Source organism: Aristolochia californica, unplaced genomic scaffold, assembly GCF_029961685.1.
Source record: "Aristolochia californica isolate CCGP_79_NKW_82.1479 unplaced genomic scaffold, dmAriCali1.0.hap1 SCAF_3, whole genome shotgun sequence".
NCBI classification, from domain to species: Eukaryota; Viridiplantae; Streptophyta; class Magnoliopsida; order Piperales; family Aristolochiaceae; genus Aristolochia; species Aristolochia californica.
The window spans coordinates 27,154,555-27,226,643 of NW_027181992.1; the positions used below are offsets into that span (position 1 = coordinate 27,154,555).

A 72,089-nucleotide genomic window follows, 5' to 3' on the forward strand; every position below is an offset into this window, starting at 1 on the left:
TTGTTACGCTCGATTGATCGATCGATGCTTTCATTGATCAATCAATATCAAGTCAGTTTTTTGCAAACAGGCAAATAACAACTAGTTTACTTCGGGGAACTTATAAATACCCCACTAAATATTCTTCTGAGAAGTTAATGAGCATTTATTGGCATAGCTACAACTTTCAAAGAAATTTTTCTTGAAAATCTTTCCTAACCCTATTTTTGAGAGAAAGTGATCCATACATTGCAAAAATCATTGTTTTCCTCTCAATCTTTACTTGTGCTTTCAATTAGTCAAACTCCATATCATCTCAATGTGCATCATAGTTGGAGACTTGGACAAATCAAAGGAGAAGATTGTCTCTCCAAGTTCACAAAGGATGTAAGCTTTATATTCTTTTGTAGTTTTTATTCTTTCTTAATAGGTTCATCTAGAAAATTTTGAATCTAGATAGAAAGACTTGCTAGATCTACAATCTACCAACATATCATGGGAGATTTGTTGTAATCGTGTATTTGAGCAGACACATGGTTTAAAGAGAGCCAAAATCTCTTTTATGTAAAATTCTAGCTAATAGAACAAAGATTAGTAAAATTTCCTAAGCATGGGTTCTTGGGTAGTGAATACCAATAGGGATAATATGAATAAAAAATATTTAGCATTATTTATGGCATGTGTTTAATTTTTAATTATTTGTATTATCTTTAATATGTGCATAGTTGAAATTTTAATTATAAAAAACTCAATTCACCTCCTCCCCTCTTGAGAAACCACTTGGGCCAACAAATGTCACCTACTACTATCATATAAGAAAAATGAAGAGACATCATGAAACATGGAGTTGGAAAGAAGGGGGACATTATTAATGTTGAAAAATGTAACTCGAGTATAGGGAAATGATATAAAATATCTTTATTTCTTGTCCCTTTCCTCCCTTCTTAGGGTAAAGGGCGTTGATATAATTTGTAAGATGTATAATATTATAAATACATGATGAGGGGGAGGATTAAGGAATTAACTCAAACCCTAATACTTCTTTCCCCCTTAAGAAACTCTCTAGCCATCTCTCACTCTTTCTCTCTTTTCTGTCTTCTCCCTTCTCTCTTCTTGTTTTTCTTCTTTCTTCCCTTTGGCCTCTCATCTTCTCTTGACTGGTCAATCCACATTCTTCATCATAGGATTCTAAATCCAACATGGTATCAGAGCTACGGATTTAGGATCCCACATGTCCAAGTGTGTTAGAAGATGGGCTCAAACTCATAAGACCAAGGAAGGCCCATAGGGCCACAAGTGATGGAATGATAGTAAATAAAGAGTAATCACATAAAGAAGATATTGATGTAATTAGTTTAAGTTTTTGGTGTATTATTGTAATATTATAATCTTATCCATCTATAAATTGAGCCTCAGGGGGAGGGTTAGGATACAAGTCTATAACGTCTTTCTTCCTTCTGTTATCTCTCAACATGTCATCTCCTATTTTTCTCCATGAGATAAATCCATGGAGTCCTGAAAATCAAAATATTATCAGACCATCGATTTTCAGGACTCATAGCTATAGTTTTTAGAATTCCCAATTTTTTTGGCCACGTGCCTCTGAGTCGTCTCCTTATGTTTTTTGGATTCTCAGTTTTTTTTCTCTTCAGATTATTTAGTCCAATCCGAGTTGACCCGTAAAAACGAAGGAGATTATTTCATCTTTTTATACAAGAAGGAGAGTTCAGCAAATTACTATGATTCCAATCCGAGTTCAACCGAGTGAACTCGATTGGACAACAAATTTGCAGTTTTTGTTGAAGCATTTCCACCTGGTTCGACTGAGTGGGAACTACTAAAGGGTTAGTTTAGATCTCGATCGGTTAGGCTATTCATGAGCCTCTTTTGATAGGTCTGATGGTCAAGAACCATCGCACCATGATCCGAAACTGACATGCCATCTTTACCAGCGTAACTAGTAGCAATGATCACATGTTGTTCGCTCGACGGTGACGAAAAGAAGGTGAGGTATCAGCCATTGGGTGTCATCCTCTTTTAGAAAGCTCTCTATGAAGATATTGTTAAGCACCTTGCCAATACTACCCAAAAGACCGGCCTGTTAGGAGTGGAAGACATAGGTACTTAACCCAGGATCATAACATCACACCCCACCTTCACGAGCCGACGACCACAACGGTGCAACGACATTGGCCTGAGCGCGATAATAATTAGTCGCGACCTACCAGTATTTTAATCCAGCCTTTGCACCAGCGCAACGACACTGGCCCGACCCAGGGCTTATCACAAGGACCTACCAATATTTTAATCTGGCCTTTGCACGTCCAGGGACTCGAACTCGCGATGTGGGAGCCCGCTCTGATACCAAATGTTAAGCACCTAGCCAATACTACCCAAAAGACCGGCCTATTAAGAGTGGAAGACATAGGTACTTAACCCAGGAACATAATAGATATCCAGCATGTTGTCTAGTTCCGCATAAGCCTTGTTTATGAAGGCGATGATCATTGTCTTGTTCTCCATGGAAGTCATCCTAAGCGCTCTCTCAAACCCATGGAGTCAAACTTGGATGAAATAAACCATGGCCGTCTTTTTCTTATCTGCCAGAGATTTGCTCATTGGAAAAACCAGAGATTTGCTCGAAATAAGCTCTAGCTGGTCATTGACAAACACTCTAAAATCTGCTAAGAATGAATTTGCAAACGGAAATTTGTCGACATTGCTAATTTCTCAACTTATTCATTTCTTGATTGAATTCTTTTTGGAATTATTCCGCGCCGTGTGAAGGTCTCTATTGCAGTTTTAGAATTATTTGTAGCTGGATTAATCTTGGTTATTCAAGCTTCACCACGTTGCTGATTTCTCGGGTTTTTTTTTTCTCGGAAACTCCTCTACCATTCTGGAGATGACAAACCTATTTGCCATCATTTGGAGTAAAAATTTTCCATTCGCTATTTTTTTAGCGCCAACTTGGTATCATTTTGGGAGGACGAAGACACTGGTTCCATTCTATTGAATTTATGTTTCTACTCGACCATGGTTTTGCGAGGGAAAATTTTAATCAGTCAATTTATATTGGTTTAAAGTGTGAACTCAACAGAGAACCATATTGCTTATTGTTTTGCCATGACTAGGACCAACTCATACCGAGTCAACTCGGTCTAGGTCAACCTGAATCGGGTCATTTGTTTTCTGCCTCTGTTATGGATGCCTGAGTTCTAAGTTCTAAACCTATTTCTTCCTCGACTCGGCTATATTGTTCTACTACTTGACTCGGCTCAACTCGGTCCCCTGTCTCCTACTGGATTATTATCATGAAGTATTGGCAGCTTATTACTTGGTTCCAACATATTATTTGGTACAACTTCCTTATTTAATGATGGACTATATGCGGATTATTTTATGGGTCCCTTTTAAGGATTTTTATTATTTAGTAGTGTTATTTGGGCCCACGCCCATTTCAGCTACTGTTGTTTTGTCTCTCTGATTGAAATATTATTATTTAAGAAGGACTTCTTGGTTGCCGATCGTGGTCAACATCGGTTATTATGATGAAAAAGAAAGCACATGGTGGCCCCTAAATATTATCTTTCGGTGATTACCCTTTACTCCCCTTATTTGGCATTTTGACTTGTACCATTTGAGAGATAGTGCCCAGTGTTCGAACACTGTGACAAATGAGTCTATTACTACACTTTTGAGTAATGCCTATAGACCCACTACCTATAAAGGATGGGAGTGTGCCCAACATCAAATATGAGTCAAGTATATTATTCACCCAATAGGTGTTTTTTTGAGCTACCCTTAGAAAATGGGTAGACTCTGTGCCCCACAATATGGTTACTTTTTCGCTTGTGAAAGTGAGCATAAAGTATTTTTGACTATGACCATTTGATATGAGTATGGCTAGGAGTGACTTTACTCTCTCTTACATTACGCCAGTTGGATCTCTTGGAAAAGAACAAAGAGACCACCAGCTTGAGGGGGAGAGTTGGAAGATATGGTGGACTGCCATTGTATACGGGAAGATCCTATATACCATTTGCTGCAAGTTGGGCGTTTATGATGTTCTCTCACCCCCAGCTTAAGGGGGAGTGTTAGAAGATGGGTCAAAGCCCCCACGACCAAGGAAGACTCACACATCCAAGTGTGTTCGAAGATGGGCTCAGGCCCATAAGACCAAGGAATGCCCATACATTGAAGAGAGATGGAAGATGGGTTCAAGCCCATACACAAAGGAGAATGCCCAAAGGCCCACAAGTGATGACATGATAGTAAATAAAGAGTCATCTCATAAAGAAGGCATTGATGTAATTAGTTTAAGTTTTACGGGTATTATCATAATATTTTAATCTTATTTTATCTATAAGTTGAGCCTCAGGGAGAGGTTTAGGATACAAGTCCATAACCTCTTTCTTCCTCCTATTTTCTCCTAGAATGTCATCTCCCTTTTATCCATGAGCTAAATCCATGGAGTCCTGAAAACGAATATGAATTTTATCAAACTTCATGTGGTTTTGTAGGTGAAATAAAGGCTTGACAAGCAAAAATAAGTGTTTTTTTGTTCCTCTACCTTTCATGAGATGTTTTTTATGATGTCTTGATCTCACCAAGATGTTTACTGGTTGATTCTTCTCATTCAATCTGGATAGAAGATAAATGTTACATCTCATGCCAGATTTCTTATGCTCGGTTTGCTTTGAGTCATTAGAGATGATGTATAGAATGTTAAATTCTTAGTTTAAGCACAAAAGTTTGATTTTCTCTCCTTGAAAAATATATGTTGGATGAAGATTTCCTTTTTCTTTTGCTTTATATGTGTATTATCATGATAAAAACATGATTGAATTTGTTCAATAGTGGTTTATGTTGATGTTTGTATGTTTATTTTCTAAAAAGACCTCGGTGAAGGTTTTTTTCTAGGAGTGTTGAATTTCTGGAAAAGAGAAAAAAAATTCAATGTAATTTGAGTACTTGAGCCTCTATTTATAATAGAAGAAACAAGTAGAATTAAATTACAATTAAACTACCCTTATCCCAATTATATCGTAAGTTAAACACTAAAAGATAAGTCCTAGAATAATTGAACAACTGAACATAAATAGAAGACTAACATAATTAAAACACCTTTAAGTTGAGACTCTTCCGTGAGACCTTCTCTTGTGAGTGTAAGACTCCACTATAATAATTTTGCCTCCATAAGACTTCTTATTGTGCGAGTCACATGAGACACTTCCATACCTATTGTTCAACATAGAGTGATTTTGTGTTGGTCCTGGGTTTAAGTACCTATGTCTTCCGCTCCTAACAGGTCGGTCTTTTGGGTAGTATTGGCTAGGTACCAAACATTTGGTATCAGAGCAGGCGCTACATCGCGAGTTCGATTCCCCGCAATTGTTGGCGATCACGTAACCCGGACGCAGCTAACCCCTCGTCGCTATGTGGGTAAAATCCGTCGTGGTCATCGGCTCGTGATGGAAGGTGTATTGTTGTGGTCCTGGGTTAAGTAGTACCTATGTCTTCCGCTCCTAACAGGTCGGTCTATTGGATAGTATTGGCTAGGTACCAAACATATATTTTTTTAAAAGGTGCTGGTGTTTGGAACGGTTTCTGGCCTTCAATCTTATTCTCTGGATGATCTTACCTATAAAAATTGAGGAGAAAATGTAAGTTCAAGCTGTGATTTAATCACAAAGTTGGCACATTTTGTAAAGAAGGAAAATTTCTTTCTTCTAGAACTTGTTGAGAGGAAAGTTGGAGAAAAGAGAGTAATGTGATTTATCTATTTAAAGGTTTCCTATATTAGATTACTCTCAAAAATTTATTTTCTAAATTATTTAAGGACAAAAAGAAGTAAAAGATTGTGATCTAGTATTGATAGTTGGTGTAGTTGACATAGAAGGACAATTTCCTTCTTTAGAAGATCCTCCAAGTTGTCCAAGATCCCTTGAGATTTCACTTGCCTTTATAATTCTTTCTTAATTGAGACAAATTTGGAATAGATATTATACGATTCATATTAGCACGTGGAGAAAAATCTCCTTGATTATGTCCATGATTAAAGCCGTGGTTTGGTTTGGCTTGCTTTGAATTGTTGATTTCCTCGGTTTGGCTCAGTTTGGCTTGTTTGGTTTCCACTCATCTATTATTGGTTGGTCGATATAGTGCATTGAATATTCATTATTGATGGGTGAAGAATATATGAATATGAGTGGTAAAATTTGTTGAATTTATGGAAAGAGAAATACTTCATTGACTTTTTATGATAAGAGTACATGAACCTCTATTTAAAATAGAGGAAGATAGTAGAGTCCAATTACAATTAAACTACCTTTGTTCCAATTACACCCAAACTGTAATACTTAAAGATAAGTCCTAGAATAATTAAATAACCCAATATAAATAGAAGATTAACATGACTAAAACACCTTTAAACTGAAACTCTTATGTGAGACCTACTTTCACGATGGGACCCACCAACTCATGATCATGGTGGGTCCTTATCTTATGGGCTTGGGCCCATCTTCCAACAAGTGAAATTTCGATGGTGGATGTTGACTTAGACCAAGATTTGTTCTTTTGATTGATTTTGATCCTTTAATTTGAATTGTTTCTTAGTTGTTTTTCTTAAAAGTGTTTTTATTATACTCAATTTATGTATTAATGATCCTAAAATATTATAATAATACCCTTGAAACACCTAATTATATCAATGCCAACTCTATGAGATAACTCTTTATTTGCCATCTTGCCATAATTGTATAGGCCTGTGGGTCTTCTCCTTGGCCTATGGGCCTTGAAACCATCTTTTACATCTTTGGATGTGTGGGTCTTCCTTGGTCTTATGGGCTTGGACCCATCTTCCAACACTACCCCTCAACTTGGGGGAAGAGAACATCATGAACTCCCAACTTGCTGCAAATGGTGTATAGGATATTCTCATAAAAATGGTAGTCCTCCATATCTTCCAACACTCCCCCTCACGCTGGTGATTTATTCCATGAGGCCCAATTGGCATAAGATAAGTGAGAGTAAAATCACTCCAAGTCGTATGACATCGATCCATACACCAGTCATAACCCATGCTAAATGTAGGGCACACTCCTATCATTCTTAGGTAGTGGTTCTATACGCAGTGCTCAGAAGTATATTAAAAATCCTCCATCACCATGTCCCTCCACAAGATAACGACTCTCAAGTGGTACGAGTAATAAACACCAATTAAGGGGGGTAACATATATGTAGTAATAAGCTCCCCCATCACGGTGTCCCAAATCGGGCAATGACTCTCAAACGTGATAAGTGGGTAATACATGTCATTCACAAGATGACAATAAAAGATCCATGGGTATATATATAAAAAAGTCTCAATGGACTTAAAACACTTATATGTATGTATAAATGGACTTAAACTCCCAACCGAAGCAACACTCAAAAGGTTGGTCCAAAGATTTGTGAGAGTCAACTATAGGATGATAAGAGAAAGGCTACCAAATAAATAATGGGTAATAAGTAAAGAGGAAGATACGATGCTGTGGTCACCACTTCTTCAATGATAATGTCTCATCCAAAGAGACACAATAGTTGCAGCTGAAATGTGCCTGGGTCCATCTAACACGAACAAAAATAAAAAAAATCCTTGTAAAATGACCCATGAAATAATCCAATGCGAGTATCTATACCAAATAATATGTTTGCCAAGGAATATGTTGCAAATAATTCAAAATAATAATCCAGCTGGAGAAATATAATCGAGTCGAGCCGAGTCAGGTATCACCAATAATTACCACAATTATTATTGCGAGTCAGAATTCTTGGTCTTCAATTTTATTTGCTACAAAAATGTCTTCTTAGATGCAAAAACTTCATCTTTTGTGCTCCCCCTTTTTCTTGAATATTTTTGCCACATTAAAATTACTACAACATATGGAATAAAATACCTCTTTCTTTTACTTCTTATTCTACTTCTCCCCCTCAATCTTGGAGGTAATAGAAGTGATCACAAATTGAACCAAATAACATAAATGTAGTAATAACACTACCAAATAACAATAACACGATAATGGAAATCAAAGGAAGATAAGATGATGGGGCCACAATGATCTTTTTTTAAATCTTCATTTGGATAACCAATACTATCAATAGATAGCAACCGAGGAGTCCTTCTTCCATAATAGTATCCCAGTCAAAGAGTCACAATAGCAGCAACGAAAATGGGCCAATGCCCAAATAACATATACCAAATTTTTAGTAGTATAGCAGTAGATAACCAGTAAATTATTAAAGTCCATAAGAGTAGTAAGGACACATGAAATAATTCGGCTTCAGTTTGGATTTTCAAATGCGACAGGATACCAACTTGACCTTTGATTATTCAAATGTGAATATATCCTTAAATATAGATCAGATTAATATGAATATTTATTCTTCTAAAAATAGACTTGAATAACTTTCATCCAACTATAACTTCACTTTATAAAATATACTTCTATTGAGATATATAATCTGATATATTTTGGACTCTATAATCTAGATGAACTAAGTATTCATTCTCCTTTTGCTAGCATGACCATGACTATTCCAAGATCAATATCTCCATATAAAAAACTCAGATCGAGAATTGGTTGAATGGGGAAGAAAATAGAATTATAGATATATTTTTATTTATAATTCTCCATATAAATTTTCGTTCTTGATAGCATAAAATAGTTCGGAAGTTGAAACTTTCTGCTGTTGCTCGAACCTCTTTTGCAATCTGACCTTTGCTGCTTCAAATACCGATTTCTCTTTGTATATAAGTCCGATTGCAAAAAAACCTTTTTCTTTGGAAAGTAGACTCGAATATATTTCCTTAAATATATATTATGCAATATGAAAAGCTCATTATAGAGGTGAAAATTCAAATAAAATAACAGGTATAGGGACTGAAAAGAGAAAAAATACAGATAAATATGAACCTAAACTGCTAGAGATAATAGATCGAAAAAGATCACATTATCTTTGTGGGTTGACCGAGTCAAATCACAAAACTTGCTCTGATACCATGTGAGGTTGGGAAAGAGAAATGCTTCATTGACTTTTTATAATCATAATACATGAACTTCTATTTATAATAGTGGAAAGTAGTAGAGTCCAATTACAATTAAACTACCTTTGTTCCAATTACACCCAAACTCTAACACTTAAACATAAGTCCTAGAATAATTAAATAAGCCAATATAAAAAGAAAACTAACATGACTATAACACCTTTAAACTGAAACTCTTCTGTGAGAGTTGCTTCCATAATAATTATAGCTCTATAAGACTTCTTACCGTGTAAGACTTTTCATGCCACCTCATGTGATGATGGTGGGGCCCACCAGCTTGTGATCATTGTAGGTCCATATCTTACGGGATTGGGACCATCTTCCAACATTCTTGAATATGTGGACCTTCCTTGGTCGTGTGGGCTTGGGCCCATCTTCCAACAAAATTGACTTAAGATTACCACTATACCCTTGAGAGGGTTATCAAATTACTTAAGTTGGGCCCAATCGGTTATGCGATTCCATATCACTAGAGATCTATTAGGACATTTGACTAAACTAGCTCCACTCGTAGATGAAGATAATTGTTCCTATATTAAATGGCTCAAGTGTTGTCCACCTTGAGACCGCAAAGCAGATATGGGACACTTGATCCAACTTGTACTCTAGCACCGAGAATTCAAAGAAATTTACAGAGGGATGATTCAAAAGTGAAAAATTGCTTAGCCCTACTCTACTAACATCTTGGTTTAAAAAAAGTAGCTGGAGGCCTTTGCAATTGCTATTTATTTGGCCAACATCAAGCCATATCTGGAAATCAAAACTTCTTAGCCCCTCAACATTTCCATCTTTTGATGATATAAGTGGCGCTCTACTATAGAAACTAGACCCCTCTCCCACCCCTCAAGATGAGATATCCTCCACTATGTGCTCAAGTAATAGGGGTACTAATTCTAAGAACAAATGGCACAATTGAAATTATAGAGGTGGGAGAGGAAGAGGTGGTAGAGCTAGTTTTGGTTCTTTGAGGACTGATACTCGGGTGTGCACTCACCGTGGATGATGAAATTATCTAGAGGACACTTGTTGGAAGTTTCATGGCAAGCCAGATTGGGTTACTACCAATCAAGCCTCAATTAATAACACTGAACAGAATGTTGAAAAACCGAGTCACACAAAGGGAAGAAGACTATCTTAGATGATGATTTTGAATTATTACAGAGGATGAAATCCTTGATGGTATTTACATCTTCCTCCACTAGTGCTACTACTACCACTATGCTTTCTGTCACTTCCTCCTCTTCATCTTGGATCATTGACGCAGGGGCCTTCGAGCATCTTACAGGTAATAAGAGTCTTTTACGTTCATTGTCTCCATGCTTTCTAGACAAGTTTGTCACCATAATAGATGGATCCCAAACCAAATTTTTTGGGAAGGGATTCTCCTATGGAACCCCTACACTTCCACTTACTAATGTCTTATTTGTTTCCCAGATCCCATTAAATTTTTTGTCTATCAGTCAGTTAGTTAAGAAAAAAGTTTAATTGTTCTATCACCTTCTCACCTTCTTCTTGTGTTTTTTAGGATCTAGCAATGAAGCAAGTGATTGGTGGAGGCCAATAAAAGGGGGGCCACTATTACTTAGACTTGTCTCCAGTGACTACAGTTTCTACTCATTAGACAAAGGCACAATTATGGCATAATAGATTTGGGCATTCGTCAACATCATCACTTCAATATTTGTTTCCTTCTTTGAAATCTTTATCTAGTCTATGTTGGAAGATGGGCCAAAGCCCATAAGACCAAGGAAGGCCCACACATCCAAGAGATGTGGAAGACGAGCTCGAGGACCATAGACCAAGAAGAAGGCCCACAGGCCCATACAATGATGGTAGGATGGTAAATAAATCGTCATCTCATAGAGATGGCATTGATGTAATTAGGTTAAGTTTTAGGGGCATAATTATAATATTAAAATTTGATTAATCTATAAATTGAGCATAGGGGGAGGGTTAGAACAACAAGTCCATAACTCTTTTTCCTCCTGTTTTCTACCAATAGGTCTCTCTCTCTTTTTCTAAATGAGCTAAATCCATGGTCCTAAAAATTCAACATGGTATTAGAGCATTATTTTCAGGATTCGTAGCTATGGTTCCAATTTTTTAGTTTGTCTCGTGCCCTTTGTTTTACTTGTTCTCTACCCTAGTGAAACCAATTTTTCTTTACAATTGTTGATTTTTGTCCAATGGCAGACAAATGCCATCTCTAGTAAAACAACCCAACATCATTAAAACCAAGACTATTGTTGCTTCAAGACAGTCATAAGTGTCCATGTACAGAAGCCGATCTAGATAGTGGAAGCAGGTGCAGAAGAGCTTTGCTCGGCAATGAAGGACGGACTGGTTCTACTCTCGTGTCTCTGGTGTGTATATGGCTGATGAGCACCGCCAAAAATTACTGACTTTGGTCGTCGGAGATCTCAATGCAGCAACATGTTTCTATTTTGTTCTTCTGTATCTTGGCATGCTAACTCACTTCCATATTCTTAATTGACTTAAAAAAATGGCTCCTTATCCACTACCATATTTGCCAACAATTCCAGCCGTCTTTGTGCGCTTTGACAATACTGTTAAAGAATTGTTGCACTAAACGCAGGAAACAACAGCTCAAACAAATGAAATCCAGGATCTTAATTATTTCTTGATCAAATAATCAAGATGTGTATTTCTTTTCTTCCGCACGGTGGCCCTTGGAGATTGTTGGCACTCTGGTTTTCTTGCATTTTTTATCTCTGGTTCTCTAGCCACATCACCATTGTTGTGAATATCTTTCATTACTTAATTTCTTGGTGATGCTCTTCCTCTAGTTGTTGTCCATGGTTGCTTCTTGTTGAATTTATGAAAAAGAGAAATACTTCATTGAATTTTTTAATCAGAGTACATGAACCTCTATTTATAATAGATGTGTTACAATGTTAGACCCACCATGGCTACACAAGCTGGTGGGACCCACCATGAGCTCGAGAGGTGTCAACAAGAGTCCTCATACAAAGTGGCTCAAGCTAAGAGATAAGGAACAGGTGGTGGAATTAAATAGAAGATTTGAAGATCAAGTGGGACCCACAAAGATACCACGAGCTGGTATCTCTATCAACATGAGCTGGAAGATCATGTGGGACCCAAAAAGATAAGATCATGAGCTGGCTTTCTACCTTGATTCACGTGATTAAATAAGAGTTAGAAGTTGAGTTAAAGTAGTCTCTTAAATAGATAATGTAATCTTATCATGATAGGCTTATCTTAGAGAGTTCTAGTTGGAATGTAATTAGGAGTCCTACGATTACTTGTACATGGACTCTATCACCTCCTCAACTATAAATAGAGGTGATTGTAACTCAGAATTATGCAAACAAGTTACTTTTTTTTTCTCCTCTCTCGTGTGAAGTTCTCTCTCTCTAATCTCCCTTATTTGCCTTCTCTTTTCTCTACCTGAGAGCTTTTCTCTACCTGAGAGCTTTTCTCTTTTTATCTTTTTTATTTCTCTCTCCCCTTGCTCGAGGTATTTTTAATTGGGTCCTAAATTCAACATGGTATCAGAGCTACAAATTTAGGATCCTATTATGCTCTATGAAGATATGATTAAAAACTACTTATGAAGCAAGTTAGAAGCTCATGAGATAAGTATTTATTTATGTTATTATTAAATTTATGCTACTGGTTTTGGATATTAAGAGGTGGTTTATAGATGTCCTTATTCATGTTTTCATCTTATTAAATTATGATAATTTATGCATCTTGGATTATCTTTGATTACAAGAGATTATCTAGGCAGTTTTTTGTCGATTTGAACACTGCTGTGATCGAGACCAGTGCATATTGGATTTTTTTTATAAATCTGTGGGAACAAGAGTACTAGATAAATAAGGATCATGTTGAGCCTTTTTTGAGTCATTATCCATTAAAATTATTTACTTAGATTTTATGCTAAGCATCTCCATTAACCGAGTTGGTTAAAGCCTTCCCTTAGTCATATGTTGATTACTTGATTGAAGAACTATTTTACTTGATTTGCCTACTATGGCTGAAGATAATGTTGACGGCTCAATAACACCTCGAGTCACCCAAAGGAGGAATCAATGACTCACTAAGTTTATTAATTTTAAATTTCATAGTTTATATAGTTTTAAGTATAATTTTCATTAATTATGTAATGAGCAAGAGAAAAGGCAGAATTGGGGCAGAATTGTCATTTTTAGCCCTAAAACACTTATGACATCAAACCCTATTTAGAGGGTAGAGAAATAGAGAAAAGGCAAGTATTGAATTAGGTTAAACAGGTTTTGGAGTTCTCCTTGACTAGCTCTAGGGTTGGGAGGTCTCCTTGACAAGCTCCAGGTATGGTTCTCTTGATTTGAGTTTTATTTCTTCTCTCTTTGAATTCTGGTTTGCATTGAGATTATCCAAGATAAAGGGAGAGGGTCTTGAGTACTGTTTTCCGAGTTCAAAGAGGGGCTTTAGCCTCTTCCACGTTTACAGCAGCAAGAGGGAAGAATTTTCCTTCAATCCGAGCAAAAAAAGGGAAGTCTCGAGTCCCTAATAGAGCAACACCTCTAAAAGAGGCAACTTTAGCCTCTAACCGAGTAAGGGTGGGTTAGGAAGTCCTAATCTATCCTCAATAGACAACAACAATATTTCTAGAGGGTCCCTACCCTATTGAACGTGAGCAACAAAAGGGGTTCAGCCCTTTCTGACCGAGAACACCAAGAGAAGTATTTTATTTACGTAGAAGACATAAGAAAAGGATACTCCTTTTCAATCCTACCAAAAATAGGTAAGGAAAGGAGGTTCTTTTCTTCATTACCAAGACCAAGAACCCTAATACAATGCTGGATTCATAATTACCTCACCGAGTTACTAGATCCATAGCTAGGGACCATAATAACTTGGTACTAGAGCAGGGTAACATAGTGGAGAACAACATTAATGAGTTAAAGGAATTGGTTCGCGGAGTTCAGCAAGCACCGGTAGAGACTGACAGAAAAATTACTGTAATGATGGAGCTGATAGTATAAATTCCAGACATGAATATTCAGATTGAGAGTCCTGGGATGATGGGAAATTCGACGATTGGAAGGAACTCAATTCCGGAACAAAGAGGAGAGGACAATTCACACAATAGAGGGGGAGATTAGTTTGCTGGATGCACTAGTTTTCCTGGCCAAATTGGAAACTTCAAATATGGAGGAGGCACCGTACCAAGGTATACAAAACTTGATTTTCTTGCTTTTAAGTTACATTGGTGTGAAATTTTTTTTATCCATCAAAGAATAACATCTAATGATGTGGTAGGGTTGGCTGCTTTCCACTTGCTTGGGGAAGCACAACTTTGGTTTCATCAAGTTGAGTCGGATGGATAAGTGCTGGATTGGGAAGAGTTTAAAGAATTATGCACTATATAATTCGGTCCTCCAGCCCACAACAACCCCTTGAGGGATTTGGAGTTGTTACTAAAAACTGGTCCAGTGAAGCTCTATCAAAAACAATTCTAGGAAAAATTGGCAAGTGCTAGCTGGATGGTTTGTGTAGACCAGTAGTTCAATTAACTTACATCAGGCCTTAATGATTTATTATGGTAGAGGTTGAGCTACATGCACTTGCTGACTTAGCTCGAGCAATGAATCAAGCTCACGCACTGTAACTTCAACAAAAAGTTCAAAACAGGAGGCCAATTTGGCAAGGGGATCGGACCACTTCCACTTGCTGGCAAGGGAGGCGCAACTATAATACTCAACTAGCTTCTTAGGTAGGGAAATAAGTCAAAAATTATCCCAGTATTAATCCTACAGTAGATACACGGCCCAACAACCCACCCGCCCAGTATATTCGGAAATTAACTAATGGGGAGATGGCGGAGCGCAGAGCAAAGAACTTATATTACAATTGTGATGAAACATACAGGGCAAGCCATCAGTGTAAACGGTTGTTCTAGTTAGAGGTCGATGAAATCACACAAGTTATCATAGAACCACTACAGATTGATACTACTGAGGAGGATCCACTAGAAATCCCTCTGCATGCCATTACAGGACAGAAATCTGCCAAAACGATGCAAGTCTGCACTCGAGTGATAGACCAGGGCCTTGTCAGCCTTGAGGATTCGGGAAGTACACATAATTTTCTCAATTGGACAACACCTTCAACTGTAGATGCTTCCACACTCAACATCAACTATTTCGGTTGCCAATGGAGAAAAAGTTCCTAGCTTCGACATTAGCAAAAAATTTAAGTTCTCAATCGGTACGACTTTCTTTCATTCTGAATTTTTTGTCATAGCTCTAGCTGGGTTCGATATGATTTTGGGAATTAAATGGCTGCAAACACTCGGCCCTATTTTATGGGATTTTACTGCTTTAATTATGAGTTTTACAATGGGTGGACAACAAGTATTATTACAGGGCAGTCATGTGGACAAGTCCCATCATATTCATTCAATTCACTCACAGGACAATCCGGACAGCAATCTAGATAATATTCTAGATGAATTCTCAGACTTGTTCCAAGATCCCTCAGGGCTGCCTCCCTTGAGGCATTGTGGCCATTGGATATGTTTAAAACATGGATCAGAAGTGGTGGTTGTTCGACCTTATTGGTACCCACATATCTAGAAAGACGAAATTAAATGATAGTGCCAAACAAAGCTACAACAAGGCCTTATTCGCAGCAGCCATTCCCCATTCTCTTCACCAATCCTCCTCGTAAAAAAACATGATGGTACATGGTGTTTCTGTGTTGATTATAGGGAATTAAATACCCAAACTGTGAAAGATAAGTTCCCTATTCCGGTGGTGGAGGAGCTTTTAGATGAATTGCATGGTTCTCATATATTCACCAAGTTGGACTTGCACTAGGGATATCATTAGGTTCGTATGCACCCAAACGACATCGAGAAAATAGCTTTTTGCATTCATCATGGCCACTTTGAATTTGTGGTCATGCCATTTGAGTTATCCAATGCCCCATACACATTCTAGGCATTAATGAACGAGTTATTCCGCAACTATCTTTGTAAATTTGTATTTGTTTTTTTCGATGACATACTCATTTACAACCAGTCTAGACATCAACATTTAGAGCATTTATGCTTGATATTTGAATTGTTGCATGCCCATCAACTAAATATAAAGAAATTGAAATGCTCATTTGCAACATCACATGTGGCCTATCTCGGCCATATTATTTCACATGATGGAGTCACAGTGGATTACGAGAAAATTCAAGCTATTGCAGATTGGCCGCAACCTATGAATACCTGAGCTTTGTGAGGGTTTTTGGGATTGATAGGTTATTACAGGAAATTTATCAGAAACTATGGTCCGATTGCTGCACCATTGACAAACCTCCTTAAGAAAAATTCCTTTATTTGGAATGAGTAGGCTAATCAGTCGTTTTCAGATCTCAAATTAGCTCTTGCATCCGCATCAGTTCTGCAACTTCCCAATTTTGAGGAGTTATTTGAGGTCAAGTGTGACACATCAGGTGGGGGCATTGGGGCCATTCTACAACAACACTTTCACCCTATTGCATATTTCAGCCGCCAGCTGGTAGTATGACATCACAAATTGCTAGCATATGAACGAAAGTTAATCAGGTTGGCCAAAGTTGTACAACATTGGCGGCCGTATTTATGGGGTCGTGCATTTCTTATTCAAACTGATCATTACAACCTCAAATATTTGCCAGAGTTGCGCCTCATGACTTCTCCTCAACAACACTGGATAAGTAAATTGTTGGGATTCGACTTTACGGTGGAATATTGTGCATGTAGATTAAACATGGCAGTCGATGCCTTGTCCTGACGTTTGGAGACCCCGCAACTTCTATATGCTATCAGCCAGCCTCATTTTCTTCTTTTAGACGTGGTGAAGGAGGAAAATGCTAACAATCCGGTTCTTCTCAATCTGCTCAAGAAAATCACAGAGGGGGCCATGGACTCTAGATAGACCATTCAGGACTCTATTGTTTATTATCGCTCACGCTTATATCCTACACAAATTCAGATTTGGTTTCAGCCATCATTTCAGCATACCATGGCAATACTCATGAAGACATCCAAAAAACCTTGCATTGCATTCGAGCAGATTTCTATTGGTAGGGTATGAAGACCTCTATTGCAACATATGTAACATCTTGTCAGGTTTGTTAACGTAACAAGGCCAAACACTTAAGTCCAGTGGGTCTCCTACAACCATTGGAACTTCCTACACAGGTGTGGGCAAATATTTCTATGGACTTTGTTAAAGGTCTTCCACTATCTTCCAGCAAGTCGATATTATTTGTGGTGGTGGATCGATTCTCCAAATATGCTCACTTCATACCCATGGCTCACCCATATACAACATCCAGAGTGGCACATATATTTCTCAAGCATATTGTTCATTTACATGGTATTCCAGAATTGATTGTCAGTGATCGGGATGCGATTTTTACCAAAACCTTTTGGTGCGTGAATTGCTACGTCTCTGCAGGACCAAGTTGAAGTTCTCATCATCATATTTTCCTCAAACAGATGGACAAACAAAGGTTGTTAACCGCATTGTAGAAATTTATCTCCGATGTCTTGTGGGCGATCATCCTAAAACCTGGGTGCAATGGCTACCGTGGGCAGAATATTGTTACAACACATCTTTCCACACAACTTTACAATCTACTCCCTTCAGTGTTCTCTATGACAAAGATCCGCCTCGGATTCTATCGTATACTCGGGGCTCCACCTACGTGGACTCAATCGATCATGCACTTATGGAACGGGACCAGGTGCTACAGAATATTTTGGATCACCTCCACAAAGTACATGTTCATATGAAGGACTTCTATGACAAGGGACACCGGGATATCAAATACAAGAAAGGTGACTATGTTTGGTTACGACTCTATCCATACCGTCAACACTCACTAGCGGGGCCAACAACATCAAAAACTCTCCCCAAAATACCTTGGGCCTTTCGCTATTATTCTACGTACCTTGGGCCCGCAATGACTAAACTGCATGATGTGTTCCATGCTTAATTACATAAACCCTTTAAGGGTCCACCTCTGTTGGCAATTCTGTCTCTTCCTCCGGTGGACAATGGACATGTTATTCTTGCTCCAGCTCCGGTATTGCAGGCCTGTCAAATTGATGATCAATGGGAGATTCTTGTACAATGGAAGGACACCAAAAAAGAAGATGCGACATGGGAGAAACTAGCCAACTTCCAATAGGTCTACCCCTCTTATGAGCTTGAGGACAAGCTCTTTCTCCATCCGGGGGGGGGGGGGGGGGTGGTTGGGGGCAGATGTTGAGGGTTCAATAGCACACCGAGTCACCCAAAGGAGGAGGAAATGACTCACTGAGTTTATTAATTTTAAATTTCATACTTTATATTGCTTTAAGTATAATTTTTCATTAATTATGTAATGAGCAAGGATGTAGGGGCAGAATTGTCATTGTTAGCTCTAAAACACTTATGACGTCAAACCCTATTTAGAGCCTAGTGAAATAGAGAAAAGGCAAGTATTGAATTAGGTTAAACAGGTTTTGGAGTTCTCCTTGATGAGCTCTAGGGTTGGGAGGTCTCCTTGATGAGCTCCAGGTATGGTTCTCTTGAGTTGAGTTTTATTTCTTCTCTCTTTGAATTCCGCTTTGCATTGAGATTATCCAAGATAAAGGGAGAGGGTCTTGAGTACTGTTTTTCGAGTTCAAGGAGAGGCTTTAGCCTCTTCCACGTTTACAGTAGAAAGAGGGAAGAATTTTCCTTCAATCCGAGCAAGAAAAGGGAAGTCTTGAGTCCCTAATCGGGCAACAACTCTAAAAGAGGCAGCTTTAGCCTCTAATCGAGTAAGAGAGGGTTAGGAAGTCCTAATCTATCCTTAGTGGGCAACAACAACCTTTCTAAAGGGTTTGTACCCTCTTGGATGTGAGTAGCAAAAGGCGTTCAGCCCTTTCTAGCCGAGAATAGCAAGTGAAGTATTTTATTTATGTAGAAGACTAAGAAAAGGAAACTCCTTTTCATTCCTACCGAAAATAGGTAAGGAAAGAAGGTTTATTTCTTTGATTACCGAGACCAAGAATCCTAATATAATTCTGGATTCACAATTAACTCACTAAGTTACTAGATCCATGTCTAGGGACCATAACAGATAATATGAGTCACAAGAGTGACATACTCAGAATCTCCATTGTACCCTTATAGGGGGTATCAAATTTTATGAACTGGTCCACATTGGTTCATCGGTTCCTTTTGACAAAGGACCTAGATGGTCATCTCACCAATCGTGGACCACATATTGATGAAGATGATATATTCTATACCAAATGGTTAAAGGAGAATACATTGGTTATTATTTGGATGATCAACAATATGGAAGAACATGTCTCCAATAATGTCATCCATCTAGAGACGGCTAAAAAAATTTGGGAGACATGCACCAAGTTGTATTCAAACTCCGACAACTTACAAAGGCCACATGATATTTTACGACGGAAGCAAGGAGACAATATACATGAGTATTTGGCACCACTTTCGAAGCTTTCTTCAAGAATGGAAACTTGCCCAGCCAAACTCTATAGATATCTTTGTCCAAGATAAATAGAAAGAGGCCTTGATAATTGCCATATGCCTTGCAAACATTAAATCGTATCTTGAAGTTGCTAAGACTCACCTTCTTAGCTCTTCCACGGTTCCTACTTTTGAGGATGTATGTGCTACACTTCTTTGTATTCTAGATGCTTCTCTCTCTACTACTAAAATACCATCCGCTATGTGCTATGGACATAGGGGAACACCATCTGACCAAGGCCAAGGCCGTGGCCGAGGCAGATTTTATAGAGGAAGAAGAAGAGGTGAAATGACTGGTTTTGACCGAACATATGGGAAGTAATGCACCCATTGTAAGGGATATGGCCACACTAGAGACACATGCTTTCATCTAAAAGAATGCTCTAAATGTGGTAGATTGGGCAACTCTCGCGAAAGATGTTATAAAGATAATGAGAATAAGGCTAACAAAACCTTAGTGAGTGATACAAAAGAAGAGCAGTCTACCTCAACAACTGCAAAACAAACTTTTATTGATGAAGACTATAAACTATTCCAAAAATTAAAGACCATGATGGGGTCCTCCCAAGTACTTCTTCACCAACCGCTGCCACCACCGCTTCAGGTATGCTTTCTGCCTCCTCTTCATCCATGATAATCGACTCAAGAGCCTCTGAGCATCTTACATGTGAAAGACATGGAGAAAAAGACATCTAATATACTTAGTTTCTCCATGTCTTTCACATAAATTTGTTACCATTGCTGATGGTTCACAAACAAAAGTTCAAGGGAAAAGATCCACTTCTGTTATACCATCACTTTTGCTCATTGATATCCTTTTTGTTCCTACTTTCCCTTTGAACCTTTTATCGGTTAGTCAACTCACCAAACAATTTAATTGTTCTATCACTTTCTCACCACTTCATGTGTGTTTCAGGATCTTACAACGAAGTGGGTGATTGGTGGAGGCCGTGAACAAGGGAGACTCTACTACCTGGATGTGCCACAAATAAATACTACATCCACCTATGACACTGAAACCAGATTATGGCACAATCGGTTGGGACATCTGTCCCCCCAATCTCTTCATCATATTTTTCCTAAAGTGCTGTCGGACCTTCATTGTGAAGCATGTCAAATGAGTAAACATCAGAGGTCTACATACTCACCTCGTCTAGGAATTAAAAGTGTTTCTCCTTTTTTGTTAATTCATACTGATGTATGGGGACCCTTGAGTGTCTCCAAAATTTCTCAAGTGAAATATTTTATTACATTCATTGATGATTTCACTTGTACCACTTGGTTATTTTTGTTTAAAGAGCATTCTGAAATACCATTGATATTTAAATCTTTTCATGCATTGGTACTCACTCAGTTTGGGCAGAAAATTAAAGTCCTTTGGTCAGACAATGCCAAATAATAAACATCCAAAGATATTGATTTTTTTGTCAAGAAAATGGCATCATTCATCAGACATCATGTGCCTACACCCCTCAACAAAATGGTGTAGCTGAATGGAAGAACCATCATATTCTTGAGTGTAGAATTTAGGATATCATGAGAGGAACTTTAGATCAACAAGAAAGAAGAAGAAGAAGAAGAAGAGAGAAGGAGAAGAAAAGAAGAAGAATGTGAAGGAGAGAGTTTGGATTAAGGAAGAAGAGGGTTGCGTCAAAAAGAAAAATGAGGGTTGGACGAATTTGTGGAAAGAGAGGAGAGTGCTTCAATGGCCTACCTCTTAGCCAATGCCTTTAATTATAGTTTTACAATGCCCTTAGGGCTACAACTTGATAAAACAAAAGACATAAAAGGAACACATATTTACACTTCTATGCCATCTTTATGGAAAGTACCATATTTTACACAAATGCCACTCCTTTGACGTGTGGGCTTCTTGTCTTGAGCTTGTGGGCTTGAGCCCATCTTCCAAAACTTCCCCTCAAGCTGGAGGAGAAAAGACATCATAAATACCCAGCTTGCCACATATAAACGATAGGATTTTAGATGTAACGGGTTTAGTGAGAATATCAACTACTTGCTCTTGAGATGACACATGTTTGAGAGAGATTATTCCTGCTTGAAACTTCTCCCGTATAAAATGACAATCCACCTCAATATGTTTAGTTCTTTCATTAAAAATTGTATTTGAAGTGATATGAATGGCTGCTTGATTATCACAATGCAGATTCAAGGACCCCTTTTTATAAAAACCTAGTTCGGTAAGAAGGGTCCTGATCCATAAAAGTTCACTAACGGTATGGGCCATAGCTCTGTATTCTGCTTCGGTGCTAGATCTTGCAACCACATTTTGCTTCTTACTTTTCCATGTAACCAAGTTTCCCCCAACCAGATTACAATATCCTGATGTAGATTTTCTATCATCAAGAGATCCAGCCCAATCTGCATTTGAGAAGCCTTCTATGTTGAAGTGCCCATGTTTTTTATACAGCAATCCTCTTCTTGGAGCTCCTTTTAGATAACGTAATATTCTCTCTAAAACCTGCCAGTGGGTAATTTGTGGTTTGTGCATAGACTCACCACACTTACAACATATGATATGTCTGGCCTAGTTACCATGAGATAAATCAGTTTTCCCACGAGTCTTTGATATTTTCCAATATCAATATCTTCTTCATTTGTGGCACATAATTTTACATTTGTATCCATAGGTGTGTCAACTGGTCTAAAACCCTTCATTCCTGTTTCTTCAAGGAGATCCAAGACATATTTCCTTTGAGACAATATTATCCCATGTTTGGATTGAAGAACTTCTATACCCAAAAAATATTTAAGCATACCAAGGTCTTTAGTCTTGAATTCCTGACATATCATTTGCTTCTCCTCTTGTATGCTCAAAGCATCATCATCGGTTAAGATAATATCATCTACGTATACGGCCAATAATATTTTCCCTTTGACCATATCTTTATAATATACGGAATGATCAACTAAGCACCGATGAAAACCAAACCATAGGAGTGTTTGACTAAATTTATCAAACCAAGCCCGAGGGGACTGCTTAAGCCCATATAAAGACTTTTTTAACCAGCATATTGACTCCCCCTCAACCAGATAACCAAGTGGTTGAACCATATAAATTTTCACATTGATATCACCATTTAAAAAAGCATTTTTAACATCCAACTGATAGATGGGCCATGAGGACTTAACAACAATAGATAAGATGATGCGTACCGAATTCAATTTTGCAACAGGAGAGAAGGTCTCCTCATAATCTATCCCATTGCATTGTGTAGCAATCGATCCATCCGAATTATGTTTCCATGAAAAAACCCATCGACAACTAACTGGTCTTTTACCTTTCGAGAGTGATGTTAAGTACCAGGTTTGGTTTTCGTATAAGGCATGCATTTCTTCATCCATAGCCGCCTTCCATTCTGGGTGTCTTAGAGCCTCCTAACATGACTGCAAAACGGAAGTAGAAGAAAGGGACGCAAGAAACTGAAAACACTCGGAAGACAAGCGATGGTGAGACATAAAATTTGAGATAGGATGCGAAGTAGTACAAGAGCGACGTTCTTTTCTTAAAGCAATAGGCCGAGTATTAAATTCAGGCCCATACATAGGAGGAGAAGGACTTACCTTGGGTGGATCCGACAACTCCACAGGTGAAGGTACAACTGGTGCATCAGTGGATGGATCCACTTCAAGATTGAACGACACAAGCGGACAAGGAGTAGTAGAAGGACAAGTTCATCCTGGAGGAGCATCATGGGAGGAGTAGAAGGGAATGTCCTCAAAGAAAGTCACATCCCTAGAGATAAACATCCTCCGAAGGGTAGGATTGTAACAGACATAACCTTTCTGGGTGCCAGAGTATCCCAAAAAAATGCACTTGATAGACCGAGGATCAAGTTTATGTTTATGTGGAGATGTAACATGAACAAAACACGTACATCTAAACACTTTCAAAGGAAGAGAAAAAGGATTTCACCATTAAATAACACAGAGTAAGGAGTTTTATGATGAAGGACTGATGAAGGTAACCTATTAATGAGAAAACATGCTGTAAGTATAGCATGAGGCCAATAGAAATAGGGTACCTTCATGGAGTAGAGGAGGTCCCGAGCAACTTCAAGAAGATGACGATTCTTCCTTTCAGCAACACCATTTTATTGAGGAGTATTGGCACATGATGTTTGATGAATAAGCCCATTACTCTCACAAAATGATTTGAAGTCATGAGACATGTATTCCTTAGCATTATCAGATCTAAGAGTTTGAATTTTCTTCCCAAATTGTGTCAAGACCATAGCATGAAAATTTTTAAACAAAGTAAGAATTTTGGAACATTGTTTAGACAGATATAACCAAGTCACTCGAGTAAAATCATCAACAAAAATGACAAAATATTTAACTTGGGAAATATTTGAGACACATAAAGGGCCCCATACATCAGAATGTATTAGCTCAAACGGAGCAGTACTTGTAGTTGTAAGACGAGGAAAATATGTAATCATGACATGTTTACTTTGACAAACCTCACAACTGAAATTAGAAAGTCCTTTTAAATATAGAAGCAAAGAACGAAGTGAAGGGGTAGACGGATGACCAAGTTGGTTGTGCCAAAGTTGGGCCTTAGACGTAGTGGACGATAATGCAACTAATGGTGGAAGAGTGAAGTAGTGCAAACCCCCCTTTTCATAGCCACCACCAATCATCCGCTTCGTAGCGAGATCCTGAAAGACACAAGAAGACGGTGAGAAGGTGATAGAGCAATTTAATTGTTTGGTCAATTGGCTAACCGAGAGCAAATTTAAAGAAAATTGAGGAACAAACAAAAAATCTTGAAGGGGAATAGATGAAGTAAGAGAGGAGGAACCTTTGCCAAGGACCTTGGTTTGGGTACCATCAGCAATAGTAGCAAATTTATGAGGATAACAAGGAGATAAGGACTGCAACAAGTGTTTGTTACCTGATAAATGTTCGGAGGCCCCGGAGTCGATGATCCAAGAGGAAGAGGAAGAAGAGGAAGAAAGCATACTTGAGGCAATAGTAGTGGCATTAGTAGATGATAAGGGAATAGAGGATTCTATGAAGGACTTCATTTTCTGAAATGCAGCATAGTCCTCAGCCATAAGAGTCACATTTCCGGATGATGATTCAGCCTTATCTTCATTTTTCTCAACGTTAACCGAGACTAGGTTAGCTGTGGCCCAATCAGGCTTACCATGAAGTTTCCAGCATGATGCCACAAGGTGGTTTTGACGGCCACAATAAGTGAAAAGTTGATGCTCAGTACGGAAAGAATTCTGACCTGTTCTACCACCTCTATTTTCAGCCCCTCTCATAGTTTGATCCCCTCTCATATTTCTGCCCCGTCCTTGGGATGAGAAAGATGTTCCCCGATTGCCAGATAACATCACCGATGGAGCATCAATAGGAGAAGGAGGGGATGGATCCGGTATCCAAAGTAATGTAACACTAATATCATCGAAGGATGGAAGAGCATAAGAACTTAGAAGCTGAATTTTGGCCACCTGAAGGTATGGTTTATCATTCGATAAGCAAATGGGTGCTGCCAAAGCTTCTCTTTGTCGTTCTTGAACGGAAATATCAGAGGAATATGGCTGAGCTAGTTTCCATTCTTGAAGAAGACCTTGAAACCATGCCAAAAATTCGTGAATATTATCTCCATGTTTCGTATGCAGCATGTTTTGTAATACATCATATATTTTTTGTAATGAAGCAGTGCTTGAGTAAAGCTTGGTGCAAGTGTCCCATATGTTCTTGGCGGTTTCCAAGTGGACCACATTGTTGGCCACCTACTCTTCCATGCTATTAATGAGCCAACTTATCACCATGTTATCATCCTTAACCCACTTGTGGTAGGACGCATCTTCTTCATCAATCGGAGGAGGAAATTTAACAACGTGGCTCAAGAGGTCACGAGTAATAAGAATCCTCCGAACCGATTGTGACCAACTCATGTAATTGGAGAGACCTCTAAGTGGAATTGTAGTAATACGGAGTATATCACTCTTATAACTATTGTATCCAATCTCCATGATGAGGCAAGTAAAATATGGAGGTCAAGGGAAAAGGTCTTTTTCAAAGAAAAATTACTCTGAATAGAAGACGCATAAAATCCGAGAGCTCTCTGTCTTGGAAAAGCTCCCCGTAACCAAACCCCAAAGGGCTGCTGTTTGCCACCAGAAAAGAGGAGGCTCCATCGGCACCATCAGAAGCAAATCCGGTGGGCTTTGGCTTCCAAACTCTCACTCACCCTCTCAACCTCAATCTTGGTCTCATCAGCACAACGAAAAATGAACTTCCAAAAAATTTGGGGTAAACCCCGGCGATGAATTTCTCCCAATTTCATCTTCTCTTTTCTCTAATCCCTTTATGTGTTACAAAATTCCTCTCCAATGGCGTTTAAATTTTTCTGTGAAACAGAGAAATAGAGATAATTTTACAGAATCCTGAATTTTGGGTCTGAAACGCAAGAGGTGATTTCTTTGGGAATTCTGGGAATGCTTAAAAACTTTATTGGGGGGATTTGTTTTTCTGTTGATGTGCACAGTACCTATGCGTATGTTCTTTGTCAAATTGAAAATGTGGTACTTAATTTTTTGGGTTCCATATTTGCTGTTTGGGCATTGTTCGTGAAAATGTTTCAATTCAGTAGGAGTTCTGAATATGAGAAGTAGCTAACGTGGGGAAAACGGGAGATAAAAATTTTTTTGGCATGCTGGGAGTGGTCTTGAGGTCGAATGATATCAAATTTTATGGAATGAATTATATTGTTGTGGATGAACAGCGCAACAATGTGGCTATTTCTGGTCATTTTTCCAGTAGTGTCAGTCCATTTCAAAATGTTCTATTCAATTTTTTTGGATGGTGTATGCTGCTCGGCCACTGTTTGTCAAAATTTGTCAATCAGGTGAGAGTTCTGCTACAATGTCCTTCCATTACTATGGCCAGCCTCTACATTAGCAAAATATGTTACAGGATTATGTGAGGACAGGAACCTATTATGCTGCAGTAATTGAGAACCGTTCAGATTTCCATGATCGTGTTATTGTTGACGTTGGTGCTGGTAGTGGTATTCTTTCATTATTTGTAGCTCAGGCTGGTACAAGGCATGTTTATGCTATGGAGGCATCTGAAATGGCTAAACATGCACGTAGACTGATAGTAGGAAATCCCTCATTGGGACAAAGAATAACGATTGTCAAAGGCAAAGTTGAGGAAGTCGAGCTGCTTGAAAAATTAGATATACTCATTTCCGAGACCATGGGCACTTTACTTGTCAATGAAAGAATGCTAGAGTCATATGTAATTGCAAGAGATCGGTTTCTTGTTCCCAATGGGAAAATATTTCCAACAATTGCGAGGATACACTTGGCTCCTTTCAGTAGTGAATTTTTTTATGTTGAAATTACAAACAAGTACCTCTTTTGGCAGCAACATAACTACTATGGGGTTTACCCCTTTACATGAACTTGCATTTCTAGGATATTTTTTTCAACCTATGGTAGATGCATATGTTGGAGCTTCTGACTTAGAAGGATTCGGGAGATGAGACAGGAGGAAGCTGCTGGTTTTGCAGCACTTGGTTCTTCCACCAATTTTTTTGTGCTGCTGCTGTGGCACTGCAGAAACCAGTGCTGCCAACAGTGCCACTGCTGAAAACAGTGCTGATGATTCTACGAGTAGTAGTAGCAGTGACGTATGGCACACAAATATCTATTGTTGTTACTCCTTTGCAGGATGTAGCTAATTCTGGCCGGATAGGGACAACATGTGGAGCTCTTGAACCCAAGATAATACTGATATTTCATATTGCTGCTGCTATTGTAGTGAAGATAAGGGCTCCCTAGCAGAAATTACAAACTGAAACATATAATGCAGTTGAGCACCACCTGGGAAATTCTCACTTTGACCAAATGAGACAAGACCTTGTGAAGAAGATTGGAGAAGCAACTACTTTGTAAGTCAGGGGAACTGGGATTCAGTACGTTTTCCCTCAATGTATTGCAGTTTGCAAAGACCCCAGATGAGGCCGTTGCTACGAGTGTTACAGCGAGGATCCAAAGATTGTCAAGGAGATGACAAAGATGTTCTTTGGTTTATAAGGAGAAATCCTTCAAAGAGGACGACTGGGTGCTCCTTATGCTACTGGACAAAAGAAGGTTGCCTGTGCGATGCACTTTCTTGGTGATGGTGGCACCCAGAAAGGGATCAATGAGTACATCACCATAATCGACTTCCATTCACTGCTGAGCATTCACATGCCTGCTTACTATGCTGCTTACTATGATGTCTGGCAAGGAGTTGATAGAATCACGTACCCACCTCACACCAACTACTCGTCCTCTATTGCTACAGCAATTCAATCTGGACTCGACATCGTAATGGCGGGGTATAACTTCAATAAATTCATTGAGGACCTAACCAATCTTGTGAGCAGTAGAGTCATTCCCTTGAGCAGAATTGACAATGCAGTAACCGGGATCTTGCGTATCAAATTCATGATGGGTCTCTTCGAGAATCCTTACTTTGACAACAACTTGGTCGATCAAATTGGAAACCAGGAACACAAAGAGCTGGCTAGAGAAGCAGTCAGAATAGCACTTGTGCTTCTCAAAAAAAAGGAAAAGACTCTGGTCAGCCTTTACTTCCCCTCCCCAAGAAGGCAAAGAGCATTCTCATAGTTGGAAGCCATGCCCATGACCTGGGTTCCCAATGCGGTGGCTCGACCATCACTTGGCATGGTCTCGAAGGAAACAACCTCACCGAGGTAACGACGATCTTGGAAGTTGTTCCTGCTATTAATATCAAACCAGAAGTTGCCACTTTGGAGCAGGTGATAGTTCAACTTGTTGTTTGGTTGCTTATCCGTATTGGGCTATGCAATAGCAAGTGATGTAGGCAGTGTCAGCAAAAAAAAAAAAAATCGCTTCTCGGGTGAATTGCTTCAGTTTTTTCGTCCAGTGGCTGCCACAGATACCACAGTTACTACTTGGGACTAGGCGGAGATGCCGACAAGGGCAAGCAGACCCTACCTTCGAGTTTGAGGACAAGCTCTTTCTCCTAGGGGGTGTAATGTTATGCACACAATAACATTATTAAGAGTCCAATTAATTGATTTTATTTAATTTACTTTATTTTATTTTAGTTAAGGAATTAATAGCCCACAAGGGCATTTTTGTAATATTTTATCTTGAACCTTGTAAGGGTGAACCCTCTTTAAGGGGTAAGAATAATGAGAAAAGATAAGCATTGATTAGAGTAAACAAGGGTTTTGAGTTCTCCTCAATGAGCTCAGGGGTGTGTGTTCTCCTCAAAGAACCTAGGGTTTTCAAGCTTCCCTTTGGCTTGATTTTTCGTCTTTCTCTTCTTCCTTCCTATGAATCCATGTGTCAGATCCTAGACCGCAACAAAATCCTTGTAAAATGACCCATGAAATAATCTCATGCGAGTATCTGCAACACATAATATGCTGACCGAGGAATAAACTATCAATAATTCAAAATAATAATCCAATTGGAGAAAAATAATCGAGCTGAGCCAAGTTAGGTATCACCTACCACAATTATTATTGCGAGTCAGGATTCTTGGTCTTTAATTTTCTTTGCTGCAAAATTTTCTTCTTAGATGCAAAAGCTTCATATTTTGTCCTCCCCCTTTCTCGAATATTATAGTCACATAATACTTACCACAACATATAAAATATCTCTTTCTTGTACTTATACTTCTCCCCCTCAAATTGGGAGGTAATGGCAGTGATCCCAACTTGAATCAAATAACATAGATGTTGTAATAAGAAATAAAAATAGCATGATAATGGGAATCAAAGGAAGATAAGATGATGGAGCTACAATGTTCTTTATTCAAATCTTCATTAGGATAACCAATGCTGACAATAGATAGCAACCGAGGAGTCCTTCTTCAATAATAATATCTCAGTCAAAAAGATACAATAGCAACAATGGAAATGGGCCATTGCCCAAATAATATGTACAAAATTTGCAGTAGTATAGTATTGGATAATCGGTAAATAATGAAATTCCTTAAGAGTAATAAGGACACATGAAATAATTCGGCTTAAATTCGGATTTTTCAATGCAACAGGATACCAACATGACCTTTGATTATTCCAATGCGAACATATCCTTAAATATAGATCAGTTTGATATGAAAATTTATCCTTATGAAGATAGACTTAAATACCTTTCATCCAAGTATAACTTATCTTCATAAAATATATTTCTTTTAAGATAAATAATCTGATAGATTTTGATCTTTGTAATCTGGCCAAATTAAGCACTCATTCTCCTTTTTCCACCATGATCATTGACTCTTCATAGATCAATATCTCCATATAAAAAACTCAAATAGAGAATTGGTAGAATAGGTAAGAAAATAGACTTATAGATCTTTCTTTGGATATATAATTCTCCTTATAAAGTTTCATTCTTAATAGCATAAAATAGTTCAGAAGTAAAAGTTTTTTGTTGCTGCTCAAACCTCTTTTGCAATCTGACCTTCATTGCTTCAAATATCAATTTCTCTTTGTAGATAACTCCGATTGGAAAAAAATGTTTTCCCTTGAAGTAGACTCGAATATCATTCTGACAATATATAATTTACAATATGAAAAGCTCAGTATAAAGGTGAAAACACAAAGTAAACAAGGGCTATGGGGACTGAAAAGAGAAACAAAAAAGATAACTATGAACCTACACTGTTAGAGATAATAGATAAAAAAAAGATGACATTATCTCTAGGGGTTGACCAAGTCAACACACAAAACTTGCTCTGATACCATGTTGAATTTATGGACAAGAGGAATACTTCATTGACTTTGTTAATCAAAGTACTTGATCCTCTATTTATAATAGAGGAAGGTAGTAGAGTCCAACTACAATTAAACTACCCTTGTTCCAATTACACCCAAACTCTAACACTTAAAAGATAAGTCCTAGCATAATTAAATAACCCAATATAAATAGAAGACTAGCATGGCTTAAACACCTCTAAACTGAATCTCCTCTGTGAGACATGCTTCCATAATAATTTTGGCTCTATAAGACTTCTTATTGTGTAAGACTCTCCCTGCCACCTCATGCAAGGTTCCTCCATTGTGGGCTCCCAACCACAAATAATTTTCATCTTTTTTACGGGGATGAAGTTCTTCCGTCATGGACTTCCAACCACAAATAATTTTCATCTTTTTGACGAGAATGAAGTTCCTCCGTCGTGGACTCCCAACCACAAATAATTTTCATCTTTTTGATGGGGATGAAGTAAATGATGACATGAGGCCACCTATTATTCAATAATAATGTCCCTAAAGAGACATAATAGCTACAACTGAATATAACATGACCATCTTCCAACACATATAACACGAACCAAATAGTAAACTTTGTCAAAGAACCCATGAGATAATCCGATATAAAAATTTCTTCTTTGATGCACAAGCTTCATCTTTTGTGCTCCCCCTTTCTTGAATATTTTGGTCACATAAACTTATCCACAACATAAGCAATAAAATACCTCTTTCTTGTTCTTCTTCTACTTCTCCCCCTCAAGCTGGGAGGTAATGGTAGTGATCCCATCTTGAACCAAATATCATAGAAGTAGCAATAATCCCAAATAACAGAGATTTTTAAATAAGCCCTCAAACCAAGGAGAAGTGAGATATTTTCCTGATATATCAACTCAAACAGTGATGAAAAATAAGAGGCATAAATTTGGATTTTTCAATACAACAGGATACCGGTATAACCTTTGATTCTTCCAATTCGAATATATATTTCAATATAGATCAGATTGACATGAAATTTTTTCCTACTGAAACTAGACTTAAATACATTGAATCCAAGTATAACATCTCTTCATAAAATATAATTATCAGAAGATAAATAATCTGATAGGTTTCTGTCTCTGTCATATGACTGAACTAAGTTCTGTTTCTCTTGTTTTTCCAGAACGACCATTGACTCTTCCAAGATCAATATATCCTTATAAAAAATCATACCCATAATTGGTTGAATAGGTAAGAAAATAGACTTACAAATATTTATTTTGAAATATAATTCTCCATATAAAGTCTCTTGCTTGATAACACAAAATATCTCAGAATTTGAAGTTTTCTGCTGCCGCTCGAACCTCTTTTTAATTATGACCTTTGCTGTTTCAAATATCAATTTCTCTTTGTAGATAACTCAAATAAAAAATCATTTGAATAGGTAAAAGAATAGACTTCAGATCTTTATTTTGATGTATATATCTCTCCATATAAAATCTACTTCTTGATAGCAAAACCTACCTCGGATGCTGAAGTTTTCTGTTGCTGCTCGAATCACTTTTTTAATCTGACATTCACTCATTCAAACATCAATATATCTTTGTATATAACTCCGATTGGATCAAATAGGTTTTCTTTAGAAATTAGACTCAAATATCTTTCCGTAAATATATAATTTGAAATATAATAAACTATGTATAGAGGTGAAAAATGCAAAGAAATCTACGGGTGTAGGGACTAAAAAAATAACTATGAACCTAGACCTAGGGTTTAGGGTTTAGAGAAAAGGATCACATTACCTCTGTGAGTTGACCAAGTCAACTCACAAAACCTTCTCTGATACCATGTTGAATTTATGGAAAAGTTAAATACTTCATTGACATCAATAACTTGTTGTAATCAGAGCACATGAACCTCTATTTATAATAGAGGGAGGTAGTAGAGTCCAATTACAATAAAACTACCCTTGTCCTAATTACACCCAAACTCTAACATTTAGGGTAAGTCCTAACATAAATAGGTAACTCAATATTGATAAAAGACAAATGTAACTTAAACTAAAACTCTTCTTGGTCGTGACCCTAAGATAAAGATACTTTTGTGAGTCCTTCTTGATCTTCCAACTGATGTGATAAGGATGCCAGCTCTTGGTAATCATTGTGGGTCCTACTTCTTATGGGCTTGGGACCATCTTGTGGGCCTTTCTTGGTCATGTAACCCATCTTATAATAATCTTACACATGTGGGCCTTCCTTGGTCGTTTGGGCTTGAGCTTATCTTCCAATAGAAGCATCGGCCGATGCCACACTTGCGGAGTTTACAAATCTTTCCAAGGTAAGTCCATCTTCCCCTCTTGTATTTGGTCCACCATTGGATACTAGGCCCATAAATTTTCTTAAGGAACTTGGGACTTGTACTAGGCCCTCTACTTCTCATCCTATATAAATTTTGTTTGTCACCATAATTGTCTTCTTCTTCTTCTTGTTGTCAATCCTTGTATGTATTAACGCCCTATGCTGAGTTGGTCACGGATCGACTTGCGTGTCAGGTCGCCGTGGGGGTTGGAAGGGCCTGGGGATTTGGGGCGGAGCCCCCTCCCACTCCATGGTATACTAACTATGTTGAATTTAGGATCCCTTTACTGATATCTAGAGCAAGGTGAGAGAGGGAGAAAGAAAAAGAAGGAGAGATAGAGATAGAGAGCTCTCGGTAGAGCGAAGAGAAAGGAAAAAAAGGAAAAAAGAGTTTAGGCTCGAGAGGGAGACTTCATGAGATGAGAAGTGTAGAACTACTTCACTTTCTTATTATAATTTGAGTACAAGCACCTCTATTTATAGTAGAAGAAAGTAGTAGAGTCCAAATACAATTAAACTACCATTCTCCTAATTACACCAAAACTATAACTCTTAAAGATAAGTCTATCATAATTAAATAACTCAACATAATTAGAAAACTAATATAACTCAAACTAAAACTCTTCTTTGAGGCACATGATCATATGATAAGGATGCCAACTCGTGGTTATCATGGTGGGTCCCACTTGATCTTCCAACTCATGAGATAAGGATACCAACTTGTGGTTATCATTGTGGATCCCACTTGATCTTCAAATCTTCCAATTCATGTCAGCTAATGACGACTCATCATGCCATCTCACATTCTCATGGTGGGTCCCACCAGCTCGTGCAACCATGGTGGGTCCCACTTTGTAACAAACTGTTATTTCATTAAGAGCAGTTTGAGAATTTTACTTTTGTATCGCGGTTGCCCTATATTTCCCTTTATAATTGAGGGGTGCCACTATTAGGGTTTGATGATCTTAATCTGAGGAGCATCTCGAGATCTTAGAGAGAAACACCTGTAAGTGTGCAATTTCTTTTGTTAAGTATTTCGTTTGCATAGTGGATGACTGCAATGGTAGAAGATAGGACGTAGTCTCACCTTGAGGCGAACCTGTATAACTCTTATTGTGCTTTTTCATGCTTGGTTTTCCTTTCTACTGTGATTATTATTATTTTTTCTTGTTGGTTTGAAATTAGGGCATCTAATTCCTCACAAGTGGTATGAGAGCATTGGTTTGTGATTGAAAAAAAATGGTTGGCGGAGAAGGATCAACACTTGTAATCAACAAGTTTGATGGTATGGATTTAACGTTCTAGAGGATGAAAATCAAAGATTATCTATATAGTAAAAAGTTGCACCACTTCTGGATATGAAACCAGAAGGTATGAACGATGATGTGTGGAATCTCCTCAATAGACAAGTGTTGGGAGTAGTTCGGTTAACATTGTCGAAGAACGTTGCTCACAACTTAGCGTCGGATAAAACCACTGCGGGGATGATGGAGATTCTGTCTAACATGTATGAGAAGCCTTCCACAAATAATATGGTACATCTCATGAAAAAACTCTTCAATTTAAAGAAGACAGAAAACACATCAATAGCATCACATTTGAATGAGTTTACCATGATTGTCAATCAATTGACTTCTGTTTTTTGAATTTGTGGAAAAGAAAAAAATACTTCATTGAATTCATAAACTTATCATAATCAGAGTACATGAACCTCTATTTATAATAGAGGAAGGTAGTACAGTCCAATTACAATAAAACTGTCTTTGTCCTAATTACACCCAAACTCAAACACTTAAATATAAGTCCTAGCCTAATTAAAAAATTCAATATAGATAAAAGACAAATATAACTCAAACTAGAACTCTTCTTGGACGTGACTATAAGCCAAATATGCCTTTGCGAGTCCTTCTTGATCTTCCAAAGCATGTGATAAGGATGCCAGCTCGTGGTAATCATGGTGGATCCTACTTCTTATGGGTTTGGGCCCATCTTGTGGGCCTTCTTTGGTCGTGTGGCCCATCTTATAATACTCTTATATATGTTGGCCTTCCTTGGTCGTGTGGGCTTGGGCCCTATCTTTCAACATTCCCCCTCAAGTTGGGGGTGAGAGAACATCAAGAACTCCCAACTTGCTGTAAATGATGTATAGAATATTTTTGTATAAAATGGCAGTCCTCTAATCTTCCAACACTCCCCCTCACGTTGGTGCTCTCTTCCATAAGACCCAACAGGACAATTTAGGGGGGGTATAACATAGATGTAATAATAAGTTCCTCTATCATGATGTCCCAACCGTTGACATTTGATATTTTTGACGGGGTATTAAGTTCCTCCGTCATGGAATCCCAACCATTGATACTTGATATGTTTGACAGGATATTAAGTTCCTCCGTCATGGAATCCCAACTATTGACACTTGATATTTTTGAAGGGGTATTTACTTCCTTCGTCATGGAATTCAAGCTGGGAGGTAATGACAGTGATCCCAGCTTGAACCAAATATCATAGATGTAGCCATGAGCCAAAATAAAAAAGATGTATAGATAAGTCCTCAAAGAAGGGAAAAGTGAGACATTTTCCTGATATATCAACTCAAAAGTGGCGCAAAACAATGGGCTTAAATTCGGATTTTTCAATGCAACAGAATACCAACATGACCTTTGATTCTTCCAATGAGAATATATCTTTAAATATAGATCAGATTGATATGAAATTTTCTTCTTCGAAACTAGACTTAAATATATTTCATAAAAGTATAAATTTTCTTCATAAAATATAATTTTTAGAAGATAAATAATCTTATATATTTCGGTCTTTGTCTTCTGGCTGAACTAAGTACTGTTTCTCCCTTTTTTCCAAAATGACCATTTACTCTTCCAAGATCAATATCTCCTAATAAAAAAATCATACAGAGAATTGGTTGAATAGGTAAGAAAATAGACTTACATATATTTATTTTGATATATAATTCTACACATAAAGTCTCTTTATTTATAGCATAAAATACCTCAAAAGTTGAATCTTTCTGCTACTGTTTAAACCTCTTTTGCAATCTAACCTTTGTTGCTTCAAATATCAATTTCTCTTTGTAGATAACTCAGATAAAAAAATTGGTTGTAAAAGAATATACTTACAGATATATCTTTGGATATATATTTATCCATATAAATTCTAGTTCTTGATAGCATAAAATACCTCGAAAACTGCTGCTCAAACCTTTTTTCCATCTGACCTTTGCTCATTCAAATATCGATATCTCTCTATAGATAACTCCGATTGGAAAAAAAATCATTTTTATTTGGAAATTAGATTCAAATATCTTTCTTTAAATATACAATTTTCAATATGAAAAGCTCAGTATAGAGGTGAAAAATACAAAGTAAACTACTGGTGTAGGGACTAAAAAAAATAACTACGAACCTAGACTTAGGGTTTAGGGTTTAGAGAAAAGGATCTCATTATCTCTATGGGTTGACCAAATCAACTCACATAACCTGCTCTAATACCATGTTGAATTTATGGAAAAGAAATAAATACTTCATTGACTTCATAAACTTATTATAATCAGATTACATGAACCTCTATTTATAATAGAGGAATGTAGTAAAGTCCAATTACAATAAAACTACCTTTTGTCCTAATTACACCCAAACTCTAACACTTAAAGATACGTCCTAGCCTAATTAAATAACTCAATATAGATAAAAGACAAATATAACTCAAACTAGAACTCTTCTTGGACATGACTATAAGATAAAGATGCCTTTGTGAGTCTTTCTTGATCTTCAAACTTATATGATAAGGATACCAGCTCGTGGTAATCATGGTGGGTCCTACTTCTTATGGGCTTGGGCCCATCTTGTGGGCCTTCTTTGGTTGTGTGGGCCATATTATAATACTCTTAGATATATGGGCCTTCCTTGGTCGTGTGGGCTTGGGCCCTATCATTCAACACTGTTCAAATTAATTTTAATGATGAGGTTCATGCTTTAATTCTTTTGGTGTCTCTGCCAAATTGTTGGGAGCCTATAAGGGTTGTGGTAAGCAACTCTGTAGGCAATGGGAAGTTAATCTTTGATGATGTTCAGGATACCATTCTCGTGGAGGAAGTTCGTATAAAGGACTCCTGAGAATCGTCGAAATCTAATTCTGCCCTAAGTTTTGATACTTGGGGCAACAACTTCGAGAGGAATTCCAACAAAGGGAATGGTAAAGGGAAGTCAAGAAATGGTACAAACAATTCCAAATTCGGAAGGAATGTGGAATGTTGGAATTGTGGCAAGTTTGGTTACATAAAGAAGAACTACATAGTACAGAGGAAGGATGAAAAAATAATGTTGCTATAAATACGGTGACTGAAGAGGTACAAGATGATTTACTCTTGTCAGTTAATAGCCCTATTGACTCTTGGGTGTTAGATTTAGGAGCTTCTTTTCACACCACCACACATCGTGAGATCATAGAGAATTATGTTGCTGGAGATCATGGGAAGGTGTATCTTGTTGATGGAGAAACTTTGGATATTTTCAATATTGGTAATGTCAGTTTGAGGATGTCAAACGGGATAGTGTGAAAAATTCACAAGGTAAGACATGCACCAAAACTAATGCGTAATCTGATCTCAGTACGGCAACTTGATGATGAAGGTAATAATGTGACTTTTAATGTTGCCTCCTAGAAAGTCACAAAGGGATCCATGGTTGTTTCACAAGGAGTCTTTACATCACTTCCTGTTACAGAGACATGGTTGCTGTTGTTACTGATTCTGACTTGTTGCATTATAGACTCAGTCACATGAGTGAGAAGGGAATGAAAGTGCTTCAGTTCAAATGGAAGCTACCAGGGTTGAAAATTGTAAATAATAGTTTGTGTGAAGGCTGTATTTTTTGCAAGTAGAAAAGGGTTTGCTTTTCTAAGGCTGGAAAGGAGCAAAAGACAACAAAATTGGAGTTAGTTCACATAGATGTGTGGAGGCCTTCAATTGTCACTCCCCATGATGGTTCTTACTACTATGTGATATTTATTGATGATGCAAGTAGAAAGGTATGGGTTTATTACCTAAAAAATATATCCAATGTCTTTGATACCTTCAAGAGATGGAGAGAAATGGTTGAGAATGAGACAAATCTGAAGGTGAAGTGCCTACAGTCAGATAATGGGGGAGAATACGTAGATGATGATTTTAACTGGTATTGTGCTGATAATGGAATCAAGATGAAGAAAACCATTCTTGGAAAACCTCAACAGAATGATGTGGCCGAAAGGATGAACAAAACTTTGAACGAGCGTGCCAGGAGCATGAGATTACATGCGGCATTGCCAAAGATGTTTTGGTATGACGCTATTAGCACTGCTGCCTATTTGATCAATAGAGGTCCCTCAACACCATTGAATTTCAAAATACCAGAAGAGGTCTAGAGCAGCAAAGAGGTAAACATTTCTTTCTTGAAAGTGTTTCGTTGAGTTTCTATATTCTCATTGATTCTCTTGCTAGAAGTAAACTTGATGCCAAATCTAAATTATGTTTCTTTATTGGCTATGGTGGTACAAAGTTTGGTTATCGCTTCTGGGATGACCAAAGTCGTAAGGTTATCAAGAGCAAGGATGTGATCTTCAATGAAGGTGCCTTGTATAAAGACTGGTTGAGAACAGATTCTGAGAGCACAAGTAATGAAGCCAAAAAGTCTGAAGTGATTCAGTTGAGAGATTTTCTAGCTATTGAGATGGAGAATATTACTCAGAAAGACCAAGAGAACATACCCCCAGATGTAAATTAGAACATTCCTATGACTAAACTCAGGAGATCTTCCAGAACTAGAAGACCATCATAGACGTACTCCCCTACACTTAATTATATTTTGTTGACTAATAAAGGTGAACCAGAGAGTTATGAGGAAGTCGTGCAAGTTGATGAATCAACCAAGTGGGAGTTGGCCATGAGGTATGAGATTGATTAATTGTTATTCAATCAGACATGGCAGTTAACTAAGCTACCAAAAGGAAATAAGGCCTTTTAGAATAAATGGGTGTACAGAATAAGAGATGAACATGATGGCGGCAAGCGGTACAAGGCCAGACTGGTGGTAAAGGGCTTTCAACAAAAAGAAGGCATTGACTGCATTGGGATTTTCTGTCCAATAGTGAAATTGACTACTATTAGAATAGTGCTTGGACAAGTGGTCAATGAAGACTTGTACTTAGAATAGTTAGATGTAAAGATTGCCTTTCTTCATGGTGATTTTGAGGAAGAAATTTACATGATGTAGCCACAATGTTTTAAAAGAACCTGTATGGTCTTAAACATGCTCCAAGACAATGGTATACGAATTTTGACACCTTGATGAGAAGTAATGGTTTCATGAGGTGCCAAGCAGATCATTGCTGTTATGCGAAGAAGCTTGACAACTCCTGCATTATTCTATTGCTATATGTTGATGACATGTTGATAGTAGGTGCTTGCAAATAGGAATAGATAATTTGAAAAGGGAGTTATCGAAGAAGTTTGCAATGAAGGATTTGGGTACTACAAAATAAATCCTTGGGATGACAATTACTGGAGATATTGATGTCTTGAAACTATCACAAGAAGAATATGTGAAGAAGGTGTTGAGCAGATTCAACATGAATGATGCAAAACCAGTGAGTACTCCTTTGGCTACTCACCTTAGGCTATCTAAGGAGCAGTCACCTTTTATAGAGCTGGGGCGAGCCAACATGACTAGTGTGCATTATGCTTTTGTTGTTGGCAGTCTCATGTATGCCTTGGTGTGTACTAGACTAGACATAGCTCATGCAGTGGGAGTTGTGAGTAGATATATGAGTAATCCAGGTAAACAATATTGGGAAGCAGTGAAGTGGATTCTCAAGAATTTAATAAGCACTGTAGACCCAACCTTATGTTTCAGAAAGTCAGACTTGGGATTACAGGGTTATGTAGATGCTGACATGGCTGGAGACATTGACGGCAGGAAGAGTACCATTGGATATGTTTACACATTGGGTGGTACAGTAGTTAGTTGGGTCTCTAAGTTGTAGAAGATAATTGATCTTTCCACTACTGAGGCAGAATATGTGTTCGTGACCGAAGCCACCAAAGAGATCATATGGTTGTAGTCTTTCTCGGAAGAATTAGGTCTCAAACATGGGAAGAATGTATTGTATTGTGACAGTCAAAGTGCTATTCAATTAGCAAAGAATCTTGTTTATCATGCCAAAAAAAACACATACAGGTGCGTTATCACTTCATCAAATCGACTCTGGAGGATGGAGTCTTAGCTCTTGAGAAGATTCAAGGAAGTCAGAATCCGACAGATATGTTGACAAAGAATGTTACGATTGAGAAACTGAAGTTGTTTTCAGCTTTAGTTGGAATTCCCTCGAAGGATTGAGAAGTTGTTGTCGTTACAAAGGAGATATTGATGATGGATTAGTCTCCAAGTGGGATATTTTTAAGTTGTGTAGTCTAATTAACGCCCTACGCTAAGTTGGTCACGGATCGACCTGCGGGGTCAAATCGCCGTGCAGTGGGAAGGGCCCGGGGATGTAGGGGCGGAACCCCCACCCTGTCCACGTTACATTAACTGTTATTTTATTAAGGGCTATTTGGAAATTTTACTCTTATATCGCGGTTGCCCTAATTGTCTCTTTATAATTGAGGGGCACCATTATTAAGGGTTGGTTGATCTTAATTGTTGAATTTATGGAAAAGAGAAAAACTTAATTGACTTGTTGTAATCAGAGTACATGAACTCCTATTTATAATAGAGGAAAGTAGTAGAGTTCAATTAAAATTAAACTACCTTTCTCCCAATTGCACCCAAACTCTAACACTTAAAGATAAGTCCTAGCATAATTAAATAGCCCAATATAAATAAACGACTAACATGACTAAAATACCTTTAAACTGAAACTCTTCTGTGAGACCAGATTCCATAATCATTCTGGCTCTATAAGACTTCTTATTGCATAAAACTCATCATGCCACGTTACGTGATCATGGTGGGTCCATATCTTATGGGCTTGGGCCCATCTTCTAACACTCTCCCTCAAGCTGGGGGTGAGAGAATATCATGTACTCCCAACTTGCTACAAATGGGGTATTGGATCTTCTCATAAAAATGGCAGTCCTCCATATCTTCCAACACTCCCCCTCACGCTAGTGGGCTCTTCCACGAGGCCCAGCTGGCATACGATAAGTGAGAGTAAAATCACTCCAAGCCGTATGACATTGCTCCATACTCTAGTCATAACTCATACTGGATGTAGGACACACTCCTATCCTTCTCAGGTAGTGGGTTTATATGCAGTGCTCAGAAGTGTAGTAAACTCCTCCATCACCGTGTCCCTCCATAGGACAACGACTCTCAAGATGTAGAAGTAATAAATGCCAACTAAGGGGGTGACATATATGTAGTAATAAGCTCCTCCATCATGGTGTCCCAACCGGGCACTGACTCTCAAAAGTGATAAGTGGGTATTGCCTATCATTCACAAGTCGGCGATAATAGACCCACGAGTATAAATAGAAAAAAGTCTCAATGGACTTAAAAACCCATATGTATGTATATTTGATGGACTTAAACTCCCAACCGAAGCAACACTCAAAAGGTTGGCCCAAAGGTATGTGAGAGTCAAATAAAGGATGGTACGAGAAAGGCTACAAAATAACCAATGGGTAATGGGTAAAGAAGAAGAAAGGATGCTGAGGTCACCACTTCATCAATAATAATGTCTCATCCAAAGAGACACAATAGTTGAAGCTGAAATGGATCTAGGCCCATATAACACGAACCAAAATAATAAAATATTCTTGTAAAAGGATCCATGAATAATCCAATGCGAGTATTTGCACCAAATAACATGTTGACCAAGGAATATGTTGCGAATAATTCAAAATAATAATCCATCCAGAGAAATAGAATCAAGTCGAGCCAAGTCAGGTATCATCAATAATAATTATAATTATTATTGCGAGTCAAGATTCTTGGTCTTCAATTTTCTTTGCTTTTTCTTGTACTTCTTCTTCTACTTCTCCCCCCTCAAGATGGGAGGTAATGGTAGTGATCCCAGATCCCAGATTGAACTGAATAACATAGATGCAGCAAATTTGCAGTAGTATAGCAGTAGATAACTGGTAAATGATGAAAGTTCTTAAGAGTAGTAGTAAGGACACATGAAATAATTCGACTTAAATTTGGATTTTTCAACTGAACAGGATACCAACATGACTTTTGATTCTTCCAATGTGAATATACCCTTAAATATAGATTAGATTGATATGAAATTTTATCCTTCTAAAAATAGACTTAAATACGTTTCATCCAATTATAACTTCTCTAAAAAAAAATATACTTCTATTGAGATATATAATCTGGTAGATTTCGAGCTCTGCAATCTAGCTGAACTAAGTACTCTTTCTCCTTTTGTCAGCATAAACAATGACTCTTCCAAGATCAATATCTCCTTATTAAAAATTAGATAGATAATTGGTTGAATAGGTAAGAAAATAGACTTACAGATATTTCTTTTGATATGTAATTCTCCATATAATGTCTCGTTCTTGATAACATAAAATAGCTTGGAAGTTGACACTTTCTACAGTTGCTCAAACCTCTTTTTGCATTTTGACCTTTGTTGCTTCAAATATTGATTTCTCTTTGTAGATAACTCCGATTGCAAAAAAAAAAAAAAAAACCCTTTTTCTTTGGAAAATAGGCTCGAATATCTTTCCGTCAATATATAATATGCAATATGAAAAGCTCATTATAGAGGTGAAAAGGCAAAGGAAAGAACGAATATTTGGACTGAAAAGAGAAAAAATAAAAGATAAATAGGAACCTAAACTACTAGAGATAATAGATAAAAGAAGGATCACATTACCTCTTTGGGTTGACCAAGTCAACTCACAGCTCTGATACCATGTTGAATTTATGGAAAGGAGAAAAACTTCATAGACTTGTTGTAATTAGAGTATATGAACCCCTATTTTTAATAAAGGAAAGTAGTAGAGACCAATTATAATGAAATTACATTTGTCCAATTACACCCAAACTCTAACACTTAAAGATAAGTCCTAGCATAATTAAATAACCCAATATAAATAGAAGACTAACATGAATAAAACACCTTTAAACTTAAACTCTTATGTGAGACTTGCTTCCATAATAATTCTGGCTCTATGAGACTTCTTATTATGTAAGACTTCTCATTGTGTAAGACTCATCATGTGGTGGGTCCCACCAGATCGTGATCATGATGGGTCTATATCTTATGGCCTTGGGCCAATCTTCCAACACTCTTGAATATGTGGGCCTTCCTTGGTGGGATTGGGCCCATCTTCCAACATTAATCCGAGGAACTTCTAGAGTTGCAACCCGAGAGGTCAGAGAGAAACACTTGTAAGTGTGTAATTTCTCTTGTAAAGTATTTCATCTTCATAGTGGATTACTACAGTGGTAGAAGAAAGGATAGTCTCACCTTGAGGCAAACCTATATAAATCTTGTTGTGCTTTTTCGTGCTTGCTTTTCCTTTCTTATGCGATTATTATTATTGTTCTAGTTAGTTTGGAATTAGGGCATCTAATTCCTAACATGTATTTCTTTTGTATCTGTTCCACAATGGTATCAGGAGGCTTTGAGACATCGAGGATGGAAGGCAGCAATGGAAGAGCAAACAAATTCTTTAAATGAGAATCAAAAATAGACCTTGGTTCTGCTTCCTTCCGAAAAGAAACCCATGGGCTGTAAATGGTTTTTTTTACCATTAAGCACAATCCTAATGGTTCCTTGACCCATCTAGTTGGAGATATGGTGTAATTAGGGTGTCATTAATGTAATTAGTTTATGTTTTTTTGTCACTTATTCACTCTTACTAGGATGAAAGGTATAATTGTAATATTTTACTTTCATTCATTTATAAATAGAACTTAAGGGGAGGGTTTGGACACAAGTCCATAACCTCATTCTTTCTTCCTTTTCTCCCCAACATGGGTTCTTCTTCTTTCTCCATGAGGTAATCCATGGAGTCCTGAAAATCAACATGGTATCAGAGTGTTGATTTTCAGGACTCGTAGCTATGGTTTTTTAGAATTCCAAACTTTTTTTTTCAATGGAAGATCGACTTGCTAATGGTATCTCGTCGGTTTACAATGTTGTTTTTTGCTGTCTTTGATGGTTTCTACCTCACTGCCATTCTACTTCTCAGATTCTTTGTGCATATCAATGTTAGAGATAAAAAAATTCTTGGGTGATGAAGTTGATCTCATAGCAGCATAGTTGTTGATAAAAAGGGAGGAATTATCTACGGAGAAGAAGCTGCTCTCCCAGCAGCATCTGTGGTCATTTTTTTCTTCTTCTCTTGATCATCTAGTTTTTGATCTCTTTGCTGAATCAACCTCTAATCCACCATTGCTTTGTAGTCAATCACTTTCAAGAGCTGTTCCGTTACATGGTAAACAATCTATGACCTCTGATATCTTTGCCAATCTCATCGAACTGAAGTTGTTGTCACCCTCTGTCAAAGTCCATTGATAACTGCAAGTTGGCTTCTTTGCTTGGTTGGACCTTCACTAGAAAAAAGTGGCTGGTTTGATCCAGCCTGGTATCATAATCATCTCCAATATTATTCCTAGAAATCTACTATCCTTTATCTTCATAGGAGAATAACCAGTTGTTTGGTAGTCTTAGTCAAGAGCTTCAACTACTGGCATCAGATATTTCCTTCCAAAAATTTCATGGTAATTGAACAACTCACTAGATATTCAGTGAATCATATCTTGGTTCCTTCTGAATGCTGCAATCAAGTTCGGAAAGGCAAGTTGCCTATCCTAGCTTACTGCTGCCAACTCAGAATCATATAACAATTATCAATAGGTTGATCTTTGGATTCTGCAAATCAAACCTCGATTGGTATCTCTGCTGTCGTTACTACTTCATCCTTCATCTTCTGGCGTTACAACATTGCTATCCTTAATCTACTTGATTATCTCTACAATCTTATACAGGAAAGTGACCTCACTGATTGCTCACTTGCTGTCATCTTGCCTAGCGATCCAACAGTGTATTAAGTTGCTGATTTCATTCTCCTCCAACCTGGCTAGAACTTACTGTTGTTCCTGTAATTGGCACCCACCATAATTGGCATCTATTGTTTATTTCTGGTAGAGAGTATACCCTTTTCCAGAGGATTCTCTGTGACTTGGCTCATTGCTGCAACTTGAACCAGTGAACCATATCTATCGAAGACTTCTCTGACAGCTCATCATGATAGATCGTCTTTAAAATTTTGATATTCTATTTCTGGAAGAGTGCTAGCTCATTGTCATTTTTTGGACGATTTTCATTGTTATCCGATTTATATTCCGAGCAATACTCTGTCTTTGGAAATCAAAGTTGTATTGCTTTGGTTGATCCAGCCTGGTCCTATTGAATATAATTGTCAGCTTGAAAGATGATGACTTCTCACAGGTATCGTGGAAGAGAAAGACAAAGACACTATTTTTACACGCTTAATCTGCGGAGAGACCATACTAGTGGCTGTTTTTTTAATATGCCGAGTTAACCTAGCGAAGCAACAATTTTGTTCTGTTCCACTCGGGTTAAGTTGAGTCAACTTGGATTGGGTCAACTCAGACTCGAGTCAACCTGCCTCGGTCCACTTGCTCCTTGCCTTTGGGATATTGCTCTGGGTCTAGAGTTCTATACTGATTCCTCCAATGACTTAGCTATATTGGTACCTGACTCGATTCAACTCAATTGCTTGCCTTAGTTTGAGTTTGTTCCTTGGCTCCGACTTAATTATTATCTTAATTTTTTATAGCTTATTACTAGGTTCTAGCTTATTAATTGGTGAACAACTTCCTGATAGACTCACTGTGGATTATTTCATATGTCCTTATTACTAATTACATTTGGTATGTGTTATTTGGGCATTGGCCCATTTTCACTGCTGCTATTGTGTCTCTTTGATTGAGACATTATTTATGAAGAAGAATGCCTAGATTGCTTGCCTTGGGTTTATTATTTTCTGACTCTTGTTGGCATTGGTTATTCTAATGAAGATTTTAATTTTTTAGAAAAATAATCCACATGGTGGCCCCAACATCTTATCTTTCTTTGATTCCCATTACCCTCTTATTATTTGGAAGCCTTTATCCTATGGTCCTTTATTTGACTCTCATTAATCCCTTTGCCCAAGCCCTTTTGGAGCATTGCTTTGGTTGGTGCCTTTATTTATTTGGGTTCTTTCAAGTTCTTTGAAACTTTTTATTAGTACCATTGGGTTTTTTTATCTCCATCTTCTGAAGGGTAGGCATTGCCTACTTTAGTGATTATTGTCACTTTATTGTTTAAAATCATTTCAGGTTGTTTTTGACTTATCCCCCATTTCTACCCTTTGAGAGTCTATGCCCAATGTCGTACTTGTTGGAAGATATGATGGTTTGTCATTTTATGTGAGAAGAGAAGATCTTATACACCATTTCCAGAAAGTTGGGCGTCTACGATGTTCTCTCCCCCCCCCTCTTTGAGGGGAGGGGGGGTGGATGTTTGGTAGATGAGGCCAAGCCCACACATCCAACTTTGTGGAAGATGGGCTCAAGCCCACACAGTGGTGGCATGATGGTAAATAAAGAGTCATATCATAAAGATGCCGCTGATGTAATTAGTTTATGATTTATGTCTCTTATTTACTCTGACTAGGGTGAAGGTGTTTTGGTACCTTGCCATGGATCTAGTAACTCAGCTTGGGATTGGTGACTCCAGAATGTGAAAGACAAGTTCTGCACTGGTAGGTGTTGCTGCTCTCGGTAAGAGGAATAAGAACCTCTTATTGAACTTGGAAAAGAGATTAATGGCTCCCTTGCTGCTCATGGAAGAGAGGTTAAGAAATCACTTGCTGTTCATGGAAAGAGAGGATTTGGAACCTCTTGTTGTTCATGGAAAAGAAGAATTGGAACCTCTTTTCTCTCGGTAAGGGTTTAGGGAACAAGAGAGATCAAAAAGGGGTAGGAGAGAAATCAGATTCAAGAGGGACCTGGACCTAGAGCTCGTCAAGGAGAACTCCAAACCCTAGAGCTCATCAAGAAGAAATCTTAACCCTGTTTAACCTAAAATAAGACATTTCTTCTCTTCTTTCCTCCGCACTCTAAGTAGGGTTGACACAAATAGAGTTTAGGGTATAAAATTACAATTCTGCCCCTACGACATCTTGACTTAAAAAATTAATGAAAATTATATCTTAAAAGCAATTAACTCAGTGAGTCAATGGTGCCTCCTTTGGATGACTCGGTTAGCTATTGAGTCTTCAACATTTGCTTCCCCTTGGAGAAAGAGTTTGTCCTCAAGCTCGTAAGTTGGGTAGACCTGCTTGAAGTTGTGCCACTGTTACCATGTAGCAGCTACTGGTTCGGTGTCCTTTCATTGGAAAAGAATCTCCCACTGGTTATTAATTAGTCAGGCATGCAATACTGTGGCTGGAGTAAGAATAACACGTTCATTATCCACCGAAGGAAGGGATGGGGTGGAAGGAGGTGGTGAGCCATGAAATGGTTTAAGGAGGGAGACATGAAACATGTCGTGAAGCTTGGCCGTTGTTGAAAGTTGCAATTTATAGGTTATTGGTCCCACTCATAGAATAATAGTGAAAGACCCAACGTACTTTGGGGAAATTTTATGATGTTTTTGCCCAACAATTGAGTTTTGTCGGTGAGGTTGGAGGCATAACCAAATGTAGTCCCCTGCCTTGTATGAGACATCCCTGTGCCCCTTGTCATAGAAGTCCTTCATACGAACCTGTGCCCTCAGAAGGTGATCAATAATATTCTATAGCACCTGGTCCCATTCAATGAGTGCATGATGAATAGAGTCCACTCGGGTGGAGCCTGGAGTATAAGAGAGAAGCTGAGGATGATCTCTTCCATAGAGAACTTGAAAGGGAGTAGACTGGAAGGCAGCATGGAAGGAAGTGTTGTAACAATATTCAGCCCACGGTAGCCATTGAACCCAGTTTTTAGGACGGTCGCCCACCCACAAGGCACCGGAGATACATCTCCAAGGTGCGGTTAACCACCTCAGTTTGGTCGTCTGTTTGAGGATGATAGGATGAGGAAAATTGCAGTTTGGAGCTGCATAGACGAAAAAGTTCCCTCCAAAAAGTATTTGGTAAAGACCACATCACGGTCACTGATAATCGATTCTGGAATGCTAGGTAAATGGACAACCTGCTCGAGGAATGTTTGGGCCACTTTGGATGCAGTATATGGGTGTGCCATGTGAATAAAGTGATCAAACTTGGAGAACCGATCCACCACCACAAAAATAGCTATTTGCCTATAGACTGGGGATGACCTTCTATGAAATCCATAGAGATATCGGCAAAACTTGTGGGGAATGCGAGAGGCTATAGAAGACCCGCTGGACTTAAGTGGTCGTCCTTGTTGCGCTAACATACCGAGCATGCTGTGACATATGCTGCAATGGTGGTCTTCATGGCCTGCCAATAGAAATTTGCTCGAATGTGATGCTAGGTTTTCTATATGCCTTGATGAGTGTTGTCATGGTAGACAAAGAGGATGGCTGAATCCAATTCGGAAGTGTGTGGTACATATAAGTGCAATTTGTAGAAAATAAGAGAATCCTGAATTGACCACCTAGAGTCCATTGCCCCCTCTGTAATTTTTGTGTTCAGGTCTTGTAGGACCATATTGTTGGTATTTTCCTCCTTAACCAAGTCTAAGAGAAGAAAACAAGGTTCGCTGATGGCATAGAGAAGTTGCGGATTTTCCAAATGTGGTGACAAGACATATGCCACCTTGTTTAACCGCCAGACACGGTACTCCACTGAAAAATTGAATCCCATCAATTTACTAATCCAGTGTTGTTGAGGAGAAGTAGAAAGGCACTGGTCAAGCAAATATATAAGATGGTAATGATCAATGCGAATGAGAAATGCATGGCCCCATAAGTAAGGTCACTAGTGTTGGACAACCTTGGCTAAACCGATTAATTCGTGTTCATATACTACCAATTTGTGAGTTCATGCCGCCAATTATCTACTAAAATATGTAATAGGATGGAAGTACTGTTGGAGAACGGCCCCAATGCCCCCACTGGACGCATCACACTCGACCACAAATAATTCTTCAAAATTTGGGAGTTGCAAAATTTGTGCGGATGTATGAGCTAATTTGAGATCTGTTAAAGACTGTGTGGCCTGGTCATTCCAAATAAAGGATTTTTTCTTGAGTAGGTTGTCAATGGTGTTGCTAATGGCCCATAATTTTTTATCAATTTTCTGTAATAGCCTACTAATCCCAAAAACCCTATGAAAGTGGAGTTATTCGTAGGTTGTGGCCAATCGGAAATGGATTGAATCTTCTCGGAATCAACTATGACCCCTTAATGGGAAATAATATGGCCTAGATAGGCCACATGTGACTTTGCAAAAGAGCATTTAGATTTCATTAAATACAACTGATGTGCTCGTAACAATTGAAATACCAATCTTAAATGCTCTAAATGATGAGTCCCGGACATGTTGTAAATGAGTATATCATAAAAAAAACAAGTACAATTTTCGGAGATAGTTTCGGAATACCTTGTTCATTAACACCTGAAAAGTGGATGGGGCATTTGATAACCCAAATGAAATCACCACAAATTCAAAATGGCCATGATGAGTGCAAAAGGCAGTTTTCTAGATGTCGTCTTGGTGCATAAGAAGCTAATGATATCCGGAATGCAAGTCCAATTTGGTGAATATTCATGGACCATGTAATTCATCCAAAAGCTCCTCAACCATAGGAAGAGGGAATTTATCTTTTACAGTTTGGGCATTCAAATCCCTATAATCAACACAAAATTTTCATGTACCATCATGTTTCTTAACGAAGAGGACTGGAGAAGAAAATGGTGAACGACTGCTATAAATAAGGCCCTGTTGCAGCATTGTTTGGCACTGTCTTTCTATTTCATCTTTCTGGAGGTATGGATACCGGTTTGGTTTAACCACCACCACATTTGAGCCAGGTTTTAAACAGATCCGATGGTCACATTGCCTCAAGGGAGGCAGCCCTGAAGGCTCTTGGAACTAGTCTGAGAATTCTTCTAGGAGTTGTTCTAAAGTGCTGTTTGGATGGTTCTGTGTGTGGAGGGTATGAAAGTGATGTGGCTTGTCAACTTGACTGCCCTATAACAGGATTTGGCATCCACCCATTTCAAAACTCATAGTTAAAGCAGAGAAGTCCCATAAAATGGGGCCCATTGTTTGCAACTATTTACCATGCAATACCATGTCGAACCCAACTAAAGGTATGATAAAATAATTCTGATTGAAAGAAAGTTGTTCCGATTGAAAATTTTACTTTTTTACTTATGCCATAGCTAGGAACTTCCTCTCCATTGGCAACTGAAACTGTGGTTGTTGGGTGGGGAAGGATCTGCAGTTGAAGGTGTTGAGTAGTTGTTAAACTGAGAAAATTATGTGTACTTCCCGAATCTACAAGGCTGACAAGTTCTTGGTCCATCACCAGAGCCCTGACTTGCATAGTTTTAGCAAATTTCTAGCCGGTAATGATATTCAAAAAAATTTCTGGTGTGTCTTCCTCTGTATTATCATCATTCTATTCTGGTTCTGCTAGTTCATCGACTTCTAGCCAAAACAACCGTTTACACTGATGACATGCCCTATACGATTCATTACATTTGTAACATAGGTTCTTTGCTGTTATGCATGCAATAACATTATTAAGAGTCTAATTAATTATTTTTATTTTATTTTATTTTATTTTATTTTATTTAAAAAATTAAAATGTCATAGGGGCATTTTTGTAATATTTTATCTATAGGGGTATTTTTGTAATATTTTATCTTGAACCATGTAAGGGTCAACCCTATTTAAGGGGTAAGAATAATGAGAAAAGACAAGCATTGATTTAGAGTAAACAAGGGTTTTGAGTTCTCCTCAACGAGCTCAGGGGTGTGCGTTCTCCTCAAAGAACCTAGGGTTTTCAAGCTTCCCTTTGGCTTAATTTTTGTCTTTCTCTTCTTCCTCCCTACGAATCCATGTGTCATATCCGGGACCATAACAACTGGTATCAGAGCGGGAACATAATGATGGATTTTTCAACCCAAGAGGAAATACTTGCCATTCTCCAGGATTTGCGTACAACAACAAGTAAGATGTATCAAGATGTGCACACCCTAGTAGGTAAGCTGCAGCACGAGATGCGTCAATCTTCCATTAGAATGTTAGAGGAATGGTCTACAATTGGGAGGCATCTCACTGCTTCAAAAAAGAAATTCATAAGACCGAAAATCTCCGAGCACAAATTTCATAGAACGAAAGGCAGCAGAAGCTGTCTTGGAAGGGAAGAAAGGCCACGGGCCAGAAAAATTAAAAAAACCCCGATTAGGGAAATCCTCGTCCTGTTGTTCACCATCCGAAGTCACAGTGGACGATTTGGGTACGACCTCAAATCCAAAATCGGAGGGTTTTGGGACAAAGAGCCCTTCGGGACAGTCCGATGAGTGCCAACCCCTTGTTGCTGCTCTCGATCTCCAACCGGGAAATCCATCTTCTCTAGAAATTGTAGAAAAGAACATTTTTTTGAAAGCTTTCATCGATTTGGGTTCGACCTCAAATCGACCCTGTGCAAGACACCCTAAAGGTCTGTTGTTCACCGACGAGAGGGAAAATTTCCTAGCGGACAAGCCCCAAAGGGCTGCTGTTCAACGTTGGGAACAGGTTAGTATCTCACTTTCACTCTCGCTCTTGACATTCCAGCAAGAAAAGGACTGGAACGATTTTTGGGATAAGTTCCTAAGACGATTTTCTACCAATGTCATCTTCTCCTTTCTCCACTCCCTAAAATTTTTTAGAAACAACTCAAGAATTACGTTGAGGGTGTTACCTGGGGCTGAGAAACAGAGGGGTTACTCGCCTAAGCTGGAAGGGATTGTCTTTCTTCTCGTTGCATTTTATTTTGCTTATTATTTGGGCAAAGTTGATTCATTAGGCAGTGGAAGTAGCCAATGAATGATAAATTTCTTGCAAAATTTTGGGAATATAGGGAAAAGGGACGATGAGGGCAGTTGTATGATGAAATGCCTGGCAAAAAGGGGGAGTACTGCAATTCTATACTAAGGAGGAGTTCGGGGATTTCGGGATTGATAGAAATTTTTTTATGGGTGCTGTTTTATTTTTCCATTGATGAGAACAACATAGTGAGTCTGTTCCTGATCAATTTGCCAATGTTCAGCTTAATTTTTTGGGTTCCATGTATGTTGCTCGGGCCCTGTTCGTGGAATTTTTTCCTTTCAGTGGGAGTTCTGAATTTGAGAAGGTAGTCAATGTGGAAAAGAAAAGGAGATAAATGTTTTTTGGGTGTGCTGAGAATGGTCTTGTGGATGAATGATTTTTCTGTGGCTGGGTTGCATAGTCTGACTCAATTTCCAATTTCCAATTTCTGCTGTTGTTGTATTCTTGGGTTGGATAGGAGAGCCACTTCCAATTTTTATATTTGTTGCTGCTGTAGCAATGCAGAAATGGACTCAACAGAAAAAAATAAAACCGGTTAGAAGTGTTGCAGATGTGCAGCACCTAGAATATGTAGACAATGAAAATGAATCACAGGGTGCATCTATAGCTCATGAGAATCAGGGGCATGCTGTAGTGATTACTATTGTTCAGATTTGTGAACACAAGTTGGAAAAAAGAAAATTGATAGGTCCATATTTAGAACAGCAGCATGGCAATGTTTATTGGAAGAAAGGAAGTTCCACTACATTGAGAAAGGAAGATAAGCAGCCAGATGTATATAATGCAATAGCAAATATTTCTCTTGTTAGTTCCTTCATGGCATCTCTTCTTACTGGAGGTTATGCTAGTATTGCTGAAACTAATGAAGCTGGAATGAACCTGATGGATCTCAGACAATGAATCTGGTCTCAGCAGGTTATGTACGCTACTGCACTAGGATTAAAAGAACAACTAGAACAGCCTACACCAGCACATGGATTATGCAGAAGTTCCACCTATTGTTCCAGCTCAATCCAATGCATTTCTGGATTGTACGGTGCTATTTTGACACTGCAGAACACAATGCTGCCAATAGTGCCACTGCTGAAAACAGTGCTGATAATTCTGCGAGTAGTAGCAGTAGCGACTTATGGCGCACAATTATCTTTTGTTTTGGGCACAACAAATACTCCTCTACTGGATGCGGCTAATTCTGGCAGGACAGGGGCAATAACAAAAATAATTTTTGTTCTTACTGCATGTACCATTAGTGGAGCTCTTGAGCCCAAGATGATGTTGATATTTAAAATTGTTGTTGCTATTGCAGTAAAGATAAGGGCACCCCAGTAGAAACTACAAACTGAAAAAATATAATGCTGATGAGCACCACCTAGAAAATTCTAACTTTGACCAAATGAGACAAGACTTGAATGTGCTTGTGCATGGTGGGAACATTGATGATGCTCGTGGTGTATTTAATGAATTACCTGCCATTGATCTCATCTCAAATGAAATCATATGTGGCAGATGTAGGATTACTTTAAATAGATGTTGGAAGATAAGATCAAGCCCAAAAAACATGGGAAGGCCCACATATGTAAGATTATTATCAGATGGGCCATTACCAAGGAAGGCCCACAAGATGGGCCCAAGCAATTAAGAAGTAGGACCCACAATGATTACCATGAGCTGACATCATTATCACATCAGTTGGAAGATCAAGAAGGACTCATAAAAGTATCTTTATCTTAGGGTCACGACCAAGAAGAGTTTTAGTTTGAGTTATGTTTGTCTTTTATCTGTATTGAGTTATTTAATTATGTTAGGACTTATCTTTAAGTGTTAAAGTTTGGGTGCAATTGGGACAAGGGTAGTTTTATTGTAATCTGACTCTACTACCTTCCTCTATTATAAATAGAGGTTCATATACTCTGATTACAACAAGTTATTGATATCAATGAAGTATTTCACTTTTTCATAAATTCAACATGGTATCAGAGCAGGTTCTATGAGTTGACTTGGTCAACTCATGGAGGTAATGTGATCCTTTTCTCTAAACCCTAAACCCTAGGTCTAAGTTCGTAGTTATTTTCTTTCAGTCCCTACACCTGTAGTTTACTTTGCATTTTTTACCTCTATACGGAGTTTTTAATATTTCAAATTATATATTTACAGAAAGATATTTAAGTCAAATTTCCAAAGAAGAATAATTTGTTCCAATTTGAGTTATATGCAGACAGTTATCGATATTTGAATGAGAGAAGGTTAGATTACAAAAAGGTTCGAGCAGCAGTAGTAATCTTCAGATTCCGAGGTATTTTTTGCTATCAAGAACTAGACTTTATATGCCTAAATATATATAAAAAGAAATATCTGTAAGTCTATTCTTTTACCTATTCAAGAAATTTTTTATCTGAGTTATGTACAAAGAGAAATCAATATTTGAAGCAGCAAAGGTCAGATTGAAAAAGAGGTTCGAGCGGCAGCAGAAAGCCCAAAATGCCAAGGTATTTTAAGCTATGAAGAAAGAGACTTTATATGGATAAATATATATAAAGAGAAAGGTATGTCAGTCTATTTTCTGATCTATTCAACCAATTCTCGGTATGAATTTTTTATAAGGAGATATTGATCTTGGAAGAGTCAATGGTCGTTCAAGAAAAACAGGAGAAAAAGAACTTAGTTCGGCCAGATTACAAAGACCAAAATCAATCAGATTATTTATCTTTTGATAATTATATTTTATGAAGAGATGTTTATTATAAATTTAAGTGAAGAAAGTTTATTCACACACCACAAATGAACACAAAAGTTTGGTACCCAAGTTTGGGAAATTCCACCAGTTCAACCCTAATAGCTTGGAATTTTGTAAGAAAGAGATTTCTAATTGATCCTACGCATGTTTTAAACATGGATATTGCATGCTTGAAGCATCTTAAAGATGCTAATTACATGTGGATCCAAACCTCATTAAATTCTCAAGTGAACGTGCAGTGGAATATTTACCCGAGTCAAAATTTTGCCAGTTTATAAAAAGTTGACCTAACAATCATAGATGATTGTAAAGTGATTTATCGGTCAATCATGTGTACTGGGCTATTTTTTTTGTAAGAAATGACTAATGGATTAGGTGTCAAACTCGGTTAAAAATCTCCTACCTCCCCCTTTTCCCGATGATTGCAAAACCTAAGATATAAAACCAGAAGAGAGTTTACAATCCCTAAAAATTATAGACACTTTTTAGAATTTTCTCTCTCTACATTTGTGCATTTCCATTTTATATGTATACTTTTTTTTTAAATTAAAACTTGAGTTATCACTTTCCCTATCTCTCGTAGACAAAAACATAAGAAGGCAAATAGATCACAGCAAAATGGAAATTTTAGAGTTTATGTATGGAAAAAAATCTAAAACAATAACAAATGTAAGTTCAGAAAATTTATTCACACACCACAAGTGAACACAAAAGTTTTGTTACCCATGTTTTGAAAATTCCACCAGCTCAACCCTAATAGCTAGGAATTTTGTAAGAAAGATATTTCTAATTGATCCTACACATGTTTTAAACAAGGATATTGCATGCTTGAAGCATGTTAAAGATGCAAATGACATGTGGATCCAAACATTACTAAATTCTCAAGTAACGTGTGGTGGGATATTTACCTGAGTCAAAATTTTGCCCGTCTACAAAAAGGCTAACCTAACAATCATAGATGATTGTAAACTGATTTATCGGTCAATCATGCGTAACAGGCAATATTTTTGTAAGAAATGACTTATGGGTTGGGAGTAAACACTTAGTTAAAAATCCACTGCCTCCCCCTTTTCCCAATGATTGCAAAACCTAAGATATAAGAACTGAAGAGAGATTACAATCATTAAAAATTACAGACACTTTTTGGAATTATCTCTCTCTACATTTGTGCATTTCCATTTTAGATGTATACTTTTTCCTTAAATCAAAACTTGAGTTATCACTTTTGATGAGGACATTAAGCCTACAAGGAATACTCATGAACCAACTCAAGTTTCAGTTGGTCCAGTGATGAGGGCACAAGCTAAAATATGCAAAGACATGCTGAATAATTTAGTCCAGAGAGTTATGAAACAAGAAGCGAGTGTGGCCACAAAGGAAGGGGAGCAAAGGCTGATTTCGCTCATCAAGGTTGATCCGGAAGAGGGCCCAGTAGCCACACACATGCATTGAGGAAGAGCATGTGGGCCACGAGTTGGCAAGACATTAGAGTTTCAGGCCTCCACTATAAATAGAGGCTTCTAAAACAGTTTTCGAAGTTTTGTCATTTTTGAATGAAAAACATTGTCCTTGGGTTCTTGCAAGAACTATTCGAACTTATCAAGGATTTTCCTTGTGGTGTTCATCGACTTATCTTACGGATTTCCATCCCCGTTTGTGGCGTCTTCGATTTTCCATCCAAACTTGAAAGGTCTTGGGGACGTTTACCATATTTGTTATCGGGTTTCGTCATTGGTTGGCGTGGTTCGTATCAACATTCCATTTATCTCTCGTAAACAAAAAGATAAGAAGGCAAATAAATCACAGCAAAATGAACATTTTAGAGTTTATGTGTGGAAATTTTTTTAAAAAAATAACAAATGTAAGTGAAGAAAATTTATTAACACACCACAAATGAACACAAAAGTCTTTTATCCAAGTTTGGAAATTCCACCATTTCAACCCTAATAGCTAGGAATTTAGAAAGAAAGAGATTTCTAATTGATCCTACACGTGTTTTAAACATGGATATTGCATGCTTGAAGAATGTTAAGGATGGAAATGACCTGTGGATCTAAACCTCATTAAATTCTCAAGTGAATGTGCGGTGGGATATTTACACAAGTCAAAATTTTGCCCATTGAACACTCAGTTAAAAATCCACTGCCTCCCCCTTTCCCTGATGATTGCAAAACCAAAGACATAAAAACTGAAGATAGTTTACAATCCCTAAAAATTACAAACACTTTTTGGAATTATCTCTCTCTAAATTTGTGCATTTCCATTTTAGATGTATACTTTTCTCTTAAATATAAACTTGAGTTATCTCTCGTAAACAAAAATATATGAAGGAAAATGGATCACAGTAAAATGAAAATTTTAGAGAAAAAAATTTATGACAAAAACAAATGTAAGTGAAGAAAATTTATTCACACACCACAAATGAACACAAAAGTTTTGTTTTCCAAGTTTGAGAAATTCCACCAGTTCAACCCTAATAGCTTGGAATTTTGTGAGAAAGAGATTTCTAATTGTTCCTACACATGTTTTAAACATGGATATTGCATGTTTGAAGCTTGTTAAAGACGCAAATGATTGCAAAACCTAAGATTTAAAAACTGAAGAGAGTTACAAACACTTTTTTGAATTATCTCTCTCTACATTTATGCATTTCTATTTTAGATGTATACTTTTTTCTTAAATCAAAACTATTGTTATCACTTTCACTTTATCTCTCGTAAACAAAAAGATAAGAAGGCAAATTGATCACAGCAAAATAAAAATTTTAGAGTTTATGTATGAAAAAAAAATTAAAACAATAACAAATGTAAGTGAAGAAAATTTATTGACACACCACAAATGAACTCAATAGATTTGTTATCCAAGTTTTGGAAATTCCACCAGTTCAACCCTAATAGCTTGGAATATTGTAGGAAAGAGATTTCTAATTGATCCTACATATGTTTTAAGCAAGGATATTGAATGCTTGAAGCATGTTAAAGATGCAAATGACCAGTGGATCCAAACCTCATTAAATTCTCAAGGGAACATGTGGTGGCATATTTGCTCGAGTCAAACTTTTGCCTGTTTACATAAATCTGACCTAACAATCATAGATGATTTTGAACTGATTTATCAGTCAATCATGCGTAACGGGCTGTATTTTCGTAAGAAATGGCTTATGGATTGGGTGTCAACACTCAATTAAAAATTCCCCGCCTCCCCCTTTTTCCAATGATTTCAAAACCTAAGATATGAAAATTGAAGAGAGTTTACAATCCCTAAACATTACAGACACTTTTTTGAATTATCTTCCTCTATATTTGGGCATTTCCATTTTAGATGTATACATTTTTCTAAAATCAAAACATGAGTTTTCACTTTCCCTTTATCTCTCATAAACAAAAAGAAAAGAAGGCAAATAGATCACAGCAAAATGAAAATTTTAGAGTTTATGTATGGAAAAAAATTTAAAGCAATAACAAATGTAAGTGAAGAAAATTTATTCACATACCATAAATGAGCCCAAAAGTTTGTTATCCAAGTTTTGGAAATTCCACTAGTTCAACCCTAATAGCTTGGAATTTTGTAAGAAAGAGATTTCAAAGTGATCCTACACATGTTTTAAACATGGATATTGCATGCTTGAAGCAATTTAAAAATGCAAACAACCTGTGGATCCAAACATTATTAAACTCTCAAGTGAACGTGCAGTGGGATATTTACCTGAGTCAAAATTTTGCCCGTTTACAAAAAAGCTAACCTAAAAATCATAGATTTTAAACTGTTTTATCGGTCAATCATGCGTTACGGGCAGTATTTTTTTCAGAAATGACTTATGGATTGGGAGTCAACACTTAGTTAAAAATCCACTGCCTCCCCCTTTTCCCAATGATTGCAAAACCTAAGATATAAAAACTAAAGAGAGTTTACAATCATTAAAAATTATAGACACTTTTTGGAATTATCTCTCTCTACATTTGTGCATTTCCATTTTAGATGTATATTTTTTCTTAAATCAAAACTTGTGTTTTCGCTTTCCCTTTATCTCTCGTGGACAAAAAGACAAGAAGGCAAATAGATCACAACAAAATTAAAATTTTAGAGTTTATGTATGGAAAAAAATTTAAAACTATAACAAATGTATGTGAAGAAAATTTATTCACACACTGCAAATGAACACAAATTTTGTTATCCAAGTATGAGAAATTCCTCCATTTCAATCGTAATCGCTTGGAATTTTTTCTAAAAACATTGGAAACAGGGATTACTATCTAAGCCTGTATTCCAAGACCATGTATGTGTACAATCTATTGTTGTCTCCATTAAGTCATTATTTTCTTTTAGATCTAAGATTAGATCTTCATCTGATTCAGAAGCATCTAAGGGAGTATTAGGTATACTCACAATACTGTATATAGATTCTGTATCAGACATGTATTCATCTACTTCAATCACGTCTTGCTGGACATTTTCAACTAATGAAGATCTTCTGGAATTAATATTTTGTCTTTTTGGGCAAGTATTGGCTAGGTGTTCTGGCCGGCCACAAATATAACAACTGAGCTTGTTTTTATAAGTTCTTTTTGGGTTAAATCTTCTGACATGCCTATCTCTATTTAGATAAGGTTTTCTACTTTTAGATTTTCTAATGAAATATCCTTTCTTAAAATATTTCTTATGTTTCCTAGGCTTGGGTCCTGAATCTTTTAAGCCACAAGCTTGGGTAGTAAATATCTGTTTACAAAACCCAAAATCATCTCCTTTGAGTTGTCTTTGTATCCGAATATTTGTACATTTTTCTTGAAGGATATTCATAATAAACTTAGTTCTTTGTCCTATGGAGTAGATAGCTGTAGGGTTTGTTGTTTCTAAGTTTTGCCATTTATCATAAATTTCTTTTCCTAGGGCTCCTGGGAGTTTTCTGAATAATTTGGTGCCTAAGTCTTTATTAAAAGCATTACCAGAGATACATGTGAAATAAAAATAGTTTTGGAGGAATTTCATGATGAATATCCTTCTTGTCAAAGACTAAATTAGAAACTATAATTAAGAGTATAAGCATAGCAATTCCAAAATCTTCATCCATAGTTTTTCTGTACAACACAAAATTGGAGGGGGTACTACTTAATGTGGAGTATTTAAAGATCTTTGTGGCTTTGTCTTCTGGGTATTAAGATTTGTCTTGGGGTCTCTACAAATCTTCTATAGGAATATAATGATAAGGTAAAACAGACAAAACTAAATATACAAACATTAAAGACAACTATCGCTAGAGCTATAAATACAAATATCATGCGTCTAAGATTCTTGCTATAATATTGGCAGTTAGAAATATATAAGAGTCTAAAATATCTACTAATTGTTCTAGAAGAAAGACAAAGTACCCAAATAACTTTAAGACTACTATTCCTAAGAACAGGATGCTAAAATAAGTTCCTATATTTTAAATCTTCTTCCGTAATGCAAGGCTTTATAAAACAAGGTAAAGTAAATATAGGAAATAGGTAAGAAAAGTAGGACTATTCTAGAAAATTGTTTAATTAAGTTATATACAAGCCAAATAAACATAAAAATAAGGTGTGCTGGCTTTGTGGCTTCCGGAAGTGACGCTTGGCTCAGCAGAGAAGCCTGTCAGGGCTTAGCCCTCACCCAGTAGTTTCCAGCCAGATATACATTTTTTTTTTTTTAGCAACCTATAAAAACTGTAAGGGTAGGACTAACAAAAACAATTCCAACTATAATTAAGAGTACAAGCATAGCAAGAGGTAAACAATACTTAGAAGGGATTGAAATCAAGTTGTAAAACGTCCAGAAGGTAACTCCAGAAACATTTACTATTTAGATCTTTGTCTCAGACACTCAAGAGACACAGAGGTGTGTGCTTCCATAGCTTATAGCTTCAGCCACAGGCTCGATCTACGTTCCTAAAAATAAAGAAACCTTAGCATCTTTGTGGACAACAACGGGCATAAATTTGGAACTCTGGACCATGCAACTTCAAAGGGTTACACAATACTTTTTCTAAGTGCTTGAGATGGATCTGATGTAAGGGAAAACAATTACAGATCTCCATAGTAAATTTTAAGGAGTTTCCTTCAGGAAGACAGCTAAACTGTAAAAATTAAAAGAAAGAAAAACTTACTTTTTGAAAAATTGCAGCCAAAGGGATCAGGAGAGTTTCGGGATAAAGAAAGAAGCCATAGGAAGCTAGAGGTAGCTGAAGTTCATTCTTTCATTCATAAATCTTCATTTGGACGTAGACAACTTTCGCCAATTCATGGACACATTGGATTCCTTATCTGGGTGCTCTTTGGGCCCCATCGTCAATAAAGGTTATCCAAATATCTTCCAGGTGTGTGACCTTGGTTGTCCAAAAGCAAAAAAAAAAACAAATACAAAAGTCATGGTTTTCTAAAACCATGGGCTAAAAGCAAAGTTCACAAAAGTCATGCTTTTCTAAAACCATGGGCTAAAGTACATAAAAAGTCATGGTTTCTAAAACCATGGACTAAAAACTATGTGCTAAAAATTAGGAGAATCTTCTCAAACTGTGTGTAGAAACCATGGGCAGAATGGATAAGTCTTGTCTTTTGAAAAGTCTTGAACTTTGGATGAGTCTTGTTTTTTTGGAAATTCTCGAGCTGTGTGCTGAGACCATGAATATAAACCATGGTTTTGTACTTTGTAATAATAGTCTTTTTGAAAATAGTCTTCTTTTCTATCCTTTCTTTGTAATCTTATCTTAGTCTTTTTATGTCTATTCTATCCAGTCTCTTTTTTATTTATGGTCTTGCTTTTGTCTTTGTTTCTTCATGTCATTTTCCATCTAGGGTAGTGAGATTCTGAATAGCTTTTGAATCGTAGTCGTAGTCTTCATCATCTTCTTGTGAATAGCACTGGAGGCTTTGAGTTGGAGTAGAACCTTCCATGTTAGATATCTCTGTCTTCAAATAGCCTTGGTCTTTTATAAATTCCTCAAAATATTCTTTCATCATTTTCTTGATTTCTTTTGGATCTGTGTATTCTTTTTCTTTTTCTTTTGTCTTCTCTGGCATTTTTTGGCAAATGCCTAGCCATCAACGGACTTGATGAGTCTTTACCAGCTGCCATTTGAGCCGAACTAGCTAGTGAAAACCCTTCACTAGTAGGGATATGGGTACAAATAGTACCTATTGCCTTGGCTTTAAGCCTTTTGTTTTCTTCTTCTAATTTTTAATATACTCTTTTTGGAAATCATTTTTCTCTTCCAGAAGTCTTCTCTTTTCATTTAGTCTTTGAATGGTTCTTGACAAAGTCTCATAGTGGTCGCAAAATAGAATTCTCTTGTTATCCTTGGCAATGCCATAGGATACTTGGTCTTCTCTCATATGTCTCAAAGAGGGAGCTATGTAATAATTGGTTCCTATGGTTAATTTAGCTGCTTCTAAGGCTTCTTGGAAAATTTTAAAACCTTTGTAAATAGGTCTTTTGAAATTCTGGATACTTTCAATAACTTTTGTCCATGAATGGAAGACTCATTGAGTATGACCTTGGAAAAAGTCATAGAAATTAAAAATTTTCTTTTTCTGGGAAAATATTCTGAAAGTCCGTTAATACTGGCTAAGAAATATTTCTGGTCTGTTGGAATTCTTTGGTAAGAAAGCCATAAATTATTTAACAAACATTGTTCTTCTTTTGTAACTGAAATATTTGGTAAAGTCGTAAAAGTAATATTAGATTTAGGAAAAACTACTAGCTTCTGACTACCAAAATTAAGAAATTCCTGGCCATAATTATTAAATATGGATGAGGATGGTCTTGAAGAGCCTTGATCTGGAAAATCCATCTGTTCAAGTAATAATATTTCAGTCAAAAAATCTTCTACTTAGAGTATCAGCAAGACTATTATTTTTACCTTTTATATGTTCAAATTCTATTTTATAGCCATTGCCTGTAATAATGTCTACTAAATTCAACCATCTTCTTCTGCTTATTTTAGTTTCTTTACTTCTTTGAAACTATTTAACTATTGCTTCACAGTCTGTTCTTACAGTAAATTCTTGTTTATTAATAATAAACAGTCTAAATGATTCTAAAGAATAAATTATTGCTAGGATTTCCGAGTCTATGCTACTCTTGTTTCCTTTTTCTTTAAATTTTCCCCTACCATAGCTACAAATTTTTTCTTGTTCTTTTTCACTATACTTGTGAGGTTTGGCAATAAGAACACCACCCCATCCTAAGTTGCTTTCGTCAGTTTCTATTATGAGATAATATGAATCTAAAGGTATTTGTAATTTAGACAAAGTTTGAATTTTTTCTTTTACTTTTTTGACCAAATTTTTTTCTTCTCGATTAAAGAATTTTTGGCTAGTAGGGGAAGTTTTTCCATATAAAGGGCCAATGATTTTTCCTATGTCTTTAATAAAGGGTTTGGCACAATTTACTAATCCTAAAAATCTTTGGAGTTGTCTAGTATCTGATAGGTCATCTAGCATTTCTAGAATTTTCTTTGAAATATGTTCTTGTAATTCTATCTGTCCTTGACCTATATTTACTCCTAAGAATTTTATGTATTCTTTAAATAATTTGATTTTTGTTTTATTGATAATAATTCCTTCTTGAATAAAGGTGGCTAATACTAATTGTAAATGTCCTATATGTTCTTCAATAGTTTTACTAAAGACTAAAATGTCATCTATATAAACTAGAGCAAAAGTATCATATTTTCTAAATATATTATCCATCTTCCTTTGGAAAATTGTAGGTGCATTCTTTAAACCAAACGGAATGACCAACCATTTAAAATGTCCTTCGGGACATGTAAATGTCATCCATTCTATGTTATCAGTGTGCATTTTGACCTGCCAAAATCCTAACTTACAGTCAAACTTACTAAATAGCTTTTTATCTTGAATTCTATTAATCAGTTGGGACTTATCTGGTATATTGTAGCTATCTGTAACTGTATTATCATTTAATCTTTTATAATTAATAACCATCCTAGATTTTCCTCTTTTTTGTTCACTATGTTTTCTTACTATAAAGGCAGCAGATCTATGTGGGCTAATTGATTTTCTAATAATTCCTAGATTTAGTAATTCTATGATATGAAGTCTAAAGTCTTCCTTATCTAAGTTAGTGGCCTCTATATTAGCTGCTTTGACTATATAATTAGGATTTAATAATTCTAACCTACACTATATATGATTATTATCCCAATGTTTTAGGGGATTTTCTCCAAAATATTCTAATTGATCTAATTTATCTATAATTTGTCGTAAGTAGTGTTTATCTTTATGGTGAACATTAATTATTTCTAAATATAGTTTTTCTGTATCTAAAAAAGTATAATCTAAATCTATCATTCTTTCTATCCAATCATCCATATCTTCATCTTCACCCATTATCCCATCTTGAAAATCTTGGGGACTTGGTAATTGTTGGATCTCAGATTGAACTAAGACAAGTACTAAACCTGTATGAACTACTGCTTCTGGAAAGGTCTGTGATTGTTGGATAGTTACTTCGGTTAAGGCTTCATCTATTTCTTCGTAACATAACAGTTTATTATCTAGTTTTACTACATTATTGTCTATTTGTTGTTCTAGAGCAAGGATAGTGGGATTATTAGTTTTTCCTAATTTACAACTACCTAGAATTTTACATTGACAAGTAGTGTTATGAGTTTCTGATTTTGTGTTGTCTAGGGGACCCCCACGCTCTACTGAAGTTATGAGAGTAGGAGAATAAGAGGTGTGGACTGGAATTGTATGGAGTTCTTGTGAAATTGGAGATAATCTCTTGAAATAGTAAGAGAGCCATTATTATGAAGGATGAAATTCCAGATGTCCTGGAAAATTGGAAATCCTAGCCATTATTTATGTCCCGGCAATGGAACCATATTGTGAGTATACCTAATACTCCTTTAGATGATTCTTAATCAGATGAAGATCTAATCTTAGATCTAGAAGAAAACAATGACTTAATGGAGACAACAACAGATTGTACACGTACATGGTCTTGGAATACAGGCTTAGATAGTAATCCCTCTTTCCAATGTTCTTGGTATCCAAGTAAAAAGAATAGAGCTAAATGCACTTTATGTTTCTTAGAAGCATGTATACCTTGCCTCAAACTTTTAGGCATAGAACTAGTAGACACCACTATTCACAATAGACTACATAATACCAAACTAGAAAAATTGAAAATTGTGAACCAGAAATTGGCCTGTTAAAACATAGGATAGACACATTAGAAAAAGACTCATATGATGGTATTACTATAGGACTAGGAGAACCAGAAACATCTTACCTCTGTAATCAAGATAAAACATTTTCCAGCATCCTTTGTCAGAGCTAAAATTACCTTTCCTAATAAACATTCTCTTACCTTAGACGCCTTAGTAGACTCTGGTCGTACTAAGTGTATTATTCATAGAAGATTAGTTCCTCCTCAATTCCTTAAAAAGACTCCCAAACAAGTTCTTAGCCAACAGGTAGATGGTACTTATAACCCATATAATACGTACTTTGATGATGGCAAGATTCAGTTTTACACCAACTGCTCCATTTTTTCTGGATCTTACCCTTTACCCCTGTGGGTTAGAGACCTTAAACTTAAATTAGACTTTATTATAGGCCTTAATTTCATCCTTCATAATAATGGCTCTCTTACTATTTCAAGAGATTATCTCCAATTTGACAAGAACTCCAATACAATTCCAGTCCACACCTCTTATTCTCCTAGTCTCATCACTTCAGCAGAGCGTGGTGGTCCCCTAGACATCACAAAATCAGAAACTCATAACACTACTTGTCAATGTAAAATTCCAGGTAGTTTATACCATTACCTGAGATACATGTGTAATAAAAATAGTGTTGGAGGAATTTCTTAACATATTTAGAATTATGAATGCTAAGTTGTTCTAGGTATACTACTGCATCTTTTTGTAAAGTAATGGATCCTAGATTGGGATCATCTCCTGTAACTAAATGATAAACTTTGTTAAAAAAATTATATGGATTAGATCCTAAACTCATCAAATGGCCAAATTCTTCTGGATTTCCTCTCTTATAACTTTCCCATAAAGATTTTACACTTTCTCCTAAAAACGTTTCTAAATACCAATACATTTCTTCTACATCTTGGCCTTGAAAGTTTTGTATATAGTCTGAGACTACTTGGTTTTTCCATAAATCTAAAACAATTGTCCATTCTTGAGGATCATGGGCTGAGAGATTAAGAATGTTTCCTTTGCCCAGTTCTTGGAATTTTATAGGTCTTTCTAAGTCTTTTCTTTTCCCATTAGGATTTACATTATAGTTAGAACTTACAAGGTCACTGTAAGGAACATTTGGCATGTTTCATGAATAATATAATTCTCTAGCTGGGGTTCTTGGATAAGAATTGTAACTATTTCTAGGTATATTATTAGAACTTTCTTTGTCTATTTATTCTTTTATACTTAAAGTTTCTTCTATTTCTATTTTTTCATTTTCTTCTTTAGGTTCTAAAGGCATTTTTCCTATCCTAATATTAGTTTCTTGATTGTAATACAGATATTCTTCTTCTTGAATTTTTCCATTTTTTTTTATTAAATCTTCCTCTAAATGAAGAAGTTCTCTTTCTGTCAATTTTAATCCTAATTCCTTTGGGTATATTATTTCATCTGCTTCTAATTCTATATTGACCAAGTCATAATTTTCACTAGAGACTGACTTTGTATCTTTTGTATTCTTTTGTTCATAGCTATTAAACCTAATGTTTATATTACCTTTTGTATCAGTATACATAATACTTTCTTCTGGACTAATTATCTTTTCTTCCCTAAATTTTAAATTCCATTCTAACCCTACAAAAGCTTCTGGAGAATATTTAATTGGCTTAATTAATTTTATTCCTTTATTACCTATTAAATTTACTACATCATCTATTTTAGCCTTAAATCTTGTTATACTCGAACAAGTACACCTGCCTAAAAATTCTTTACATAATAAAAGGTTATTTCCTACTAAGGATTCATACCGTTTTGTCCAGATGGGATGCCTATTTTAATATATTTCCTAAAATCTTGTAGTCCTATAAGGAAATCTGGGGAGCAATAAAATATTCCTCCATTCTAGTTCATATCTACTTCAGTAATTCCTAACATAGCTTTTTTTGGATCTGCCCATCATCTATCATCATAAATACTTAGGTGGGTTTTGGGTTTCTAAGTGTTTTCTTCCTAATCCTTTAACTCCTATTACAATTAATCCTAAATTGATTAAAATATATAACTTTTTAATTTCTTTAAAGGCTTGCTCTGTTATTAAGTTTATGTTTACAAAGTCTTATCCTGCATAGTTAATTTGAATTTTTTTATATGTCTAAATAATCTAGTATTGAAATTCAAGGGTCCTGTTCTATAATGTTGTCTGGCTAAAAACCATGTGCTAAAAACTAGGAGAATCTTCTCAAACAGTGTGCAGAAACCATGACTTTTTATGTACTTAACCAATGGTTTTAGAAAGACATGACTTTTGTAAACTTTGCCTTTAGCCCATGGTTTTAGAAAACCATGACTTTTGTAAACTTTGCCTTTATCCCATGGTTTTAGAAAACCATGACTTTTGTATTTTTGTTTTTTAGCTTTTGGACAACCAAGGCCACACACTTGGAAGATATTTGGATAACCTTTATTGATGATGGGGCCCAAAGAGCACCCGGATAAGGAATCCAATGTCTCCATGAAATGGCCAAAGTTGTCTATATATAGCTCTTTGTACAAATGAAGATTTATGAATGAAAGAGTGAACTTCAGCTACCACTTGCTTCCTCTAGCTTCTTTCTTTATCCCGAAACTCTCTTGATCCCTTTCGCTAAAATTTTTCCAAAAGTAAGTATTTCTTTCATTTAATTTCTACAGTTTAGTAGTCTTGCCGAAGGAAACTCCTTCAACTTTACTGTGGAGATCTATAATGGTTTTCCCTTACATAAGATCTATCTCAAGCACTTAGAAAAAGCATTGTGTAACCCTTTGAAGTTGCACGATCGAGAGTTCTGAATTTATGCCCGTTGTTGTCCACAGAGACGTTAGGGCTTCTTTATTTTTTGGAATGTAGATGGAGCCCGTGGTTGAAGCTATAAGCTAGGGAAGCACACACCTCTATGTGTCTTGAGTGTCTGAGACCTGTGGAAAACCAGACAAAGATCTAAACAGTAAATGTTTTTGGAGCTACCTTCTAGAAGTTTTACAACTTGATTTCAATCCCTTCTAAGTATTGTTTACCTCTTGCTATGCTTATACTCTTAACTATAGTTGGAATTTTTTTTTTTTTAGACTTACCCTTACAAGTTTTATAGTTTGCTATAAAAAAAAAATAAAGAAGTATATCTAGCTGGAAACTACTGGGTGAGGGCTAAAGCCCTGACAAGCGCCTCTGCTGAGCCAACCGTCACTCCCGAAAGCCACAACGCCAACGTAACTTATTTTTATGTTTATTTGGTTTGGCTTGTATATAACTTAATTAAACAATTTTCTAGAATAGTCCTACTTTCTTACCTATTTCCTATATCTACTTCGCCTTGTTTTATAAAGCCTTGTATTACGGAAGAAGATTTAAAATATAGGAACTTATTTTAGCATCCTGTTCTTAGGAATAGTAGTCTTAAAGTTATTTGGGTAATTTGTCTTTCTTCCAGAACAATTACTTGACATTTTAGACTCTTATATACTTCTAACTGCCGATATTATAGGAAGAATCTTAGATGCATGATATTTTTATTTATAGCTCTAGCGATAGTTATCTTTAACATTTGTATATTTAGTTTTATCTATTTTACGTTATCATTATATTCCTATAGAAGATTTGTAGAAACCCCAAGACAAATCTTAATACCCAGAAGACAAAGGCCACAAAGATATGTAAATATTCCTGATTAAGTAGTACCCCGTTCAATTTGGTATATGAGCCAAACGACCTGGAACCTTCTAGAAAATTAGATTATTTAGACCTTAGACTTCCTACAAGATTTGCATTAAAATACATAGGATCTAATTCTCTTAGGTGTCATTTCAATAGTGAAGAACATATTTTACACGAAAACAATCCCCAACTAAATAGTATCATAGACCTTATCATAAGTCATGGAAATAATCTACAAAATAAGGTAACTGAAATAGAATTTACTCTAAATAAAATACAGGAAGAAATACGAAACATAAAAGTAAAAACAGAAAAATTAGCAGAAAACTTAGATAATCTTAAAACTAGCAAAGGATCTCAACAGAATATCGACAAAGAATTAGATTTGATAACTCAAAAATTAAAAGCAATTAAAATAGAAAATAAAACAACAGTGCCCAACAAACCATGACACTTTCACAGCGAGGTGAAGGAATCACCTCAGAAATAGGTAGTTCTTCCAGAAATCTCAACATCATAGATAGAATAACTAGAAGAAGAAGCATAGATCATAGAGATATTCAATTAGATGAAATAATAGATATAGATCAAGACATAACTCTATTTAGCAACAACCAATTAAACCTTCTTAATCCTAGACAACTTTATAGAACATGACCCTTGAATTTCAATACTGGATTATTTAGGCATTATAGAGAAATTCAAATTAGCTGTGTTGGACAAGACTCTGTAAACATAAACTTGATAGCAGAGCAAGCCTTTAAAGAAATTAAAAAGTTAATACTTTAATCCATTTAGGATTAATTGTAATAGGAGTTAAAGGATTAGGAAGAAAACACTTAGGAACCAAAACCCTCCTAAGTATTTAAGATGATAGATGGGCAAATCCCCAAAAAAGCTATGTTAGAAATTACTAAAGTAGATATGAAGCAGAACGGAGGAATATTTTATTGCTCCCCAGATTTCCTTATAGGACTACAAGATTTTATGAAATATATTAAAATAGGCATCCAGACAAAAGGATATGAATCCTTTGTAGGAAATAACCTTTTATTATGTATAGGATTTTTAGGCAGGTGTACTTGTTCGAGTACAACAAGATTTAAGGTTAAAATAGATGATGTAGTAAATTTAATAGGCAATAAAAGGATAAAATTAATTAAGCCAATTAAATATTCTCCAGAACCTTTAGCAGGGTTAGAATGGAATTTAAAATTTAGAGAAGAAAAGATAATTAGTCCAAAAGAAAGTATTATGTATACTGATACAAAAGGTAATATAAACATTAGGTTTAATAGCTATGAACAAAAGAATACAGAAGATACAGATTTAGTCTCTAGTGAAAATTATGACTTGGTCAATATAGAATAAGAAGCAGATGCAATAATATACCCAAAGGAATTAGGATTAAAATTGACAGAAAGAGAACTTCTTCATTTAGAAGAAGATTTAATAAAAAAAATAGAAAAATTCAAGAAGAAGAATATTTGTATTACGATCAAGAAACTAATAATAGGATAGGAAAAATGCCTTTAGAACCTAAAGAAGAAAATAAAAAAATAGAAATAGAAGAAACTTCAAGTATAGAAGAATATATGGACGAAGAAAGTTCTAATAATATACCAAAAAATAGTTACAATTCTTATCCAAGAACCCCAGATAGAGAAGTATATTATTCAGGATACATGCCAAGAGTTCCTTACAGTGACCCTATAAGTTCTAACTATAATGTAAATCCTAAAGGGAAAAAGAAAAGACTTAGAAAGACCTATAAAATTCCAAGAACTGGGCAAAGGAAAAATTCTTAATCTCTCAGCCCATGATCCTCAAGAATGGACAACTGTTTTAGATTTATGGAAAAACCAAGTAGTCTTAGACTATATACAAAATTTTCAAGCCCAAGATGTAGAAGAAATGTATCAGTATTTAGAAACTTTTTTAGGAGAAAGTGTAAAAGCTTTATGGGAAAGTTATAAGAGAGGAAATCCAGAAGAATTTGGCCATTTAATGAGTTTAGGATCTAATCCATATAATTTTGTTAACAAAGTTTATCATCTAGTTACATGAGATGATCCCAATCTAGGATCCATTACTTTACAAAAATATGCAGTAGTATACCTAGAACAGATTAGCATTCATAATTATAAATATGTCAAGAAATTCCTCCAAGACTATTTTTATTACACATGTATCTCAGGTAATGCTTTTAATAAAGACTTGGGCACAAAATTATTCAGAAAACTCCCAGGAGCCCTAGGAAAAGAAATTTATGATAAATGGCAAACCTTAGAAACAACAAACCCTACAACTATCTACTCCATAGGACAAAGAACTAAGTTTATTATAAATATCCTTCAAGAAAAATGTACAGATATTCAGATACAAAGACAACTCAAAGGAGATGATTTTGGGTTTTGTAAACAGATTTTTACTACCCAAGCTTATGCCTTAAAAGATCCAGGACCCAAGCCTAGGAAACATAAGAAATATTTTAAGAAAGGATATTTCATTAGAAGATCTAAAAGTAGAAAACCTTATCTAAATAGAGATAGGCATGTAAGAAGATTTAATTCAAAAGGAACTTATAAAAACAAGCTCAGTTGTTATATGTGTGGCCAGCCAGAACACCTAGCCTTATACTTGCCCAAAAAGACAGAATATTAATTCCAGAAGATCTTCATTAGTTGAAAATGTCCAGCAAGACCTTATTGAAGTAGATGAATACATGTCTGATTGACAGTATTGTGAGTATACCTAATACTCCCTTAGATGCTTCTGAATCAAATGAAGATCTAATCTTAGATCTAGAAGAAAATAATGACTTAATGGAGACAACTACAGATTGTACACATACATGGTCTTGGAATATAGGCTTAGATAGTAATCCCTCTTTCCAATGTTCTTGGTATCCAAGTCAAAACAATAGAGCTAAATGCACTTTATGTTTCTTAGAAGCATGTATACCTTGCCTCAAACTGTTAGGCATAGAACCAGTAGACACCACTATTCACAATAGATTACATAATACCAAACTAGAAATTAAGACTAGAAAAATTGAAAATTGTGAAGTAGAAATTGGCCTGTTAAAACATAGGATAGACACATTAGAAAAAGCCTCATATGATGGTATTACTGTAGGACTAGAAGAACCAGAAACATCTTACGTCTGTAATCAAGATAAAACTTTTTCCCGCATCCTCGTCAGAGCTAAAATTACCTTTCCTAATAAACATTCTCTTACCTTAGATGCCTTAGTAGACTCTGGTTGTACTAAGTGTATTATTCATAGAAGAGTAGTTCCTCCTCAATTCCTTAAAAAGACTCCCAAACAAGTTCTTAGCCAATAGGTACATGGTACTTATAACCCATATAATATGTACTTTGATGATGGCAAGATTCAGTTTTACACCAACAGCTCCATTTTTTCTGGATCTTACCCTTTACCCCTGACATGGGTTAGAGACCTTAAACTTAAAAGTAGACTTTATTTTTGGCCTTAATTTCATCCTTCATAATAATGGCTCTCTTACTATTTCAAGAGAGTGATTTTTTTCTAGAAAGTAATTGATTAAATAGTTTTGTGTGTGTGTGTGTGTGTGTGTGTGTGTCAAGAGAGTGATTTTTTTTAGAAAGTAATTGATTAAATAGTTCTCTGTGTGTGTGTGTGTGTGTGTCTGTACATCTTGGGATTGAAAGTTTTGGATATAGTCTAAGACTACGTGGTTTTTCC

The 72,089-nt window shown here is 36.6% G+C and overlaps 1 protein-coding gene and 1 pseudogene across 1 annotated transcript; both read left to right on the forward strand.

Moving 5' to 3' along the window:
* The first annotated feature begins 26,293 nt into the window (after window positions 1-26,293).
* LOC137959492 (probable histone-arginine methyltransferase 1.3) lies at window positions 26,294-27,428 on the forward strand. The gene is made up of 3 exons (XM_068806855.1): window positions 26,294-26,488; window positions 26,557-27,030; window positions 27,117-27,428. The coding sequence occupies exons 1-3, from the start codon at window positions 26,294-26,296 to the stop codon at window positions 27,426-27,428; spliced, it is 981 nt and encodes a 326-aa protein (XP_068662956.1).
* Window positions 27,429-27,494: 66 nt separating this feature from the next.
* On the forward strand, window positions 27,495-28,671 carry LOC137959493 (uncharacterized; annotated as a pseudogene).
* Window positions 28,672-72,089: the final 43,418 nt, after the last annotated feature.

Bases quoted from the DNA above. Each gene is read 5' to 3' on its own strand.
- LOC137959492 (XM_068806855.1), top strand. From the start codon at position 26,294: ATGCTGGGAGTGGTCTTGAGGTCGAATGATATCAAATTTTATGGAATG. The intron at 26,489-26,556 runs GTGAGAGTTCTG...AATATGTTACAG, and splicing joins TGTCAAAATTTGTCAATCAG to GATTATGTGAGGACAGGAAC. The intron at 27,031-27,116 runs GTTTACCCCTTT...CTGACTTAGAAG, and splicing joins AGCAACATAACTACTATGGG to GATTCGGGAGATGAGACAGG.